The 72089-nt window shown below is 39.4% G+C and overlaps 1 protein-coding gene across 1 annotated transcript; it reads left to right on the forward strand.

Moving 5' to 3' along the window:
* The first annotated feature begins 1080 nt into the window (after positions 1–1080).
* Positions 1081–54273, forward strand: LOC130031013 (selection and upkeep of intraepithelial T-cells protein 1-like). The gene is made up of 8 exons (XM_056122225.1): positions 1081–1135; positions 12311–12613; positions 26586–26666; positions 35753–36100; positions 41184–41459; positions 42962–43072; positions 53433–53555; positions 54257–54273. The coding sequence occupies exons 1-8, from the start codon at positions 1081–1083 to the stop codon at positions 54271–54273; spliced, it is 1314 nt and encodes a 437-aa protein (XP_055978200.1).
* The last annotated feature ends 17816 nt before the right edge of the window (positions 54274–72089 follow it).

Genomic DNA, 72089 nt, shown 5'->3' on the forward strand with positions numbered 1-72089 from the left:
CGTAGGGTGCAGGTCTCTAAGGCATATGTTAATGCAGGAAGAACAGTGAAATCAAAGAGATGTGCGCAGAACCGGAGGTTATTCGTCCTTTTAGCTATTTCTTCAAAGTTCTTGAAGGCATTCCAAGCCGCTCTCTTCCTCCTGCACAACTCAAGTGCCAGGTCATTGTTCATGTTGACTTCTCGACCTAGGTACACATGACTGTTGCATTCGGAGATGTTCGTACTTTTGAGAGTGAATGGAACGTTAGAAACGAGACTGTTTCTCATAAACATTGTCTTCTTGAGATTCAGCTGTAGTCCGACCTTTCCACACAAATGGTCGAAGTTGGCCAGCATTTGTGGCTCTTGGCTGATGTTTGTTGTTATTAGAATGATGTCATCAGCGAAGCGGAGGTGGTGTAGTTGCCAACCATCCTATCTTCACTCCCATACCAGTTGTTGCATGATGTTCGAGGGTGGCATTGAAGAGTTTTGGTGAAATGGTATCACCCTGCCGAACCCCTCTCTTGACATCAATGATCACCTCCCTGTAGAACAGTGAGATCCTGGTAGTGAATCCCCAATACAGCTCACGGTGGATCCTGAAGTATTGAATTTGAACACCCTGTTTGGCTAGGGCAAAATGACCATTTCAGTCTCAACAGAATCAAAGGCCTTCTTTAAATCAATGAACGTTAGACAGAGCGGCATCTTGAACCCCCAAGAAACCTCAATGAGCATGAATATTGTGTGGATATGGTCGATTGTGCTGAATTCTTTTTGGAAACCAGCCTGATTGCATGGTTGTCCTTCATCTAGTATTCTGCCAATCCTATTCAGGATGACTCGAGTGAGTCAACAGCTTGTAGAAGACAGACAACAGGCAGATGGGGTGATAGTTACCAATTTCGTGGATGTCTCCCTTCTTTACAGTAGTACAGTCCTGCTGGTTTTCCATCTGGACCAGAACCTTGCATTCAGATAGATAGTGTGTGTGAAGAGCTGAGACAGTGTATTAATGAATACTGATGGCAGGTTCTTCAGGTGTTCAGGTCTGATCTTGTCAGGGCCGTGTGCTGTTTGCTTCTTTATTGACGAAATGACGTTTCGGAAGGGAGGATGTTGGGAACGAAATATCAATCCTGCGGAAATTGGTATGTGGGCAGGTGGACATGGCTATCGAGGAGATCCGAGTTGAAGTCATGGATAATCTTCTTCATTGCCTTTCTGGAAGATGTGATATATCCATCAGGATGTCGGAGGGTAGTCATCTTGGTCTTGTAGTTAGTGAAAGACAGGCGGGTTTGTGAATTCTTTTCCCAGCTTTTGCCACATCTGCCAGCACTTCTGCTCTTTTCTCTTTGAGGTCTTCCTTTATCGCTTCTCTGCACTGCTTTGGGAGCTCGGATGTTTGCTTGCAGTTTCCTGAGGCTAACGCCAAGCTACATTGGTGATGAGCTCAAGAGTTATCGAAGATAGGAGTCTTTTTGTGGCTATCTCTCAGTGTTCCTTGCACAATCATGGAGGTGCTGAACCAGTCAATCATATTCCTCGTCAATGTTGTCAATGACGGCATCTTCCCATGTTGACGCAATAGTGTCAAAGAGTTCCCAGTTAGTTGTTGTCTCTTCTTAAAATTTGCAGCCCCTTTCCCCTGCTCTGTTAAGTAGAATTTTGCACAAAGAATACGATAGTCTGATTCCATTTGGAATTTTAAAAAATTTTTATTAGTGAAACACCATGAGGTACAGTTGTAGATTTACAAATTTTTGTGCTCTGTTTTCAATTATGCAATCTTCGAGTTCCCATCCCTCCACCAGTGCCCATTTTACACCACCACTGATCCCAGTATCCCTCGCACACCCCTTCCCCTACAACCCACCCTGCCTCTGTGACAGGGCATTCCCTTTTGTTCTCTCTCACCTTTTGGATGCTGTGGTTTGCAAAAGAGGCATTGAGTGGCAATCATGTACGGTCTATAGTCTACTTTCAGAATGCATTTCCCATCCTGGGAGGATCCTCCCAACACCCTTTATTTGGTGCTCCCTTCTCTATCTGAGCTGCCTTTCCCCCTAATATGTGCAGCTGGCCTCCAAGTCATGGAGTGAATCTCCTGGTACTTATCTCAGTTATTCTTGGGTGTTAGTCTCCTATTTTGTTACTTTATGTTCCCCAGATGAATGTAATCTATGTCTTCCCTCTCCTTCTAACTCATTTTGCTTAGCATGATAATTTCCATGTAGTACCACTTGCATGTAAATTTCATGACTTCATCTTTTCTAACAGCTACATAGTACTCCATTGTGTAGATTGACCAGTTTCTTTAACCAGTCATCTGTTCTCGGGCACTCAGTTTTTTTCCAGATTCTGGCTATTGTAAACAGTGCTGCAATGAACAATCAAGTGCAGATGTCACTTCGACTATACTTTTCTGACCCTCTGGGATATATTCCCAAGAGTGGTATTGCTGGGTCAAATGGGAGCTCAATTTCTAATTTTTTGAGAATCGTCCATACGGTTTCCAAAAGGATTGAACCTTTCGGCATACCCACCAGCAGTGAAGGAGGGTTCCTTTCTTGCCACGCCAGCACCAGTTGCTTTTGTTCTTTTGGATGTGGGCCAGTCTCTGTGGTGTGAGATGATATCTCATTGTTGTTTTGATCTGCATCTACCTGATGATTCATGATGTAGAGCATTTTCCCATGTGCCTTCTTGCCATTCAGATTTCTTCTTTGAGAAAGTTTCTGTTCATTTCATTGCCCCATTTTTGGATGGGGTGGATGTTTTCTTCTTGTGGAGTTCAACCAGTACTTTGTATATCCTTGATATCAACCCCCTGTCAGATGTTTATTGAGAGAATATCCTTTCCCATTCCGTAGACTGTCTTTGTATTTTGGTCACTGTTTCTTTTGAGGTGCAGTAGCTTCTTAGTTTAAGATAGTCCCATTTGTCTATCTCTGTTTTCACATGCTTGGCCAGTGGCATGACATCTGTGAAGATACCATTAGCTTCAATATCATGGAGGGTTTTGCCAACTTTGTCTTCAAGGTACTTTATGGATTCTGGTCTGATGTTGAGGTCTTTAATCCATTTTGATCTTACTTTTGTACATGGTATTAGGCAGAGATCTGAGCCCATTTTTTTTGCATGTAGCTCTCCAGTTTTTCCCAACACAATTTGTTAAAGAGGCTTTCTTTGCTCCACTTCACATTTCTTGCTCCCTTGTCAAAAATTAGATGATCAGATGTTTGGCGGGAGATATCTGTATATTCAATCCTGTTCCATTGGTCTGCAGCTCTGCCTTTGTTCCAGTACCATGCTTTTTTAATTTTTTAATCGAGTTTGAAGTTAGTAGAGTTAGTAACTTCAATGCTATTTAATTTTGTAGTAGAGTTTGAAGTTAGGGAGGTTGATTCCTCCCATTTTCTTTTCCCCAAAAATTTCTTTAGCTATTCGTGGGGGCTTATTGTTCCATATGAATTTCAGTAATGTTTGCTCTGTTTCTTTGAAGAATGTCATGGGCATCGTTATAGGGATCACCTTGAATTTGTACAGTGCTTTGTAAAGTATTGCAATTTTGACAATGTTAATTCTCCCGGTTCATGAGCAGGGGATAACTTTCCATTTTCTCGTGTCCTCTTTTATTTTCTGACATAGCGTTTTGTAGTTTTCTTTGTATAGGTCTTTTACTTCCTTAGTTAAGCTGATTCTTAGGTACTTGATTTTCTGGGGCACAATTGTGAACAGGATTTTTTTTCATGTAACTTTCTTCTCTCTCACTATTTGTGTATAGGAAAGCCATGGACTTTTGGGTATTGATTTTATAGCCCGCAACTTTACTATACAAGCCTATTGTTTCTAGGAGTTTCTTGATAGAGGTTTTAGGGTTCTCTAAGTATAGTATTATATCATCTGCAAATAGAGAGAGAGCTTGATTTCTTCGTTTCCTACTTGAATGCCATTAATATCTTTTCCTTGCCTTACCACTAATGCAAGCAAGTACTTCCAGTACTATATTTAACAGCAGTGGAGAGTGTGGGCATCCTTGTCTTGTCTCTGATCTTAGAGGGTGGACTCTCAGTTCCCTTTCCCCATTGAGGATGATGCTTGCTGTAGGCTTGTGGTAGATGGCTTTAAGTATATTGAGGAAAGTCCCCTCTATACCCATTTTGGCAAGGTTTTTTTTTTTTTTTATCATAAATGGGTGCTAGATCTTGTCAAATGCTTTCTCTGCATCTACTGGCATGATCATATGGTTTTTTATCTTTTCTTTTGTTGATATGATATATTGTGTTGATTGATTTCCGAATGTTAAACCATCCTTGCATCCCCGAGATGAATCCCACTTGGTCATGGTGTATCATGTTTTTGATGAGTTTTGGATTCTATTTGCTAATAGTTTGTTGAGGATCTTTGCGTCTGTGTTCATCAGGGATATTGGCCTGTAATTATCTTTCTTTGTGGTATCTCTGTCTGATTTTGGTATCAGGGTGATATTTGCTTCATAAATACTGTTTGGAAGTGTTTTTGATATTTAAATTTCGTGGAAAAGCTTAAAGAGGGTTGGCAATAAGTCCTCTTTAAAAATTTAGAGGAATTCACTAGTGAATCCATCTGGGCCAATCATGAAGGTACTTGGGGAGAATTTTTATTACCGTTTCAATTTCCTTGATGGTGATTCGTCTGTTCAGGTATTTCAGGTCTTCTTGGTTCAGCCTTAGGAGGCTACAGGAATCTAGGAATTTATTCATTTCTTCGAGGTTTTCGTGTTCTGTGGTATAAAGCTTCTCAAAGTACTCCCTGAGGATCCTTTGAATTTCTGTAGTTTCTGTTGTAATGACTTCCTTTTCATGTCTGATTCGGTTTATTTGGGTTTTCTCTCTCTGTTTCTTTTTTGAGCTTTGCTGGAGGCTTATCGATTTTGTTTATTTTCTCGAAGAACCAGCTCTTGGTTTCATTGATCTTTCGGATTGGTTTTTGGGTTTCCATCTCGTTAATCTCTGCTCTGAGTTTTATTATTTCCTTCCTCCTATTCTAAGCTGGAGCAATAGCACAGCGGGCAAGGCATTTGCCTTGCACGTGGCCGACATGGCCGACCTGGGTTCGATTCCTCCGCCCCTCTTGAAGAGCCCAGCAAGCGACTGAGAGTATCTCGCCCCCACGGCGAAGCCTGGCAAGCTCCCTGTGACATATTCAATATGCCAAAAACAGTAACAAGCCTCACAATTTGTTGTAAGATGTTACTGGTGTCCGCTTGAGCAAATTGATGAACAATGGGAGGATAGTGCTTCTTCCTATTCTGATTGGGGTCTTTTTTTGGTCATTCTCAGAGCTCTTAAACTGTGAGTTAAGTTACTTATGTGGGCTCACTCCTCCTTCCTGAGGATTGCTTGTAGAGCCACAAACTTTACTCTTCACAAAGCTTTTGCTGTGTCCCATAAGTTTTGGTAACTCGTGTCCTCATTTTCATTCATTTCCAGGAATCTTTTGATTTTCTTCTAAGCCACTCATTGTCCAAAAGTGATCTGTTTAATTTCCAGGTGTTTGATTTGACTTTCTGTTTGTGTGTGATTTACTTCTAATTTCAGCGCATTATGGTCTGAGAAGATTGTTGATACAGTCTCTATCCTCTTAATTTTATGGAGGTATGTTTTGTGGTTGAGCATGTGGTCTATCTTGGAGAATGTTCTATGCACAATTGAGAAGAAGTTCAGCCTTTTGAGGGTGAAGTGTCCTGTATATATCTACTAAGTCCCTTTCTTCCATTTTTTTTCCTCAGATGAAGTATGTCCTTGCTAAGCTTGAGTCTGGTTGATCTATCAAGAGGTGATAAAGCGGTATTGAAGTCTCCTGTATTTCGTTGCTATCACCCTCTTTCTCCAAGTTGTTGTTTTAAGTACTTTGTTTGTCCCTTATTAGGTTCATATACATTTAGTATTGTAAGTATTTCCTGTTTTATAGATCCCTTGATCAATGAGAATTGGCCTCCACAGTCTCTTGTGACCTTCCTCAGTCTGAAATCAATATTGTCTGACACTAGGATGGCTACCCCAGCTTTATTATGAGAGTTGTTTTCCTGTAGGATTGTTTTCCAGCCTTTGACTCTGAGTCTGTGTTTGCTTTGACTATTGAGATGTGTCTCTTGCAGGCAGCAGAATGTTGGGTTCAATTTTCTAATCCATCCTGCTACTCTGTGTCTTTTAATTGGTGTGTTTAGCCCATTGACGTTGAGAGATTATTGTTATGGGGGTTTGTCCCATTTTTCTGTTGAAATTTGGTGTATTTGAGAGGCCAGTCTTGTCTTAAAGTAGTCCATTTAATTGTTCTTGTAATCCTGGTTTTGAGACTATGAAGTTCCTGAGCTGTTGTTTATCTGTGAAACTATGTGTTGTTCCTTCTGTTATGAATGAGAGTCTCGCTGAGTAAAGTATTTTTGGTGAGACATTTATTTCATTGAATTTTTTCACTATATCCCACCACTGTTTTCAGGCCATGAGGGTTTCATCAGACAAATCAACTGTGAATATTAAGGATGTTCCTTTATAAGAAATTTCTTTCTTTGATCTAGGTGCTTTCAGAATATTGTCTCTATCTAAGGTTTTGGTCATTTTGATCAGGATGTGTCTTGGGGTATTTTTATTTGGATTTATTCTAGCTGGTACCCTTCTGGACTCCTGAATGTGGTCACATGTTTTCTTCAGCTCTGGAAACATCGTAGCAATGATGTCTTTGGCAGTTTCTTCTTCATCAGGATTTTCTTTCTGTCCCTCTGGGACTCCAATAATTCTTATGTTACTCCTCTTGGCTTCATCACGATCTTCTCTTGCCTTCTGTTCTTGAATTGTGAATCTCTTTTCCATTTTCTGCCCTTTCTGGAGAGTCTCTGGACTTCATCTTCGAGCTCACTGATTCTGTCCTCAGCAGCTGTTACTCTGCTGCTGAGTCCTTCCACTGAATTTTTCAATTCGCCTACCAAGTTTTTCAGGTCTGACATTTCCGTTTCTAATTTTGTTTGCATTTTCCTCATTTCTATCTTCAAATTCTCTTGTCTTTTATTGGTATTGCTTTCCATTGTTTCTTTTAGCTCCCTAAGCATCCTCAGTAGCTCTCTTCTAAATTCCTTGTCAGAGGGGTTGTCTAGCACTTCATTGCTATTGGTGTCTTCTGGGCTAGCCTCTTCAATAAGTAAGCTTGGTGAACTTCTGCGTTGCTTTATCATTGTTATCTGTGTGGTTTAGATCTTCACACTCACTGTTACTATTCTGTTTGAGATGCAGAATGAATTGAGATGGGCTTAAAGAATTATTGGCTAATGTGTTTCTGGTGTTTAAGCTAACCTAGTGAAAATTCCGTCTAAGAGGGTAACTTGTGGTTCCTATGGGATATGTAGGGGGAGAATAACTCATGGCCGTGGCACCGGGAATGGGTCTTGCTGCCAGGTGGGTACCTGGATGAATGAGAAGAGGCTTCCCAGAATGGTTCAGCTTTGCTTTCGTGTGCTGTGACTCAATTCCCATCCCCCACAGACAAAGGGTGAAAACCAGCCGTTCTCAGGGGATCTACTTGGACACGCAGCCCCAGGAAGGGGCCCTGTCTCCCGGCAGGTACCTGGATGAATGATCTTATCCCATTGGAATTTTGGTACAACAGTGACATCAGTAAGGCAAGACTGTAAATTGTATATGATGTGTTTAATTTCGTTGTGGAACCATCCACCAGGAGACTCCCATGTCCAACGTTTATATTCGGCCTTCTGGAGTTGTGAGTTATCATGGATGGTCTTGGTCAACATGATGAACTCAGACAGTCTCTCACCCTGTTTGTTCCATTCTAGGCCAGGGGTCCCGATGTGGAGTTCTTCGGCTGATCTTCTAGGTCCAATCTTGGCATAAAAATCTCTGACAATGATCTTGTAGAAGGTGTGGTCTTCTTTATAGAACTTCTCCAGCTCCATGTAGAACTTATCATTTTCTCCTTCATCATAATTGGATGCTGGTGTGTAGACAACAAAGATAGAAAGTGCCGGCAGTGAGCCACATCTATTCAAGTGTAATCGTCCGATTTGGGTTATAGGCATTCGAATGAATCAATATTTATGGCCAAGTTTGTGCTGACAAGGATACTGACACCACCGACGCCTCTTTTGTCGCATGTTCCGAGGAACAGTTTTTCCCCAGTGTCGAAAACGGCGTGAGGTGATTGATGCCTTCTCGTCTCAGTCAGACCAATGATGTTGTACTTGATCTTTTGCGCTTGCACCTCAATGGATGCATCCAATGCCAGTGTATGTGCATTGAAAACACAGACAGTCATTTTTGTCCTTCTTCATTTTGGTAGCCTAGTTCGGCCATGAGATTTTATCAGCCTCTCCTTTCTCATCCTTCTTAACACTGCCATATTGGTGGCTCTTTCAGGGTCAGAGGAATGAGACCTATTGTATTTACTGTTTTTGGCATATCGAATATACCACGTATAGCTTGCCAGGCTCTGCCTTGTGGGTAGGATACTCTCCATAACTTGCCAGGTTCTCCGATAGGGATAGAGGCTTTTTGGCAGCCTCTAATCATCCTTGCAGGTGTTACAATGGTTCAAACCATAATTAAACCTCATCAGATATGGTGCTGTAAACTTGTATTAAGTGTTTTATGATGTGTCGGTGGTGGCAGTTCTTTGGTGGATGCGCACCCATGGAAAAGGGTTGTGGAGTGGGTGGCGGACATCAGTGGGGCCTCTCGTGGCCTCGGCCATCCTCTCATCATCTTGGATCCTGGCATGTGGCCTGTGGAGGCGGCGTCCGCCATGAGCATAAGGAAATGGAAGATAAAGTCACTAGTTCAGAGAAAGGTGAATAAGCAAAATTAAAAGCAAGATATGCTCATCTAGGACAAAAGCCTGGAGGTTCTGTTTTCTTAAGGAAACGACTACAAAAAGGGCAAAAATATTTTGATTCTGGGGATTATAACATGGCTAAGGCAAAAATGAAGAACAAGCAACTTCCTGCTGCTGCAACCCCAGATAAGGTAGAGGTCACTGGTGATCACATCCCCACTCCACAGGATTGGTCTGTAATACTCTCTTTTTTTGGTATCTCTCTCTGCTTTTGGTATGAGGGTAATATTTGCCTCATAGAAACTGTTTGGAAGTGTTTTGTTTCTGTTCTTTCAATTTATTGGGAAAGCTTGAACAGGATTGGGAGTAGGTCCTCTTTGAATGTTTGGAAGAATTTACTAGTGAATCCATCTGGGCCAGAGCTTTTGTTTTTCTGGGAGACTTTTCATTACTATTTCAATTTCCTTGGTAGTGATAGGTCTGTTCAGGTATTTCAAGTCACCTTGGGTCAGCTTTGGGAGATTTTAGGAATCCAGGAATTTATCCATGTCTTCGAGGTTTTCTAGTTTTGTAGCATAATGCTTTTCAAAGTAATCTCTGTTTATCCTTTGAATTTCTGTGCGTTCTGTTGTGATGGGTTTCCATGTCATTAATTTCTGATCTGTTTTATTATTTCTTTCCTCCTGTCTGGTTTGGGCTACTTTTGTTGGTCATTTTCCAAGTTCTTAAGCTGTGAGGTTAGATTGTTTACGGTGGCTCAATCTTCCTTCCTGAGGAATTCTTGCAGAGCTATAAACTTTCCTCTCAACACTGCTTTTGCTGTGTCCCATAAGTTCTGGTAACTTGTGTCTTCATTTTTGTTCCTTTCCAAGAATCTTTTGATTTCCTCTTTGATTTTCTTTCTAAACCACTCATTTTATTCAGTAGTGAACTGATTAATATCCAGGTGTTTGGTTTGAATTTCTGTTTCTGGGTGTGATTTATTTCTATTTTCAGTGCATCAGAATCTGAAAAGATTGTTGATAGAATTTCCAACCTCTTAATTTTATGGAGGTGTGTTTTGTGGCCTAGTGTGTGGTCTATCTTAGAGAATGTCCCATGTGCACTTGAGAATAATATGTATTCAGCTTTTTTGTTGGTGAAATGTCCATATATGTCTACTAGAGCCCTGTCTTCATTTATTCCTTCAGATAAAGTATATCCTTGCTGAGCTTGAGTCTTGTTGATCTATCGAGAGGTGATAAAGCAGTTTTGAAGTCTCCCACTATTATTGTGTTTCTGTCAATGTCTTTCTTCAAGTCTAGAGGAGTCATTTTAAGTGTTTTGCTGGTTCCTCATTAGGTGCGTATAAATTTAGGAGAGTGAGTTCTTCCTGGTGTAGAGATCCTTTGATCACTGAGAAATGACCTTCACTGTCTCTTGTAACCTTCTTCAATCTGAAGTCTATGTGGTTTGATATTAGTATGTCCACTTCCTGCTTTTTTGAGGGAGCTGTTTGCTTGTAGGATTGGGTCTGTTTGTTCTTTCTGTTCAGTGTGTTTCTTTCAGGCAACAGAGTGTTGGGTTCAGTTTTCAGATCCATTCTATCACTCTGTCTTTTAATCGGTGCATTTAGCCCATTGACATCGAGAGAGATTATTGTTATGGGTCTTTTTTCCCATCTTTCTGCCAAAGTTTGGTGTATTTGGGGGGCTTACTTGTCTTAAAGTAGTTTGTTTAGTTGCTCTTTTAGCCATGGTTTTGAATATATGAAGTTTCTGATTTGTTGTTTGTCTGTGAAGCTGTGCATTGTTCCTTTTAATACGAATGAGAGTCTGGCTGGGTAAAGTATTCTAGGTGAGTCGTTTATTTCATTGGGTTTATTCACTATATTCCACAACCTTTGGGCCCTTAGGGTTTCATTAGATAGGTCTGCTGTGAATCTTAAGGATGCTCCCTTATAAGAAATTTCTTTCTTTGGTCTTGCTATTTTCAGAATTTTATCTCTGACTATGGTTTTCATCATTCTAATCAGGATACGTCTTGGAGTATTTTTATTTGGATTTCTTTTAGCTGGAACCCTTCTGCCTCCTGAAGACAAGCAGTCTTCAGCTCTGGGAATGTCTTAGCAATGATGTCTTTGACAGTTTATTTTTCGTCAGGGTTTTCTTCTTGTGCCTCTGGGACTCCAGTAATTCTTGTTATTCCTCTTGGCTTCATCCAGATTTTCTCTTGACATTTGTTGGTTTATTTTGAGTTTCTTTTCCAATTTCTTCTGTTGTCTGGAGAGTCTCTGCACCTCATCTTGGAGCTCACTGATTCTATCCTTAGCATATGTTACTCTGTTGCTGAGACCTTCCACTGAGTTTTTCATTTCACCTGCTAAGTTTTTTAGGTCTGTCATTTCTGCTTGTATTTTTGTTTGCATTTTTCTCATCTCCGCTTTCACTTCCTCTTGTACTTAATCAGCAGTGTGTTCCATTTCTCCTTTGAGCTCCTTATACATACTTAAAAGTTCTATTTTAAATTCCTTATCTGATAAGTTATAGAGTTCATTGCTGCTGTTTGATTCATCTGGTCTAACAACTTCATTAGGCTTGGTGAGTTTTGGTGTTGTTTTACCATAGTGATCTTTGTGTTTTGTAGTTTTATCTCCTGTTGCCATATGTTATGGCCCCTGCAATTAGGCTATCTTTGTGAGTTGCCGTGGCTGATTGATAGGTATGTGTGAAACCTGGGATAACTAGTGCGTCAAATGTGGTGTGCAGAGAAAATAAGTGCATTAGTGTCTATGCAGTTTTGTGGTTCGGGGTTTACAAGGTATTCTGGATAAATAGATGCAAGAGCAATGATAGGGGTCCACACACCTGGTCGGGGAATTATTGTTGTGGTGCTGGAGAGGTGGAGGCTGGGGGCAGGATGCAGGCGCTCAGGATGCTGGGAGGAGTTCAAGTCCAGGTGCCAAGCTGGGGTGCAGGCTCGGGGAGTGGCTCACCAGCCAGGGAAGTTGACATACCTGGTCGAGGAAGTTGGTGGACAGGAGAAGGCACATTTTATTACATCAGATGGCAAATGAACTTGGGTTGACATCCCAACATTAAATTATTTGCTTAATTCAATTAAACAATTATACAGTATCTAAACTTGTATTTAGAAATATAAGAGAACTGATAAGTTAAATTAACAATGCTGAAATTTTAAGAAGACTATTCATTGATTATTTTTGTATTTTTTGTATATTTTGTATTTTTGTATTTATTGTATTTTTTTCTGTAGCCTGCCAGATTATCCAAAGTAAGAAAGTAACCTGCCCACACGGCAGAGTCTGGCAAACTCCCCGTGGCATACCCAATATGTCAAATACCAGTAACAATAATGGGGCTCATTCTCCTAACCCTGAAAGAGTCTTGAATATGGCACTTTTTAAAATCTCAGGGCTAGGATGAAGGAGACATTACTGGTGCCTGCTTGAGGCAATCGACAAATAACAGAATGATCATGATCGTGATTTTTTTCTGTAGTTAAAAAAATACTGCAGCTGAGCCCCTTCCTGTTTGCCCGCCCCCAAAGCTGCTCCGCCGGTCTCCTCCCCATCCAGGTCGGTCGTCCCGCCAGTATCCGAATCCGGGACTTGGTTTTTGCCCTGCAAGGGCCCAGGCGTCCTCTCGGACCCTGGAACAAAAGCGGACCTGAGCCCCTTGCTGCTCACCCGCCCCCAACGCTGCTCCACCGGTCTCCTCCTCAAACCAGCCTTCACCCCTCAAACACATACCTGGTTCCAGTGGGGGCGGGGCATCTTCAGAAGGGGCATGGCTTCTGTCAAAGTGGGTGTGGCTTAATTTTAGGCTGGCGACCGGTAACGTGGCCACAGGTAGTTTAGTCATACCAAGAAATCTACTCCCCACACCTACACACCAACATGAAGAAACAACACAAATCCCCACCACATGGAGAGGACAATGTAAAGAGTCCAGAAGCCTCAGTAGGTGCCTTTCACCTAAGGGACCTCTCTGACAAAGAATTCAGATATGAAGTCATGAGGATGTTCAATGAACTCAATGAAACAGTGAGACAGATATCCAGTAAATTGAAAGAAGACATGAAAGAAACAATGGATCGCACAATCAACAAAATACAGGAAGAAATGAGAGTAGAAATTGGAAAGCTATGCACAGAAATGTCACGAATCATAGATTCCATAGATGAAATAAAAAACTCAGTCTGTGCCCTCAAAAGTAGAATGACCACAGCTAAAGAAAGAATCAGTGAGCTGGAAGATCAGCTGCATCAAGTCAACAGGCAACAACAAACAATGTCGAGAGACCTAAAAATAGCTCAAGAGTGAATAAGAGTCCTAGGAGGTGATTCCAAGAGGAACAACATTAGAATCATAGGAGTCCCAGAAGGTCAGAGAAACAATCTCAATGAAAAAGCTATGGTCAAACAAATCATTGCTGAAAAATCCCCAGAATTCGACAATGCAGCCATTCAGATTCAAGGAGCCCAAAGGGTGCCAGCTAAAAGAGACCCTAACAAAAACACTCCAAGACATATCATAGTTAGAATGATGGATGCCACCGATAGAGACACAATACTGCAAGCAGCAAGATCAAAGAAGGAAATCACATACAAAGGAGCACCCCTTAAATTCACAGCAGACCTATCAGAGGAAACCCTCCAAGCCCGAAAGTAATGGTGGGATATAGTGAAAAAACTCACTGAAATGAATGCTTCACCAAGAATACTCTATTCGGCTAAACTCTCACTCAAACTCGAAGGAACGGTACACTATTTTCTAGATAAACAGCAGCTCAGGAACTTCATAGATTCAAAACCAAACCTAGAACAAGGGATAAAGGGGTTACTATAAGATAAGACAATCCCTACAAGCACAACAGACCCTTACAGAAAGATGACACAAAACCCCATAACAATAATCTCTCTCAACATCAATGGTCTAAATTAACGAATTAAGAGACACAGACTGGCAAAACAGATTCAGAGACAGAATCCAGCAGTCTGCTGCCTACAAAAAACTCATCTCAACAGTCAGAGCAAACATAGACTCAAAGTCAAAGGATGGAAAACAATCCTGCAAGCAAACAGCTTCTTCAACAAAGCTGGGGTGGCCATACTAGTATCCGACAATATCAATTTCAGGTTGAAAAAGATTAGAAGGGACAGTGAAGGCCATTTTCTCTTCATCAAGGGATACGTACAACAGGAAGAAATCACACTCTTAAATGTATACGCACCTAATGAAGGAACAGCTAAATATTTAAAACAACTACTAACAAATTTTAAGGAGGACATTGCTAACAACACAATAGTAGCCAGTAACACAACATCACCTTATCACCTCTGGATAGATCAACAAGACCGAAACTCAACAAGGAAACATTGGCTTTGAAAGAAGAAATAGAAGAGAAAGGACTTATAGACCTATACAGAGCTTTACATCCTCAAAAGAAAGAATACACTTTCTTCTCCAGTGCTTATGGAACATTTTCCAAAATAGACCACGAGCTAGGGCACAAAACATACCTGAATAGAATCAGGAAGATAGAAATAGTATGAACCATCTTTTCAGACCACGATGCACTGAGGATAGAAGTGAATCATACACAGACACGGAGAACCAAATCAAACACCTGGAAATTAAACAACTCAATGCTGAACAACGAGTGGGTCACGAACGAAGTCAAGGACGAAATCAAAAGATATCTGGAAACAAATGAGCATGAAGACACGAGCTACCAGAACTTATGGGATGTAGTGAAAGCCATATTAAGGGGAAAATTTATAACTCTACAAGCATTTCTCAGGACGGAAGAAAGGATGCACTTAAACAACTTGACTTCACAATCACGACGTTAGAAAAGGATCAACAGAAAGAGCCCAAATCAGGCAGAAGGAAAGAGATCATAAAATTTAGAGCAGAAATCAATGACATGGAAACCAAAGAAACAATCCGAAAGATCAATGAAACCAAAAGCTGGTTCTTCGAGAAAATAAACAAGATAGATAAACCACTAGCAACACTCACAAAGAAAGAGAGACAGAGAGAGAGAACCCTAATAAACCGAATCAGAAATGAGAAGGGGGCTATCACAACAGAAACCAAAGAAATCCAAAAGGTCATCAGCGACTACTTTGAAAGTCTGTATGCCACGAAACAAGAGAACCTAGAAGAAATGGATAAAATCCTGGATTCCTATCAGCTCTCAAAGCTGAATCAAGAAGATCTAGAGTACCTGAATAAACTGATTAACATCAAGGAAATTGAAACTGTAATCAAATATCTTCCCAAAAACAAAAGCCCAGGTCCAGATGGATTCACTAGGGAATTTTTCCAAACATTAAAAAAGGACCTACTGCCAGTCCTTCTCAAGCTTTTCCAGGAAATTGAAAAAACAGAAACTCTCCCAAACAGTTTCTATGAAGCCCGTATCTCTCTAATGCCAAAGGGAAACAAAGACACCACAAGAAAAGAAAACTACAGGCTTATATCGCTGATGAATATGGATGCAAATATTCTCAACAAAATACTAGCAAATAGAATTCAACAACTCATCAAAAATATCATACACCATGACCAAGGGGGATTCATCCCGGGGATGCAAGGATGGTTTAACATTTGAAAATCAATCAACATGATCCATCATATCAACAAAAGAAAAGATAAAAACCATATGGTCTTATCAATAGATGCAGAGAAAGCATTTGACAAGATCCAGCACCCGTTAATGATGAAAACCCTCGCCAAAATGGGGATAGAGGGGACTTTCCTCAATATAGTTAAAACCATCTACCACAAGCCTACAGCAATCATCATCCTCAATGGGGAAAAACTTAGAGCCTTCCCCCTAAGATCAGGGATGATACAAGGATGCCTACTCTCTCCACTACTGTTCAATATAGTACTGGAAGTACTTGCAATAGAGATTAGGCAAGAAAAAGATATGAAGTGCATCCAGGTAGGAAAGGAAGAAATCAAACTCTAACTATTCGCAGATGATATGATACTATACTTAGAGAACCCTAAAACCTCTACCAAGAAACTCCTAGAAACAATAGACTTGTATAGTAAAGTGGCAGGCTATACAATCAATTCCCGAAAGTCCATGGCTTTCCTGTACACAAACAGTGAGAGAGAAAAAAGCGACATGAAAAAAACAATCCCGTTCACAATTGTGCCCCAGAAAAATCAAATACCTAGAAATCAGCTTAACTAAGCAAGTAAAGGACCTGTACAAAAGAAAACTACAAAACGCTACTTCAGGAAATAAAAGAGGACACCAGGAAATGGAAAAATATCCCTTGTTCGTGGGTTGGGAGAATTAACATTGTCAAAATGGCAATACTTTCCAAAGCACTGTACAAATTCAATCCAATCCCTATTACGATGCCCATGACATTCTTCAAAGAAACGGAGCAAACACTCCTGAAATTTATATGGAACAATAAACCCCCACGAATAGCTAAAGCAATTCTGGGGAAAAAGAAAATGGCAGGAATCAACCTCCCTAACTTCAAACTCTACTAATAATAATTAAAACAGCATGGTACTGGAACAAAGGCAGAGCTGCAGACCAGTGGAACAGGGTCAAATATACTGACATCTCCCCCCATGCATATGATCATCTAATCTTCGATAAGGGGGCAAGAAATGTGAAGTGGAGCAAGGAAAGCCTCTTTAAGAAATTATGCTGGCAAAACTGGACAGCTACATGCAAAAAAGTGGGCTCAGATCTGTCCCTAACACCAAGTACAAAAGTAAGATCAAAATGGATCAACGACCTCAACATCAGACCAGAATCCATAAGGTATATTAAAGACAAAGTTGGCAAAACCCTCTATGACATTGAAGCTAATGGTATCTTCAAAGATGTCACACCACTGGCCAAGCATGTGAAAACATAGATGGACAAATGGGACTATCTTCAACTAAGAAGCCCTCTGCACCTCCAAAGAAACAGTGAGCAAAATACAAAGACAGTCTACAGAATGGGAAAGGATATTCTCCGGATACACATCTGACAAGGGGTTGATATCAAAGATATACAAAGTACTGGTTCAACTCCACAAGAAGAAAACATCCAACCCCATCAAAAAATGGGGTGACGAAATGAACAGAAACTTTCTCAAAGAAGAAAACTGAATGGCTAAAAGGCACATAAGAAAATGTTCTACATCGTTATAAACACTGGAGAGATAGTACAGGGGTTAAAACATTTGACATTTTCCTTGCACATAGCTGACTACAGTTTGATCCTGGCACCACATATGGTCCCCTGAGCCGCACCAGGATTGATCCATGAGCATGGAGTCAGGAGTAATTCTGGTGTGACCCAATTCTCCCCACCACCAATAAAATTTAACAAACACCAAACAATAAAAGGAAATTACTTCAACATAATAATAAAGTAAGGTAAAGGCCCTCCCGTTGATCGTCGATTTGCTCGAGCGGGCCCAGTAACGTCTCCATTGGAGACTTTGTTGTTACTGTGTCTGGCATATCGAATAATCTCGGTGGCTTGCTGGGCTCTCCGAGAGGGGTGGAGGAATCAAACTCGGGTCGGCCATGTTGGACGCTTGTAAGGCGAACGCCCTACCCGCTGTGCTAACATAATAATATTGTTTGCAAAAATCTCACAGCTAACATCATACTCAAAGGTGAAAAAACTGAAAGCCCTTTCCCTAGGAAATCAACCCTTGATGCTATTGTTTAACATAGTACTACAAGGGTTAGCAAGAAAAAAAAAGATAAATCAAAATTGTGAACTGGAAAGTGTGTAATCACAAAATAAAAAGGGCCCTCTTTTCTCCATGTGCATCAGGTGATTAGGCCATTTTCCCATCCCAGATGGTGAAGGCGATGGATAAAAGAAGGAGAAAATGAGACCCAGGCTGGTTGGTGATGAATTGCCATTTATTCTTCCTCTGCTTCCTTCCAGTCTCATGAACTGCCCATATCTTCCTCCTCAGCCCACTTCCAGGGCTTAGTTATTCCTTCTTTCAAAGATTGGAGGCAGCAATTACACATAGGTGAAGTAGCACAATCAACATATGTAAAGGTCTTTCCTTCTGAGGAAGCTCTTCTGAGATAAGACAAAGATCTCCTACAGCCAGGAGATCTGCTCAAGGGCCAAATACCATCTAGGGGTGTGTTTCTCTTTTCTTTGGTCCAACAACCATTTACATATTCATCTTAATTCTACTTCTTAATATTATTCTTTTTGTATGGACACATTAAGACATATATTAATCTTGTAGGGTGTCTTTCCTGGAGACATCTAGCTAAAGATCCCAGACTACAGTGTTCAGGCTAGATTAGTCTTTCCTAACTCTATCAGTGTACTAATCCAGTTGTTACTCTTTGGATCATGACAGAATTTGTCCATGACCATGCTCTTAATTTATAGTTAAGTATTGCGGTGCTTGGCCTGGACCGTTTTGATGTCAGGGTAGCTCACAGCTTGCCCTGGGTCCATCCAGTCCCTCCTTGGAACCCTGCTTTTGGGATTCTAGGAACTAAGGGCAATTGAGGCTTAAGTCAAGAAGACAGCAGCTCAGGAATGAATATTATTTGGAGTCAATTAACTCCCAAGTTACAAAAGCATAATATCAAATGTCTCTGAGTCTATACAAAAAGGACATTGCTCTGAAGTAAACTATGCAAAGAACATAAGGAAGGAGAAAAGCAATATTTTGACTTTACAAGTCATCGTTACTAGCCACTGCTTAGGGGAAATAAGTGCTTAACACTCAGGAGAAGCGGAACACAAAGATGAATACCCAGGAAATGAAAGTGCATAGGGAGTATTGTGATGATGGGTGTTACTCAGTAAATGTAAGCTCCTTGTTGTGGAGGAGAAAGGTCAGAGGAGAAATAGCAAACAAATGTTAAACCTAAGATGTTTAGAATTATAATCCAACAGGAAAGTAAAATTATTTCTGCATAAAGATTACATGATTTTATATGTATAAAGTATTTTAGAAAAATGAATAAAATTTCAGGATTTAAAATAAACATATAAATATAGGCATGTGATTTATTGTAGTTCAATTCGCAGTACCACATTGTTCCTGAGTACCAACGGGCACAATAAAAATAAGGAGAAATGGAAATATCAACTATTGTAAGGGGCTAGAAGAAAGAATGATGGATGAATCAATGAGCAATTCCAAGTAACGCTGGACTCCATGGCATAGGTCTGCTTTACTATAAGCAAATAGGTTACCCCAGAAATTCTCAGGGAATGACCAATAGTGATGAGGGGAGCATGCAATGCCAGGGATCAAATTCAGGCCCTCAAACACGGAGACACACATATCACCCTTTTGAGTTACCTCCCTGGTCCAAATCTGAGACATTTTTGTTTTGTTTTGTTTTGTTTTGGGCATACCTGGCAGTGCTCAGGCTTTCTCCAGGTTCTGTGCTTAGGGGTTACTCTTAGTGGATACTGGGGGACTATATGTGGTTCTTGGGATTGAACTGGGGTTGGCCACAAGGAAGGCAAGTGGGCAAGTGTCTTATTCCTGTGCTATCTCTACAACCCCTCTCAAACATATTTGAAGATTATATAAATCTCTTGGTTAAAGTACATGGTTAGAATTAAAGTAGTGTTGAAAACCTGGTTCTGTAAATAGAAAGAATGCCAGTGTTCTCTTATACATTTATCTGTATAGGCTTAGGGTCTGTATATTTGTGCAAATACAGGCATATCCTATATATATAGAGAGATACATAGAAGTATATAAATACAAATATGCATGAATAGATTTACACATCCACATATGTTATGCATGTTGTCTTGTGTTTTTCAAGTTATTGCCCTCCAACCTGGAAATGGTGCTGTTCCTTTTCTTAACAAGTCTCATTGTTCATTTTGTTTCATCATTTTTCTCAGGCACCATCTCCTCCTTAAGCCTTCTTTGAAAGTCACAACTGAATTTACTGTTCTTTATTTGTGCTTATATAACTTCTCTTCTTTCCCCTCTAAGTACAGATGGGGCAATCAAAATAAAATCATCTCTCTATCATAGTTCTTTACTAAGCAAATATTTACCTGGAATGTATATATCAGCTCATGTGCTGCTTATTTTCAGGTCAGGGTGAAGCATGTTAGTACTTGTGATGTCTATACAGATGCCAGCTGCATCTCTGAAGTTCAACGTACTCCTGCTCACAGACTAAGACAGTCAGTCTCCTTGGAATTTCTCTCAGAAAGGAACATAAGGATCGGTCTGCAGAACTAGGTCCTAGAATAGATGACAGGTGTGAGAAAGGGCATTAGGAAATAGTTTATCTTGTCGCCTTTGATTCGCCACTGTAAGAACAGTGGGAATAATTCTCTAAAGACAAAGAAAACTGATCCAGGATCACCAAGCTCAAGTAAGTGTAGGATTGCACCTCAGAGGTATATCTCTTCTTCTGTAATATGTTTCACTTTCCTGGCAAGTTGAATGTGATTTTTGTTAACGTTTATAGTCCTTTCTTTGCATCTTTCCTTTTGTGTAAGCATTTAAATTGTTTAAAATTTTGTTATAATGTGTATAGTATAAAGTCTATCAGTCTAACATTTTTACCATCACTATGTGCATAGCCAATAAGATTAGGTTATGTTGACATGTTGGTGCAACCATACATCTCTAGCACATAATTTAGCTTTTCTTTATTGTTGTAGGTATGGTAGCATGGTTATAACAGTGTGGAATTTTATGGTCATTGAGTAGAAATCTCTGCACCTTACTGCCCAAAGTTCCAAAACCTTCTACTACTGTGTCTATATCAACTCTAGTCCTCTTCTTCATTTCATCCACTCCATTTCCCACCGTTTAGTAATCTTTGTTTTTTAATCCAGGGATAAAGATTTTGTCTTTATTCATTACTGTGTATGTTTTGTTTAAGTATATATATCACAGATCAGTGAGATAATCTGGAAGATTGGGCAAAGGCAAAAATATCTACTTTCTCCTCTATTTTCATTTTCTCTTTTGGGGGGGCCACACCTAGCTGTGCTCAGGACTTACTGCTTGCTCTATTCTCAGGAATCACTCCTGGGGGTGCTCAGGAGACCATATGAGATGCTGGGGATTGACCCCAGGATGATCATATGCAAGGCAAGTGCCTTACCCTCTGTACTATTGCTCTGGCCCCTTTCTCTACTATTTTCCAATATTTCTTTGACAAATCAGGCAAGAAAGAAATTAAAGTGATACAAATGGGAAAAAAATAAATTATCATTACTGGAGGACGACACAATTTTATACATACAAGACCCTTAACCTTTTTGCTCAAAACTTGTAGGAATAATAAAACAATATAGCAAAGTATTGTCCTCGCTGGGGCCTCTTGGAGGGGAGCGGGTTGAGTTTCCCTCCCTGCCCCGACCAGGGCTCTGGCAGCCGAAGACCTCCAGAACCAGCCACCACTATGCTGAGACCACTCTCCACACGCATGAAGGTACTGGCAGAGGAACAAAGGCATGCGGGTCCCGGGGCTGAGATCTCCAAGCCTGCTCGGATCGGGGGTGAGCATCTTCCACCCAGATCCTCCATATTCCAGTAGGCAGGGGTCACACCCACCTTCTGACCCCCTGGCGCCGTGAAATCCCATCAACGGCCAAGACCCAGAGACTATGAAACCCAGATCCCATTTTATTATCTCATCCTTACTTCGGACAAACTGGCAGGCTACCGAATGTAACCTGCCCACACAGCAGAATCTGGCAAACTCCCTGTGGCGTACCCAATACGCCAAATACCAGTAACAATGATGGGTCTCATTCTCCTAACCCTGAAAGAGTCTTGAATATGGCACATTTTCAAAAATCTCAGAGCTGGGACGAAGGAGACTTTATTGGGGCCTGCTCGAGGCAATCAACAAACAACAGGATGGTCATGATCGTGATATAGCAAAGTAATGGGATGCAAAATCAATACACACAAAAATCTTAAAGTTTTTAATGTAAATGATGAATAATAAGGTACAGAATTTAAGAGAGCAAGAGCATGTGAGTGAGTGAGAGAGAGTGAGAGTAAGAGAGAGAGAGAGAAAAAGAGCAAGAGAGAGAGAGAGAGAGAGAGAAGTATCTGCCATTAAGGCAGGCTGGGGTAGGAGAGGAACTGGGGACAATGGTAATGGGCAATGTACACTGGTGAGGATATGGGTGTTGGAATATTGTATGACTGAAACCCAATAATGAACAATTTTGCAGCTCTTTATCTCACTATGATTCAATTAAGAAGAAAAGAATTTAAAAGATAACCTCATTTAAAATAGTGTACAAAATTATCAAATACATAAGAATAAACTACAAAAGGATGTGTGTGACTTTTAAAACAAAAACTTAATGGTTAACCTATAGTCTAAAAATTTATAGAACAACAGGAAATAAAAGGTTTTTACTTTCCAGACTAAAACTATACCCACTAAATACAACAGTCATTGCTCAATTATGTTTTAAACTTGAGGTATACTGTGGGATGTACTTGATTGGCGTTCTTTTGAGTGAAAATTAATTTGTAGATTTTTCTTTACAATACTTTTTCTATATAAAACACACCTCTTATCTCCATGCACAGTATCTATATTGGTTTTCATTCCAGCTTGCTTGCAGTCTTCCTTCCTTCCTTCCTTCCTTCCTTCCTTCCTTCCTTCCTTCCTTCCTTCCTTCCATTCTTCCTTATTGTCTCATTCTCTCGTTCTTTCATTTGTTTCTTCTTTCATTCTTTTTTTCTTTTTCCTCCTTCATTTTGGGGCAACATTCAATGATTTTCATGGATTACTCATGGCTACTCATTCATGATGGTACTTATGGAACCATGTACAGTGCTGGGAATCAAACTGGTTTTGGTTGCATTCAAGGCAAGCACCTTAGCTCATTTGCGCCGATTTAGACCCACATTCCATTTTTCTTAGAAATTCTTTGAAACCAATGTAAAGTTTATGTAGGCAACCAGAAGGACTTTCCAGTACTGTCTAAAATCTTTTCCTCTCAATAAAAGTTTTATCCATGATATAATTTGTTCTTTAGCTGGATAAATAATTATATCCTCATGAAAGACACAACTTTTAAGCTATCACCCTCTGATTTATATTGTTGATTTGGCCACATTTTTCCACTTGGAAACTGAAAGAACATCTTCTATGTTTTTATCTAAGATTCCTGGGGAAAATTTGTTGAAAAATCATAAACGTAAAGCAATATTGATGTAGACCTAAGTGTTCACCTGTCTCTAGATAAGATCATCGTAGGTGCCTTATTGCACTACTTATTCTGTGTTCTCTGCTTTTAAGTGAACACCTCAACTGCTCGAGGTTCTTAACTTGATGGGGTTCTTCAAATATTAATTCCTATGAACCTGAAACTTTGGTTGTTTTACCTTTATTTGAATTACTTTACTTTTCTATTGACTGAGGTTATTGATCCAGCTACTTCTCTTGAACTTTGCTGTCTACCTAGTTCTCCACTGACTCACTTTTACAATTCTTGTATCAGTGATGAAAGAAATCCCAAAGGACCAGTAGATGGTCTCATATTCCAAGTAGTTATATGCCAGACTCCATAAGAACCTAGGAACCCGAGCACATTGAGGTAAAGATTATGAGAAGGAAAGCAAAAAATTCTTCAGGCAGATTGCAAAGCTACACAATGAGAGGATCTCACATTTAGCTTTTGCTTTCCAATCTGATTTCTACATGTCATAAGGCACAGAAACCCCAAAGCACAAAGTTTTAACTTCTTTCTGGTGTTCGATTGCCAAGTTAAATGTATCTGGGTCATGAGCACTAGACAAGAGAAGTGAAGTCCATTGCCTAGAGTCTACTTTATAGCACTTCTTTGTTCTAAAATATATTGTCTACTCAGAAGTGATATTGTTTAGGGAGCCATGGGGATGAGAAAGACATATATATATATGTATGTATACATACATATATTTGCTCATGAAGAAGTATCCTTAATATGTCAGATCAAGTCATAAGAGTGACTACAATAATATGTATTATGATGAAAGTTTCAAGTTAACCTCCCAAGGCCTTGAAAATAAGACGGAACACTGAGTTGAGATCAAATTGTCTTGACTACAAGTTAGTCTATATTTTTGATCCCCTGCATACTTTTATTGTCCACATTTATCTAGGTAACTCTGGTCCAAATGCCAGAATCCACTTAACTCAAGAAACTGTGGAGTAGAGCATTTGAGTGTTGCTAAAAGTCTATGACCCTTAAAATTGACCAGGGTCTCAGTCTCAATCCATATCTCTTAAGTCCTGAGAGTTAAAATAGTCACCCAGAGCTTCAACAGAACCTCTTGGTTCTTCATATATTATATAGCTTTTAATTTTATCCTTTGACCATGTTCATCTTCTAGGACAGTCAGAGAAAGAAAAGTATTTCAAAATCATATAGGGTTTACAAGCATCCAAGGATGCTTGCTTTGCTTCTTGATAACCCAGGTTAAAATCCCTGGCACCATGTATAGTTCTCTGAGTAGCAGGGGAGGGACTTGTGAACTCACCTGCCAGATATGCCTCTTCTAAATAAAACAAAATTACAAAATATTTCTTGACCACTTTTAAGTAATAACCAAGAAAGTCATTTTTTGAATCATAACTTGATGATTTCATTCTGGCATCTACTTTTAATGCTGATTCCTATATTAGCCAGATTCAAACAAAGAAACACTCAAATTTGAAGAGCAGCAAATAGATATTGATTAATGTGTCATAATGATATATAGAAGTACAAAGAAGTATAGTTCCTGAACGAAAGTCAAAGAACTGTGACCACCTGTAGGACTGGAGGTGGATAAATGAAATGCTTTAAATATAAAGATAGATAGTTCTGGTCAGGCATACACATCACTCACCCAATGACCCAGAGAGAAAGCATATGAGAGAAGCAATAGTTCAACCTTGCTTCTTTCGTGCCTGCTACCTCCTGCTTATTATTCATCCTGATAAATCTGAAAAGAAGCCAGAAGAAAGGGAATAAACTGCTAGAGTATTTATAGGTCAACTTCCTGAGAACCTCAGTAGGGCAGAGAGGAATGGAGATTGACTCTTGAAAAGCCAAGAGAAAGTATCTGATTCATCTAGTCTGTGCTAGATAAAACTGGACTCCATACCACTTATGGACAAGAAGATATCCTCTCTCTCTCTCTAACTCTCTCTCATGTGGTTTTTGTGTGTGTTGTTTGTGTGTGTGTGTGTGTGGTCAGGGGTTACTTCTGGTTCTGCACTCAAAAATCACTCCTGGGGTTGCTCAGGGGACCACGTGGGATGCCAGGGACTCAACCTGGATTGACTGTGTGCAAGGCAAGTGCCTTACCTGCTGTACTCTCTTCAGCCCTGAGAAGATATTCTTGTACATAGCATTGTAGCATTGTCCTCCTGTTGTTCATTGATTTGTTTGAGCGGGCATCAGTAACATCTCACAAGTCTCACAAATTGTGAGACTTGTTGTTACTGTTTTTGGCATATCGAATACGTCATGGGTAGCTTGTCTGGCAAGACACAGCTTGCTGTGTCGGCAAGATACTCTCAGTAGCTTGCCAAGATCTCGGAGAGGGGTGGGGGAATTGAACCTGGGTTGACCGCGTGCAAGGCAAACACCCTACCTGCTGCTATCGCTCCAGTCCACTCTTGTACATGAAGACAAAAAAAAATCAATCCTGGTGGAGCTGATGGAGAAGTGGTGTACTTTAACAACTGAAACAGTATGGGGTATATATAATAGTCGTGCAAAACCTAAAATTGTATCTATTCAATGCTGAGTTTCTTCTTTCTTCATATTCTTGGCAATTGGTTGGAAAGGTAGCCCTATAGGGGAGCCCTTGCATTGTGTCGATAAGGCCCTGGATTTGATCCCTAGCACAATGAAACAAACAAGCAAAAAAATCCAATTACCATTGTGATAAATTATGCTATTTAGCCACATAATACACATTCTGGAAATCTAGGGAAACAATGAATCTCTCATTTTCTGCATTAATAGACTCATTGAATCCTTTCAATAGTATAATTGCTGTATCTTTTTTTTTTTTAAATTCTGATCATTCACTCCTTACACAATAGAACACACCTGGTCTAACGTTTTTGTTACTGATTTTCCTATTTCTAGCTCATCCATGATTTGCAGAATCATATTTCAAATACGTATAACACAATTAAAAGTTCTCTTTAATATTCAGAGATAACATTTCTTGAGCACCTGTTATGGCCTGCCTGCCTGCCTGCCTGCCTGCCTGCCTGCCTGCCTGCCTTCCTTCCTTCCTTCCTTCCTTCCTTCCTTCCTTCCTTCCTTCCTTTCTTCCTTCCTTTCTTCCTTCCATCCTTCCTTCCTTCTTTTCTTTCCTTCTCTACTCCTTGTAACAAACTGGATGAGCATAGACTTTGGTGAATGGAACCTATTTCTTAGGCAGCATGATTGGTACACTTTCTTTAAGAAAAGAGCACACCTGACAGCATTTAAAACCAGAAAATAAGTGACATGTAACTAGGAAGGAAGCGATCCTTCAATAGTGTCTCTTGGACATTTTATGAGATAGTCTGTGGAGTAGGATTGTCGTATTTGCTAGTAAATATTATAGTTTGCCAAGTATTACATGGGAAATGTGCATCCTAAAAATATACATTGTTTTCTTATATTAAAATATAATTGGGAATAGTTTAAAATTATTCCAGAGTACAGTACACAGTAAAAATATATGGAACTATGTGATTTCTTCAACTACAAAAAAAGTATGCTATCATTTTTTCTTAACTTATCTTACTTCTTATCACAGGCATAATGAAAGTGACAGAACTATCTTTCATCATCTTCTTTTATATCATGATTCTTCTTCAGATGATCACTCCAAGTTCAGGTATGAACCTATCTTATTCCATGGTAATATCAATTATGCAAAAATAGGGAAGAATAAACAAAAGGAATAAGCTTCATGATCATTTTCTCCTAGGTTTAATAAGCAGTCATTTATTGAGGATATGATGTACATCTTATGATTGGGAAATCACATGTAGGATACATATTGAGAATGGGAATATTTATTATCTTTAATAAGCAAATTTTAATCTTTTATTATGTACAAACATTTCTCTTAGACTGAAGGGGAAAGTAACTAATATAGAAAAGATGTACTATTTTCGCTTGAGATCCCAATATTTAGATGAGTGAGTCATAATTTAATTTATAAGTCAGTAAATGAGAAAGTAATCCAGGACTTATTTTGAAATTTATATAATGAAGGCATCAGATTAAAAAGATGGAGTAGACAGGTGGAGTTTAGAGAAGTGATAAGAATTTGTACTAAGAAGAGTATCTATGGAAAACAGAAATACATATTTATAAACAGAAATATTTATAAACACAAATGAAAAATTAGAGACGACAAATGGCACATGAGATTACAAAATTTCTAGCAAAAATTACTTGTTAAATAGGAGAAATCTCAAGTGGTATACAATCTTCAGCTAATGCTCCACCAACATCCTTGTCGATATGATGTGAACATGCCCATGAGAACATGAATAGAAAGTGTTACTACCAGTGGAACCCAAAAGTTACGTGCTATTTTATGGTAATGTTGAAAAACAATATCTTCTAAAGACAGGTTCCAATCTACATCTCCAACAAAAGTATATATAATTGTCAGGTGATTCATTTTTGTTGATTATTACAGGTCTTAGTTACAAATTATAAAATTTAATCTGCTGTTAGGGTTAGAGCTATAGCACAACGGTAGAGCGTTTGCTTTGTGTGCAGCCAGCCGAGCCGAGCCAGGTTTGATTACTCCGCCTCTCTCAGAGAGCCCGGCGAGCTACTGAGAGTATCTTGCCCTCACAGCAAAGCTTGGCAAGCTACCTGTGACGTATTCAATATGCCAAACACAGTAACAACAAGTCTCAAAATGGAGATGTTACTGGGAAAATCGATGAACAAAGGGAGGACAGTGACAGTGACAGTGACAAAGCTCCATGAATTCATAATTGCATTTACACAGACAATGTTCCAGCACCAATCTCACCACCAGTGTCAATTTCTCTTTAATATTTTGAATTTTAAGTGCCTGGGTTGTTTAGATAACACGGTTTAGGACAGCTTCCATATTGTTTAATACTTGCGATGCTACTTCACAACTCCTATTATCAATGTCAGTGCTCCTCCACTTTGGGTTTGATTATATTTAGTCCAGCACAGCGGTAGGTCGTTTGACTTACAAGCGGCCAACATAGCCGACCCGAGTTCGATTCCTCCACCCCTCTCAGAGAGCCCGGCAAGCTACCCAGAGAGAGTATCTCACCCGCACGGCAGAGCCTGGCAAGCTATCCGTGACATGTTTGATATGTCAAACACAGTAACGACAAGTCTCATGATGGAGATGTTACTGGGCCTGCTCGAGCAAGTCGATGAACAACGGGAGGACCGTGACCGTGACTCTTTGCACTATTTGTCTTTCCCTCATTTTTTAAAAAATCTATTTGTTTTGGTTTTCTTTAGGAGAGTGTACACCAGTGACACTCAGGAGTTCCTGGCTGTGCACTCAGGAATTACTCCTGTTGGTTCTCGGGGAACCATATGGGATGCTGGGATTTAATCTGGGTTGGTCTAATGCAAGGCAAACATTCTCTTCTCTATACTCTCACTCTAGCACCATCTCTCATTGTTTTTTAAGAACACTAAAATATTAGGAATTAAATTTTTATCTGTTGTACTTATTCCACATAATTCTTCCCAATTTATAATAAATTAAATCCATTGACTTGCTTATTATATTTTATTTGTTTTGTTTTAAAATTTAATTTTATATAATTTAATAGACAATAAAATATTACTCTAATTATATATTTTGTCCTCATAATTGACTTTTTAAGTTTTACTTCACTCTATTTTGTAGAACAGTTGTAGGTTTACAGAAAAATTATTCACAAAGTATACAAAATTTCCATATAACCTCATTACCACTTGTTCCGCTGTTTACTCATCATTTATCATTAATATATTGCATTTTTATGGAGAATTATTACAATAAAAAACATTTGAGGGAGGGTTTTTTATAATCCATCTCTATGATTTGATAGATTATTATTAAATATATTTCAAGTTTACATTATATAATGTAATTATATACAATATAATATGTATTCATTATAATATAACTCTTTCTATTGTATAGTTCTTTGGTTTTGAACAAATATTATATAAATAAATTCAATGGATTTCATTGCTTTTTTTTTTTATTAGTGAAACACCATGAGGTACAGTTGTAGATTTACAATTTTTTGTGCTTGGGTTTGATTATACAATGATCAGATACCCATCCCTCCACCAGTGCCCATTTTCCACCACCATGGATAATATCCCCCCCACCCCCATCCCCCCACCCACCTCCTGCCTCTGTGGCAGGGCAATCCCCTGTGTTCTCTCTCTCCTTTTGGGTGTTGTGGTCTGCAAAAGAGGCATTGAGTGGCAAACATGTTCAGTCCATAGTCCACTTTCGACATGCATCTCCCCTCCTGGGAGGATCCTCCAAACACCCTTTATTTGGTGTTCCCTTCTCTATCTGAGCTGCCCTTTCCTCTAGAATGCCCGAATGGCCACTAAGCTATGGAGTAATCCTCCTGGTGCTGATCTCAGCTATTCTTGGGTATTAATCTCATATTTTGTTACTTTATATCCCCCAGATGAATGCAATCTTTCTATGTCTATCCCTCTCTTTCTGACTCATTTCTCTTAGCATGATACTTTCCATGTTGTACCACTTGTATGTAAATTTCATGACTTCATCTTTTCTAACAGCTACATAGTACGCCATTGTGTAGATGTACCAAAGTTTCTTTAACCAGTCATCTGTTCTTGGGCATTCAGGTTTTTTTCAGTTTCTGGCTATTGTAAAGAGTGCTGCAATGAACAAACAAGTGCAGATGTCACTTCGACTATACATTTTTGCCTCTCTGGGATATATTCCCAGGAGTGGTATTGCTGGGTCAAATGGGAGCTCAATTTCTAATTTTTTGAGAATCGTCCATACTGTTTTCCAGAAGGGCTGAACCAGTCGACATTTCCACCAACAGTGAAGGAGTGTCCCTTTCTCGCCACATCCGCGCCAGCATCGGTTGCTTTTGTTCCTTTGAATGTGGGCCAGTCTCTGAGGTGTGAGATGGTATCTCATTGTGGTTTTGATCTGCATCTCCCTGATGATTAATGATGTAGAGCATTTTCTCATGTGCTTTTTTGCCATTCGGATTTCTTCTTTGAGAAAGTTTCTGTTCATTTCATTGCCCCATTTTTGGATGGGGTTGGATGTTTTCTTCCTGTGGAGTTTAACCAGTATTTTGTATATCCTGGATATCAACCCCTTGTCAGATGTGTATTCGGCGAATATCCTTTCCCATTCTGTAGACTGTCTTTGTATTTTGGTCACTGTTTCTTTGGAGGTGCAGAAGCTTCTTAGTTTAAGATAGTCCCATTTATCTATTTCTGTTTTCACTTGCTCAGACAGTGGCGTGGCATCTTTGAAGATACCATTAGCTTCAATGTCATGGAGGGTTTTGCCAACTTTGTCTTCAATGTACCTTATGGTTTCTGGTCTGATGTTGAGGTCTTTAATCCATTTTGATCTTACTTTTGTACACGGTGTTAGGCAGAGTTCTGAGCCCATTTTTTTGCATGTACCCGTCCAGTGATGCCAGCACAATTTGTTAAAGAGGCTTTCCTTACTCCACTTCACATTACTTGCACCTTTATCAAAGATTAGATGATCATATGATTGAGGGGAGATGTCAGTATATTCAACCCTGTTCCATTGGTCTGCAGTTCTGCCTTTGTTCCAGTACCATGCTGTTTTAATTATTACTGCTTTGTCGTACAGTTTGAAGTTTGGAAGGTTGATTCCTCCCATTTTCTTTTTCCCAAGAATTGCTTTAGCTATTCGTGGGGGCTTATTGTTCCATATAAATTTCAGGAGTGTTTGCTCCATTTCTTTGAAGAATGTCGTGGGTATCCTTATAGGGATTGCATTGAATTTATACAATGCTTTCGGTAGTATTGCCATTTTGACAATGTTAAGTCTCCCGACCCATGAGCAGGGGATATCTTTCCATTTCCTCATGTCCTCTTTTATTTCCTGAAGTAGCGTTTTGTAGTTTTCTTTGTACAGGTCCTTTACTTCCTTAGTTAAGCTGATTCCTAAGTACTTGATTTTCTGGGGCACAATTGTGAACGGGATTGTTTTTTTCATGTTGCTTTCTTCTCTCTCATTGTTTGCATATAGGAAAGCCATGGACTTTTGGGTATTGATTTTATAGCCTGCCACTTTACTATACGACTCTATTGTTTCTAGGAGTTTTTTGGTGGAGGTTATTGGGTTCTCTAAGTAGAGTATCATATCATCTGCGAATAGTGAGAGCTTGATTTCTTCCTTTCCTACCTGAATGCCCTTAATATCTTTTTCTTGCCTAATCGCTATTGCAAGTACTTCCAGTACTATATTGAACAGCAGTGGAGAGAGTGGGCATCCTTGTCTCGTCCCTGATCTTAGAGGGAAGGCTCTCAGTTTTTCCCCATTGAGGATGATGCTTGCTGTAGGCTTGTGGTAGATGGCTTTAATTATGTTGAGGAAGGTCCCCTCTATACCCATTTTGGCTAGGGTTTTCATCAGAAAGGGGTGCTGGATCTTGTCAAATGCTTTCTCTGCATCTATTGATATAATCATATGCTTTTTATCTTTTCTTTTGTTGATATGATGGATTATGTTGATTGATTTCCGAATGTTGAACCATCCTTGCATCCCTGGCATGAATCCTACTTGATCATGGTGTATGATCTTTTTGATGAGTAGTTGGATTCTATTTGCTAGTAGTTTGTTGAGGATCTTTGCATCTGTGTTCATCAGGGATATCGGTCTGTAATTCTCTTTCTTTGTGGTATCTCTGTGTGCTTTTGGAATCAGTGTGATATTTGCTTCGTAGAAACTGTTTGGAAGTGTTTTTGATATTTCAATTTCGTGGAAAGCTTAAAGAGGATTGGGAGTAAGTCCTCTTTAAAGATTTGGAAGAATTCACTAGTGAATCCATCCGGACCAGGACTTTTGTGCTTGGGGAGACTTTTTATTACCATTTCAATTTCCTTGATGGTGATAGGTCTGTTCAGGTATTCCAGGTCTTCTTGGTTCAGCCTTGGGAGTCTGTAGGAGTCTAGGAATTTATCCATTTCCTCGAGGTTTTGATGTTCCGTGGCATACAGTTTCTCAAAGTATTCCCTGAGTGCCCTTAATATCTTTTTCTTGCCTAATCGCTATTGCAAGTACTTCCAGTAGTATATTGAACAGCAGTGGAGAGAGTGGGCATCCTTGTCTCGTCCCTGATCTTAGAGGGAAGGCTCTAAGATCCTTTGAATTTCTGTAGTTTCTGTTGTAATGACCCCCTTTTCATTTCTGATTCGGTTTATTAGGGTTTTCTCTCTCCCTTTCTTTTTGAGTTTTGCTAGAGGCTTATCAATCTTGTTAATTTTCTCGAAGAACCAGCTCTTGGTTTCATTGATCTTTCGGATTGTTTTCTGGGTTTCCATCTCGTTAATCTCTGCTCTGAGTTTTATTATTTCCTTTCTCCTGTTCAGGTTGTGCTCCTTTTTTGGTCCTTCTCCAAGCTCTTAAGCTGTGAGGTTAGGTTACTTATGTGTGCTCGCTCCTCTTTCCTGAGGAAGGCTTGTAGAGCTATAAACTTTCCTCTTAACACAGCTTTTGCTGTGTCCCATAAGTTTTGGTAACTCGTGTTCTCATTTTCATTCGTTTCTAGGAATCTTTTGATTTCCTCTTTGATTTCCTGTCTAAGCCACTCGTTGTTCAGTAGAGCACTGTTTAATTTCCAGGTGTTTGATTTAGTTTTCTGTTTTTGTACGTGATTTACTTCTAATTTCAGCACATTATGGTCTGAGAAGATTGTCGATACAATCTCTATCTTCTTAATTTTTTGGAGGCATGTTTTGTGGCTCAGCATGTGGTCTATCTTGGAGAATGTTCTATGTACGGTTGAGAAGAATGTGTATTCAGCTTTTTGTGGATGAAGTGTCCTGTATATATCTACTAAGTCCCTTTCTTCCATTGTTTCCCTCGATTGAAGTATGTCCTTGCTAAGCTTGAGTCTGGTTGATCTATCAATAGGTGACAAAGCAGTGTTGAAGTCTCCCACTAGTATTGTGTTGCTGTTGATGTCTTTTTCCAAATCTATGAGTAGTTGTTTTAAGTACTTTTCTGGTCTCTCATTAGGTGCATATACATTTATTATTGTAAGTTCTTCCTGTTGTACAGATCCTTTGATCAATAAGAAATGGCCTTCACTGTCTCTTATGACCTTCCTCACTCTGAAATCGATGTGGTCTGATATAAGGATGGCTACCCCAGCTTTTTTATGGGAGCTGTTTGCCTGTAGGATTGTTTCCAGGCTTTGACTCTGAGTCTGTGTTTGCTTTGACTATTGAGATGTGTTTCTTGCAGGCAGCAGAATGTTGGGTTCAATTTTCTAATCCATCCTGCCACTCTATGTCTTTTAATTGGTGCGTTTAGCCCATTGACATTGAGAGAGATTATTGTTACGGGATTTTGTCCCATTGTTCTGTTGAAATTTGGTGTATTTGAGAGGCCTTTCTTGCCTTAAAGTAGCCCCTTTAGTTGCTCTTGTAACCACGGTTTTGAGTCTATGATGTTCCTGAGCTGTTGTTTGTGTGTGAAACTGTGTGTTGTTCCTTCTATTATGAATGAGAGTCTCGCAGGGTAAAGTATTTTTGGGGAGGCATTTATTTCATTGAGTTTTTTCACTATGGTCCACCACTGTTTTCGGGCCATAAGGGTTTCATCAGAAAAATCAGCTGTGAATTTTAAGGATGCTCCTTTGTAAGAGATTTCTTTCTTCGATCTTGCTGCTTTCAGAATTTTCTCTCTGTCTAAGGTTTTGGTCATTTTGATCAGAATGTGTCTTGGGGTATTTTTATTCGGATTTCTTCTAGCTGGTACCCTTCAGGCCTCCTGAATGTGGTCACAAGTTTTCTTCAGCTCTGGAAACGTTGTAGCAATGATGTCTTTGACAGTTTCTTCTTCATCAAGGTTTTCGTCCTGTACCTCTGGGACTCCAATAATTCTTATGTTACCCCTCTTGGCTTCATCACGATCTTCTCTTGCCATCTGTTCCCGAATTGTGAGTCTCTTTTCCATTTTCTGCTCTTTTCTGGAGAGTCTCTGAACTTAATCTTCGAGCTCACTGATTCTGTTCTCTGAAGCTGTTACTCTGCTGCTGAGGCCTTCCACTGAGGTTTTCAATTCGCCTACGAGATTTTTCAGGTCTGACATTTCTGATTGCATTTTCTTCATTTCTGCCTTCAAATCCTCTTCTATTGGCATTGCTTTCCATTGTTTCTTTTAGTTCCCTAAGCATCCTAAGTAGCTCCCTCCTGAATTCCTTGTCAGAGAGGTTGTCTAACACTGCAGTACTGTTGGTGTCATCTGGGCTAGACTCTTCAATAAGAAAGTTTGGTGGGCTTTTGCGTTGCTTTACCATTGTGAAAACTGTGGTTTAGTCCTTAACGTTCACTGTTACTATTCTACTTGATATGCAGTGTGAGTTAAGATAGGCTTATGAGTTATTGGCTACTGTGTTTCTAGTGACTGAGGTAAACTAGAGAAGTTTCCATCGAAGAAGGTAGCTTATGGTTCCTATGGCATGTGTAGTGTGAAAATATTTCGCGGCTCCGGAAAGAGTCCCTGGCACTGAGCGAGGAGTTGGGAACGTCGATGGAGCTAGCTGTGCATGCGCAGAGAGGGTCCCAGGCCCTTGGGGGCGGGCTGTACCTGGTTGGAATAGGAGCCGTTCAGCTTGGTTGCCCAGAGCTGGGCCTCCGTGCCCGTCCCACGCAGATCAGGGTTGTAACCGGCTTTCTAGGAGGTGGAGCTAGCTGTGCATGCGCACAGGGAGTCCCAGGCCCTTGGGGGCGGGCTGTACCTGGTTGGAATAGGAGCCGTTCAGCTTGGTTGCCCAGAGCTGGGCCTCCGTGCCCGTCCCGCGCAGATCAGGGTTGTAACCGGCTTTCTAGGAGGTGGAGCTAGCTGTGCATGCGCACAGAGGGTCCCAGGCCCTTGGGGGCGGGCTGTACCTGGTTGGAATAGGAGCCGTTCAGCTTGGTTGCCCAGAGCTGGGCCTCCGTGCCTGTCCCGCGCAGATCAGGGGTGAAACCGGCTTTCTAGGAGGTGGAGCTAGCTGTGCATGCGCACAGAGGGTCCCAGGCCCTTGGCGGCGGGAATGGATGTAAAGGAACTAGAGAATACAGTATTAAGTCTCAGAAGTAGTATGGATGAAGCTGAGTATTGAATTGGTGCGTTTGAAGATATACTAAACAACTACAGCAACAAAGCATCAATAGAAAAAGAGAATGGGGAAGAAACAAATGAATCTAAGGGATTTTGATTATAATACCAAGAGAAACAATCTCAGAAACATAGGAATTTCAGAAAGAGAAGAGAGGTGAAGAGAAAAAAAGACTAGTTTAAGAAATAATTGGTGAGAAATTCTCCAACCTGAAGGGGTAAAATTAGTGTGATAAGTGGTTTGTTGTTTTTGTTTTGTTTTAAAATTGAATCACAGTGGGACACACAGTTACAAAATTGTTCATGATTGAGTTTCAGTCATACAGTGTTTCAATACCCATCCTTCACCAAGTGTACATTTCTTTGAGTTTGAGCAAAGTATTAAAAAATCCATATGTCCTCTGAAAATCTAGAAGCTCAAATTACCCCCTCAAGAGTCATGTTATAAAATAACACGGTGTCTATTAGTAACATATATACGAATTACTTAAAGGTAGCAGCATAGTTTTTTTAGAACTTACTAAAATATGGAAGTGTGTACATGTGTGTTTGTGTGTTTTGACTCAGACACACATAATCATTATGAAATCCCTTCCCAGGACAGTTCACAGTGACTGCCTTACAGGAACATGTTTTGGTTTCTCTGGGAGAGGAAGTTGAGCTCAGTTGCCAGCTTTCACCACCACAAAGTGCAGAACACATGGAGATACGCTGGTTCCAGAACCGCTATACACAACCTGTTCACTTATACAAGGATGGCAAAGACATATATGGAGAAATAATTTCCAACTATGTGGAACGAACAGAGCTCTTGAAAGAAGACATTGGAGAGGGTAAAGTGACCCTCAGGATTCTTGGTGTCAGAGTTGATGATGACGGGCCATACCACTGCTTATTCCAAGATGGTAAATTCTATGACGAAGCCATCACAGAATTGAAGGTCACAGGTGAGGATGGGTTCCTTGAGTTTTATATGCATCTATGATTCTCAATTCATTTAGGATAATTCTAGGTGTTTCTTAACATTTCAATCTTACATGGTTTGGTTAACAAGTTCAATTGAATACATTTAATCTTTAAATGACAAAGAGTGCAGAGTTAAGAGTTGAAGGTATGTGCTAATGCCTTCATCAGCATGAAAAATCTGTTTTTCTATGTCTATATATACTACTGATATGTAAATATCAACAGATATTTGTAAAGAAATCCTTTAAAAATGTGTCAGTGATCTTTGACACTGTAAGCTAGATCACTTGACCACTTGACATCCTGTTACTCATTGACCTGCTTGAGCGGGCACCAGTAACATCTGCATTAGTCCCTGTTGCATGCTAGTGTAGCCCAGTGGCGTCTGCTCGTATTAGGAATACGAACAGCCTCAAACCAATCATTCAGGATCTTGACAAAGAAGTCTGACCGTCTCATAGGTAGGTGGCCACGCGATCTTTTGACGTCACATGGAATCCAGTCAGTAATGGCTCTAGTCTAGCGGTCATCACCAAATCTCATTACATGTCCAGCCCATCTGGTTTTTCACACCTTGGCAAATAAGACAGCGACCCTAATTCTTTTTTTTATGTAGGAGTACTGCTATTTATTCAGCCACTGATTAGCTGATTGAACTGTGCATGAACTCCACCTTGCTTTTCTTTTTTCATTTTTTATAATTTTATTTATTGAATCACCATGAGAGCAGTTACAAAGCTTTTGGGTCTAAGTCTCAGTCATACAATGAAACACCCACACCTTCACCAGTGCCCATTCTCCACCCCCAACAACCTCAGTATACCCCCATCTCACACCCTCCCCCTACCTGTGCGGCAGATGATTTCCACATTACTCTCTCTCTACATTGATCACATTCAACACTTTGACACCAGACCCACCATTATTATTTGAGATTTTACCGCAACACTCTGCCAAAAAGGCAACAGTAGACAATCTGTTTTGTATTGCTGGTTATGAATAACATATGATGTCGTGTGGCTGCAGTAGTGGCTGCGCGATTTTGAAATTCCGAAATTTTAGCACTTAAATTTGGAGGGATTTCTGCTAAAACCTGCTGGGTTCTGAGATTTGCTCCTGAGTCTCTGGGATCATGGCTGCTATGCAGCTTGATCAGGAGCCAGAAAGGCCATTTGTGGGCAATGACTTGGGGTCTCATTGGGGTGGGGAGGACAGGACTGGCTCTACCCCCATCCCGTGAGGCCCAACAAGTTTCATCACTGCGGGTCCAAGCCTGACTGTCCAGTGGCCTTTGGAGGATGACAGCCACCGAGTCGCCAAGGGAGAGCAGGCGGAGTGACAACACCCTTTCCCCCCTGGGGTGGCCTGGCAATAATAATCTACTGTGGGGTCCGGACGCATTTCTGCCAAAAGCCACTGGGTTTTGAGATTTGTTTCTGAATCTCTGGGATCATGGCTGTTGGCCCAAAATTCCAAATGGGATTCGACCACCATCTCTTTCGTGCAAAATTCTACTTCACAGAGCAGGGAGAAAGGGCTGCAAAGTTTAACAAGAGAACTCCCAAAACAACCACCAACTGGGAGCTCTTTGGCACTATTGCGGCTACATGGGAAGATTCCGTCATTGACAACATTGACGAGGAATACAATCCACTGGTTCAGCACCTCCATGATTGTGCGAAGAACACTGAGAGAGAGATATACACAAAAAGACACCTGTCTTTGAAAACTCTTGAGCTCATTTGCCAGCGTGGCTTGGTGCAAGCCTCAGGCAACTGCATGCAAAAGTCTGAGCTCGCAAAGCAGTGCAGAGAAGCAATAAAGGAAGACCTCAAAAAGAGAATAGCAGCAGTGCTGGCACATGCGATTAAAGCTGGGAAAAGCATTCACAACACCTGCTTGTCCTTCGCCAACTGCAAGACCACGATGACTGCCCTCTGACATCCTGATGGATCTATCACATCTTCCAGAAGGGCAATGGAGAAGATTATCCATGACTTCAACTCGGATCTCTTCGATAGCCACTTCCACCTGCCCACATACTAAATTCCGCAGGATGGAAATGTTGTTGCCAACGTTCTCCCTTCTGAAACCCGACACGCCATTTTGCTGGTAAAGAAGCGGTGCAGACAAGGTCAGACCCGAATACCTGAAGAACCTGCCGTCAGTACTCATCAATACACTGGATCCGCTCTTCACACACTGCCTATCTGAGAGACAAGAAATTGTGAAAATATAAAGCACTTTAAGTACCTTGAAGGGCTATAGAAATGTGAGAGCACAGTATGGGATTCTAGACACATTTGTATTAACATTTTGTTGAGCATTATGATACTAATTTTATTACCTAGAGGTAAGTCAGTTACAAAATAGTCTCTCAGTCACATAGAGCTACTTGCATTGGTGTTGGGGCTTGAGCCATCAAGGTGAGCCCATGTAGAGACCCATGAAAATGAGTGAGATTTCTAGTGTGTCCTGACTGGTTTGAATGAAGCTGAACGTTTTCCCCCTTTAAACTGCCTTCAGTAAATAATTCCATAAATTTCAGTATACTGAAAGAGTCAGTGTTTCCTTTTCTCACAGAAGCCCAGCCTGATCTTTGATATGTAGATTCTGGCCTTTCCCAGCTTAGTCTTTGCGATGCAAATCTCAAATGCTTGTCCAGTTTGTAGATTTCAGGTGCTGGCCCATTTTGTCTTTGGGATGCAAACCCAAATACTTTGGGATGCAAACCCAAATAGCCTAAGAAAGGTTTCTGTTTTGGTTGTGTATTTCTTTCCTTAGGCCAAAATGCACTGGCCTGCAGATACAAGGAAACAATACATGTTTTGCTCCCTCCATGTTCTTTCTGCAACTTCTTTTGATGCTTTTGATGATGTCATCGTATTGCACCCTTTAGAGGTACCATGATCAATAAAAGGAGATTTCCAGACTCTACCTTTGTCACAGGTCTGAGAGAACCTAGGCCCTCCACGACATAAATTTCTTTTGTGTTCCTTGTCTCAGCGCCTCTGACAAATTCATACTTCAATACAATTAATAATTAAGTTTGAAAACAATTTCTATAGTATCACTGACCACATCTCTGGTACTCAATGGTATCACATGAAATAAAGCTACTGTATCAGACAGTGCATATTCAGAATATTTATATTATTGTAAAAACCTTTATTGGATAAAACCAGAATAACTTAAATCTCTGTCCTTTTGTTCTTTACCAGCATGTTAGGCAAGTCTTGTCTATAATCTAGGCAATGTCTTAGAACTATTCAAAAATTGTTTTCTTCAAACTGACATCTACTGCTAGATCTGTTTTATGTAAATATCTATTACATAAAAAGTGTGCAAACTCAAAAAGACAGCTGCAGCGGTCTAACTCTCCCACTGCCTGTGTTCGGTAGTCTCCAGCTGCTTCCTCCACCCCAGGGAGGTTGATGGTGTGATGGTGATGGGCAGGCAAAGGAAGGAACAAGGGCCAGGCTGGTTGGTCTTGGTTGCAGTTTATTCCAATCCTCTCTCCATTCACTCCTGTCTCTCCTCTGCCTCCCCCATGCTATTTCATTCTCCTCTTCAGTTCCCCTTCATTCTCCTTCTGGCTCTGGAATCTGAATCCCCTTTCTCCTCCTTCTTCTGGAGTCTGGATCCTGATCCCCCAGCCCACGCTTACAGTCTAGTTGAATCCCAAAAACATGAGGGGTTGGGAGTAACAATTACACAGAGGTGTGGTCATAATCAATAGGGGTAAATTTCTTTCCATCGGGAAAAACAGCTTCTAGGACAGATACTCTCTCAGGAGGACAACCCACCCCAGAACGGAATCCCCTGGGTGTGTTTCTCCTCTCCTTGTCCAACAAACATATAAGCATCCATAATATTAATCATTTTGTATGGATACAGTAAGAAATACCTTAAGCTTATAGAATTGCCCTCCTAGGGCCATCTCAATCTCAGACTACAGTGCTCAGGCCAGATAGTCTTTCCTATTGCTAGCAGGGTCCTAGTCTCATCGTTACTTTTGGATCATGACAGCATTTGTCTATGATCAAGCTCTTAACTTACAGTTAAGAATCATGGCAATTTGGCCTAGTCCATTTCGATGCCAGGGTAGCTCACAGCTTGCCCTGGGTCCATTCAGTCCTTCGTCGAGACCCTGCTTTTGGGGTATTAGGAACCAAGGGCAACTGAGGCTTAAATCAAGAAAACAGATGTCCGGGAGTGAATAATATTCAAAGCCAATTAAATTCTAAGTTACAAAGCATAATATTAACGGTCTTTCTGTATCTATAGGAAAAGGACATTGCTTTAAACTATTCAAAAGACATAAGGAGAAAGACAATATTAACTTACAATACAATTTCAGTGTCCTAGAAGGATTTGACCTTACAAACTAACAGATACTGATTAGGTGAAAAAGCTGAGTAACTGTTTGGGGTGAAGAGCATAGAAGTGGTTACAGATAAAGAAAGGAATGGGAGTGGCTCAGGAGCACTGTGATGGGTGGAACCTGATAAACCTAAGCTCCTCGTGGCAAGGGAGAAAGGACAAAGCAATGTCATCCTACAAAAAGAATATGAAGATTAAAGTTTCACTTAAATTTTTCATTTTTATTACCGATTGTTTACTTGTAGCTTATTGTGGCAGCTGATAGGTGGTTAATAATGAAGATACAAGAAGAATTATTAATCTACAAATTCTTTGATGATTGGAATCTTGATTTCATCTTATATCACAGAAACTTATTCAGTTTTCTAAATTTTGCAAATAGCCAATGAGTAATTTAAAGTAAATTAAAGAGTGAACCAAACATTTCCTCCTCTTATATTTGCTACAATTTTATTGATTTGTATGTAAGTAACTCTTTCTATTTATATATATGTAAGTAACTTATCCTATTTACCCTTTATTTAAGTGGTGGAGATAAACAGAGCCCCAGGGTGCTTGGCTATATCCAAGCTTTTGGGAATTAGAGTAGGGATAGCAGAACCTTATATTTAGATATCATTTCCCTTATCTGCAGCTAAGGATACTTTTTTTGCCTTTTTATTTTTTATTATTTTTAACCAGCGACAAATGTAGAAACACAAATTCTTGTGCATCCATCTACTATCAAAGGCATTTTATTAGAGTGTAATTCAGAAGGTTGGTTCCCACGGCCTCAAATGGAATGGAGAGATGACAGAGGACAGATCATTCCACCTACATCAGAATCATATTTACAGGATAAAGACAAATTGTTCAGCGTGAAGATGACTCTTCTTATTAGATCCCATAGAAATGTCACTTGCTCCCTTCGAAACCCAGTGACTGGTCAAGAGGAGATCACACGCATTGTCCTACAAGGTGAGAGTAGTGTGTCTTTTCTTTCTGAGAGTCATTGCTATTATATAGATTCAATACGATCCCGAACCAAATTCAGAGTACATTTCTCTAGGGTCTAGAAAAGTCAATAATAAAAAGTTTCAATGAAATCAGAAGAAACCAGAAAAAAAATCCCACAAATGAGCATAGTAATTCTATGTCTGTCCCTCGTCCTCTAACTCATTTTTCTCAGCATAATACTCTCTATGTTCATTCATGTACAAACAAATTTAATGACTTCATTTTTCCCAGTGGTTTCATAGCGTTCCATTGTGTAGATGTGCCATAATTTCTTTATATAGTTCTCTGTTCTCAGGCACTTGGGTTGTTTCCAAATCCTGGCTGTTTTGAATAGTGCTGCAGTGAACAGTGAAGTGCAAATACAGACTCAAAGTCAATGGCTGGAAAGCAAAGAACTCTTGACTAGCTCTCTAGCAGCCTCTAAAAACATTTCCTTGAATATAAGAACTGTATATTCTAGTGATAGAAAACAGCCTTTTTCTCTACATAGAAAAACATCAGCTGGAGTGATAGTACAGCAGATAGGGTATTTGCCTTGCACACAGCCAACCTGGGTTCAATTACTGAGAGCATCCCACACACATAGCAGCACCTGGCAAGCTCCCCATGGCATATTTGATATGCCAAAACCAATAACAACAAGTCTCATAATGGAGATGTTACTGGTGCCTGCTTGAGTAAATCAATGAACAGTGGAAAGACAGTGCTACAGTACTACAGAAAAATATCAGGTTCCCAAACAAAATGACACTTGTTCATACAAATTAGAAAGCTAAGGCTTATTAACATGAATAGGAAATAAAGGTTATAAACACATGTGTGTTTCTAAGGGTAGTTAATAGTGCTAAACCCAGAGAATCCATTGGAGAATTCAGAATGTCTCTTATGCTAAATGCAAAATCAAAAGGTGTGAGTTAGGAATGACCTTAGCTCCTGGACTATGACTGAACTTTTGAGGGGATAAGCAAGCCCTGCCTCTTTCCAGTTGTCCTTGAACATATAAGGGGGGAAAATCACAGTCACTGTCACTGTCCTCCCGTTGTTTATCGATTTGCTTGAGTGGGCCCAGTAACGTCTCCTTCATGAGACTTGTTACAGTGTTTGGAATATTGAATACATCATGGGTAGCTTGCCAAGCTTTGCTGTGCGGGCAAGATACTCTCGGTAGCTTGCCGGGCTCTCTAAGAGGGGTGGAGGAATTGAGCCCGGCTTGGCCGGGCCAGCTGCATGCAAGACAAATACCCTACCACTGTGCTATCAAGGGGGTAAATATATAGAAATAAAAGGATAGCAGGTTTTAATTCATTTTTGCTCCCCTCTTAAGTTGACATCTGATTCAGCCCAATCAAATAAAAGCTGTCTCATAGATATGCCTTATACCACCTAAGCTCTCCCAGGCAAGATAATGGGGGCTTTAAGTGGAAACATATTTTTGATAAATAATTTCTGGTTCTGTAATTCAGATGCACTGTTTTCATGGAATTATATTTGGATTTTCATGGCGGTTTTAATTGTGCCTCTTCTGCTGGTCTTCATAAAGGCATGCTGTACAGAAAGAGATTGCATACGTAAAGGTATGTTTAATGGGTGAGATGAAAAGTGTGGTGGGGTTGCTAAAGCTACGTGACCCTTATTCCTAAACCCATCCTCCTCAGGAAGGTTTAATCTCATGGGTTATATGCAAGACAGGTGTCCTTTACCCTCTCTTGGGTTCTGGGAGAGCACTGTGGTTTAAACTGTTACTAGTAGGGTTTCATACATGAACTATTCTACACCACATCCCCCACACAGGTGTTCACTTCCTCCATCATTGTTTCATCCCTTCTTCCTTGTGGTAAGTTTACTTCTGCTTCAACCTTAACAAAATTAAAATTCTTTTTGCATGTTTGGTTTTTATAGCAAACAAGGGATTTCTAACATTTCTAACACTTAACAACTGATGCAGTTTACACACATTTGCAATTACTTTCTTAAGAGTTCAATGACTATGTCTGAAATAGGAATTAAAACTCTAGCAGAACAGGGAATAAATGATTGAGAAGAGGTTGCATAATAGTTTGAGGTATTTGAAAGGAAGAGCTGTAACACCAGGTATCTTGACTTTCCTAGAAGAAAATAGGAGCGATAGCACAGCGGTAGGGTGTTCGCCTTACAAGCGGTCAACATGGCCGACGCGAGTTCGATTCCTCCGCCCCTCTCGGAGAGCCCGGCAAGCTACCGAGAGTATTCGATATGCCAGACACAGTAACAACAAAGTCTCCAATGGAGACGTTACTGGGCCCGCTCGAGCAAATCGACGATCAACGGGAGGGCCTTTACCTTTTACCTTATGCTGTGTTAAGGAAAATGGATATGGTGAATAGTTAGAAAAGAGACACACAAAATATCTGTGTATTTTTGGGAGTGCTTAGTTGCAAGAACATCAAATCACAAATCCCTTCACTTACAGTTGATTCAGTCTTTCAAAGTGAATTCCTCTGCAGCCTCTTTGTCCCTTTACACCAGGTCCTTGTTTCAACAAGCATAGATTATCTCATGTGATTTTTGCCATTCGGATTTCTTCTTTGAGAAAGTTTCTGCTCATTTTATCACCCCATTTTTTGATGGGGTTGGATGTTTTCTTCTTGTGGGGTTCAACCAGTACTAATATATCCTTAATATCAACCCCTTTCAGATGGATATTGGGCGAATGTCCTTTCTCATTCTGTAGACTGTCTTTGTATTTTGGTCACTGTTTCTTTTGACGTGCAGAAGCTTCTTAGTTTAAGATAGTCCCATTTGTCTATCTCTGTTTTCACTTGCTTGGCCAGTGGTGCTCTTTGAAGATACCATTAGCTGCAATGTCATGGAGGGTTTTGCCAACCTTGTCTTCAATGTCCTTATGGATTCCAGTCTGATGTTGAGGTCTTTAATCTATTTTGATCTTACTTTTGTACATGGTGTTAGGTAGAGATCTGAATCCACTTTTTTGCATGTAGCTGTCCAGTTATGCCAGCACCATTTGTTGAAGAGGCTTTCCTTGTTTCACTTCACATTTCCTGCCCCCTTATCAAAGATTAGATGATTATATATTTGGGGGGAAATGGCAGTGTTTTCCACCCTGTTCCATTGGTCTGTAGCTCTACCGTTGTTCTGGTACCCGCTGTTTTAATTATTACTGCTTTGTAGTAGAGTATGAGGTTGGGGAGGTTGATTCCTCCCATTTTCTTTTTCCCAAGAAAATTGTTTTAGCTGTTCGTGGGGGCTTATTGTTCCATATGAATTTCAGGAGTGTTTGCTCCATTTCTTTGAAGAATGTCATGGGTATCCATGTAGGGATCACATTGAATTTGTACAACACTTTGGGGAGTATTGCCATTCTGACAATATTAATTCTCCCGATCCATGAGCAGGGGATGTCTTTCCATCCCCTGCTTTTATTTCTGGAAGTAGAATTATGTAGTTTTCTTTGTACAGGGTTTTGCGTCCTTAATTGAGCTGATTCCTAGGTACTTGATATGCAGATCAAAACAACAATGAGATATCATTTTAGACCACAAAGACTGGCCCATATCTAAAAGAACAAAAACAACAGGTGTTGGCGCGGATCTGGCGAGAAAGGGACCCTCCTTCACTGCTGGTAGGAATGCCTACTGGTTCAGCCCTTTTGGAAAACAGTATGGACAATTCTCAAAAAATTAGAAATTGAGCTTCCATTTGACACAGCAACACCACACCTGGGAATATATCCTGGAGAGGCAAAAAAGTACAGTCGAAGTGACATCTGCACTAGTATGTTCATTGCTGTATTGTTCACAATAACCAAAATTTGTAAAAAACCCGAGTGCCTGAGAACAGATGACTGGTTAAAGAAACTTTGGTACATCTACACAATGAAATACTATGCAGCTATTAGAAAAGATAAAGTCTTTAAATTTATATACAAATGGTTCTGCATAGAAAGTACCATGCTAAATGAAATGAGCCAGAAAAGAGAGGAACAGACATAGAAAGACTGCACTCATCTGGGGAATATAAAGTAACAGAATGGGAGTCGAACACCCAAGAATAGTTGAGATAAGTACCAGGAGGTCTGCTCCACGGCTTGGAAGCTGGCAGCACCTGCCAAGGGAAAAGACAGCTCAGATAGAGACGGGAATGCCAAGTAAAGGATGTTTGGAAGACTTGCTTGGGATACGAGATGTGTGCTGAAAGTAGACTATAGACCAAACATGATGGCTATTCAATACCTGCATTGCAAACTACAATACCCTAAAGGAAAGAGAGAGCAAAAGAAAAAGCCCTGCCACTGAGGTGGGGTGGGGGGATAGGGTTGGGGAGTGGGAGGGCTACTGGGATCATTGGTGATGGAGAATGGGCACTGGTGGAGGGATGGGTACTCGATTATTGTATAACTGAAACTCAAGCTCAAAAGTTTGTAAGTCTACTAAGACACACACACTAAACAAAAACAAACAAAAAACAAAACCAAAAACAAGCACAGATTAACTGTCAGCAAAGGACTTGGGTTTAATTCCTACATGTCCCTCATGTCCTAGATCTCCCCTAATATTTCCATCCTTCTTTATGGTCTGAACTCTTATCTGATGTGATTTTTAGATGGCACCATTTTTCACCCTGTAAATGTAGAGTTTGAGGAGGACCCACCAGAAAGACAAATTCACAACTTCTTATACATCTCTAATTACTGTTTTGCAAAATTAAATTCTCTTTCATGTTCTACATGCTTATTGGCAATTCACAATTTTTAGAGTTGTTTTATACAATTTCTATGACTTAAACATTGTATCATTCAATCACTTCATTAAAGCTCTTAATGCACTTCCTTTATTAGCTGAAGACCTGTTCTTGTGCATCTTTTAAATTATTGAAAGTTCTAAGGCCATGTATAATAATTGTCTTTTCCCAGGCAGTTCTTCAGAACTTATTGTAAAGATCATTCTAGGTAAATAACCATCGCTGAGATAGTTGTCCTCAGTTTCAAAGGATATCACTGGATACTCTAATATTCTGTTCATATCCACCTAAACAGTGTTTGAGTATTTGAGAATGTATATTTTACAAGGAGGAAGAAGTAATTTTATAGGAAGAACTATTATGTCATAAGACACTAGCATTTATTAAGTTTATGTTATATGGCAGATTATTTAAAAGTTCTTTACAATTTTTAGTGTAGTTAACTGCATAATAAAGTTTGAGATAAATATTACTGTCCCATTTTTTTTTTTTTTGCTTTTTGGGTCACACCCGGCGATGCTCAGGGGTTACTCCTGGCTCATGCACTCAGGAATTGCTCCTGGCGGTGCTCGGGGGGACCATATGGGATGCTGGGAATCGAACCTGTGTCGGCCATGTTGGCTGCGTGCAAGGCAAATGCCCTACCCACTGTGCTATTGCTCCAGCCCCTACTGTCCCATTTTTATGTGTTAAAAATCATATGAAATTAAGTGTTCCATCATAGTTCACACCACTGAAAAGAGAATAATATAAGCCACATGAAGTTTATAATTTTTTCTTTGTGCTATCTTTATGTTTTTAAACATTTAAACATAATTGTATTTATTATTTATTATTCAGTTGATAGCCTTTCTCTACTTTTATTGGTATATTATTGACAGATGACATTGTATAATTAATGTTAAGATATAAAATATGGTTGATTGGTACTTAGATATTGCAATATAATGACTACACCGGAGTTAGATAATAGCTTCAATACAATAAATAATAAGCATTTAGTTTCTGATGAGAACATTTTGAGATCTATCGTTTTAGCAAATTTTAAGTATGTGGTACAATTTTATTATCTTTAACCATAATGATGTCTTAGTGCCTTAATTTTCCAGATTATTATTCATCTTATAACTGGATATTTGTACCCTTTGACTAACATCTCCCCAGGCAGAGTTGGATTTCAAAACTGGGTCCTTGTGAATGCAACACATGCATTCCTAACCACTGAGCTATCTTCCTGGCTACCATCTTCAATTTTGAGAGGAAGCATTTAAAAAAGATTAGAACTAATTCCATAAGTATTTAGTGGAAGTCACAGTAAAAACAACTGGTCCTGGCTTTTCCTTTGTTGGTAGATTTTTTATAATTGACCAACTTTCTTGCCTATTGATCTTTCTTGCCTAATGATCTGTTTTCTAATTTTTCTGATTCAGTTTTATAAGTAGTGTATTTTCAAGAATAAATATCTACTTTTCTATGTTGTTCAACTTGTTGGCATATACTTGCAATTTTTATGTAATTAAAATAGTAGTCTCAATATCAGATTTACAGTGATTTTTTTATAAGACCACAGTGTCACTGTCATTGTCCTCCTGTTGTTCATCGATTTGCTCGAGCGGGCCCAGTAATGTCTCCATTGGAGACTTTTGTTGTTACTGTGTTTGGCATATCGAATACATCACGGGTAGCTTGCCAGGCTCTGCTGTGTGGGTGAGATACTCTCGGTAAGACCACAGACAAACTAAAATTGGGTTTTTCTCTTTGATCAATCTTAAATATATGTGTGATATTAAATTGTCAAATATCAAACTAAATTTATCAAGAAATAATTAAGCACATCAATATCTAATTAAGATCAGTTAAAATTTTTAATTTAGTTTATCTTAAATTGTTTTCCTCATTAATATAAATAAATAATATAAATATTATTTACCAATTAGCACAGATGAGTCATATTAATAAATGTTAACAGTTAAATATTTCTTATTTCATTCCCATTTTAAATTAACTTTTTAATAAAATATTACTAGTATGTTGACTGTAATACTTGAAATCAAGCTGTGCTGACATAAACATGCTATTTCTCTTTTGAAACAAAACAAATGAATATATGTAAGGAAACTTCTAAGAATACTCATGTGCAAATTATTGCTCTATTAAAACAGTAATTCAATTAGGTTTGTATATGATCTGTACCTCAGGAACATAGAAATAATCATATGTGGATTAAATTTGGGGGGCTGTCACACCTGGTGATGATCAGCGCTTACTCCTGGGTTTGCTCTCAGGGAACATTCCAGGTAGGCACTGGAGATCATAGGGGATATCAAGGATTGAACCCCTGTCGGCCTCGTGTGAGACAAATGCCCTACCACCTGTACTATTGCTCAAGCCCCTTAAAATTTTTAAGTAGTTATTGCACTTTCACTATTGTTAACTTCTGGTCAAACAATTCAAGACCATTTAATTTAATTTACATGCACAACACATACTTGGAGCATCACGTTGTAAGCAAGTCGTTACATGGGCATCTTCTTGCTCATGCATACTGGACTTCCCAGAGTGCACATCAGACTCTCCTGCCAACTCTTGCCAGATAAACCCCACCCAAAACCATGACTCTTCATTGGTCATAAATTAAGTTTTGTGCGTTTATTTGAAAAATAAATTAACCAGTATAACTTAAATTATGTTATAAAAAGATCAAATATGTACGAACGAGCTCTCAAAAGTTTATTCTTTTCTTTATTTCTGCTTTCACCACTCTCCTAGTTTTGTTCAGTGCATTCTAGTTGCACCCCACTCATCATCATTCCCGCACTTCCTGAAGAAGGTGTTGCCTCCTTTGAGAAGCCTTAATCAATCTGTGGCTGAAAGTGGGATAATGGTATTCCTTACTACTGAATGACTATACAATTTTTTTCTTTGAGATCTGTTAGCACTTGGTTACTATGTGCTCTGATTATTATGTGCTCTGATGTTCATTATTATTATCCATAATTTTTATATCTTCATTGGAGTTAAGCTCTTTATCTGTGAATAATAATAATTTTATTTTTCTTTTATTACCATTTTTTTGCTTAAGGTATGTTTTGTCTGGTAAAACTATTTTCCTTTTGATTTTCATATACATGGAATAGTTTTTTTCATATTTACTTTGAGCCTATTTGCACTTAAAGCTAAAGTGGGTCTCTGCTATCACTATCACTATCACCCTGTTGTTCATCGATTTGCTCAAGCGGGTGCCAGTAACGTCTCCATTCGTCCCTACATGTGCTAGTGTAGCCTGATGGCATATTGGGGGCTCTTTTAGGCTCAGGGGAATGAGGACCATCATTGTTATTGTTTTTGATATATCGAGTATGCCACGGGTAGCTTGACAGGCTCCGCTGTGTGGTTGGGATACTCTCGGTAGCTTGCCGGCCTCTCCGTGAGGGATGGAGGCTTTGGGGGCAGCCTCTAATCACCTTTTTAGGTGTTTCTAGTCAGGCATATATGCAGGCAAGATACTCTTGGTAGCCTGCCTGGTTGTCTGAGAGAAAGAACTAGAAAATAAGAGGTCTAGCACTTCCAGGAGCTTGGTTTTATAATTTCTGTATCTTGGCCACTGATGGGGTTACACAGCAGTTGGCGGGTATAACTGTCTAGCTATTGGAAGATGGGGGATCTGGGTGGAGGAGGCCCAGTCCTGATCTGAGCAGGCTTGGAGATCTCAGCCCTGGGTCTTGCACACCTGGGTTCCTCTGCCGGTTCCCTCATGTGTGAGGCTTGCTCTAGCATGTGGAGAGTGGTTTCAGCATGGCGGTGGCTGGGTCCCAGAGGTCTTCAGCTGCCGGGACTCTGCTCAGAGTGGAGAGGGAAACTCAACCTGCCCCCCTCTAAGGCCTTTTTAATCAGAGAATTCAATACATTTACACTTAAAGTAATTTTTGACATGTTAGAACTTACTAGTGCCATCTTAGTGTTTTCTGTTTTGTAGTTCTCTGATTCTGTTTTTTTTTTACCTTATTGCTGCATCTTTTTTGTAAATTGGTGATTTTCTATCATAGTATGCTTTGATTTCTTGTCTTAATTTATCTGTACACTATGCACAATAGTATATTGTAGAGTGACTGTAGTACTGTAGCACTGTCCTTCCATTGTTCATCGATTTGCTTGAGCGGGCACCAGTAACATCTCCATTGTGAGACTTGTTACTGTTTTTGGCATATGGAATGCATCACGAGGACCTTGCCAGGCTTTGCCATGCAGGCAGAATACTCTCAGTAGCTTGCTGGGCTCTCCGAGAGTGGCAGAGGAATCAAACCTGGGTCGGCTGCATGCAAGGCAAATGCCCTACCCGTTATGCTATCGCTCTGGTCCCATAGAGTGACATAGATTGACTACTATGAATTTTTGTTATGGGATTACCACAGGGCTTACATATATAAAACAAGTGATTTAATGTTGAGAACAACTTAATTTTGATTGCAAGCAAAAGTCACCCTTAATTTCACTTTTCATGTTTTAATGATAAAAATTTTATTTTTTATTGTGTACTTAATTATAAATATAGTAGTGTCAATAGTCATTTTGCAGGTCTCACAAGCAGTGCTCAGGAGCCCTGCTGAGCAGGGTGGTTCAATTCAGGGCCCAAAATACTTTGCTACTATGGCCCTGCAGTGCTCCGGGATTATCTGATCCATCCCACTTATACTTGAAGACATCCAGATTCCCAATTCATCGTGATGCTTTGAGTGACCATGTGGTATTGTCTCTAATTTAAGGTAGCTGCTTATTCTTTAATTTTTAATCACTACTTCGATATTTATCAGTATTTTCTCAAACTTTCTGTACATTTACTTGACCCATGCTTTTTTCCCATTATGGCAGAATTCTTTAGCTTCTGTGTATTCTCTTTATCTTACAGCACAGCATGGATGCTGCTGGAAGGGTCTCTTTGACTTTCCTGAAGTAACATGACAGGTCCCCTTTGTGGTTGCTCTTTCCCCTGTGTACATTAGGCTGCTTTTTGTGCATGCTTCCTGTCTACTGAGCTTGCTCTTGTCACTGTTGTCAGAGGTATACACAGGAAGCCAGTACAATAGTTGAAGACAATGTGGGCTGTGCATGATGACTCTGCAGGCTAGGTGGAGGATACTTTGGCTACTTCCCTACTCCATGATTCATGACTAAGTTGCATAAGGGGGTTTAAAATGCAGTCAGCAGAAGGCATGCACCTTTAATGTTCTTGGAATCATAAATGCCACTTTTCCAATGACCTTCCTGTTTGAAGTCCTGAAATTCCAATTTAATACACTAAATTCTGTGAGAGATAAATAAGCTCTCCCAAATAGAATAGGAAGCCATTTAACTATTCAGTAATTCATTTGCTAACCAGCTCTTGAACTCCAATAAATCACAGGTATTCTCATTTATGATTCTGTTTGTTTTGACCACATCTAGCTGTGCTCAGATATCACTCCTAGCAGTGCTTAGAGGACCATATGTAGTGACAGGAATTGCACCAAGGCCAGTTGCATGACCCTTAACCATTGTACTCTCGCTCTAACCAAGAGGCAGTCTTATTTATCTGTGTTTGCTGCCTATGTCTTTGAACTTAACTCTAGCCTTCATTACTATAAAGGGATTATATTAGAAATAGCCCTTGTCTCTTGGTATGTTTTTCTCAACCCAAGTACCTCCACACCAATAATAAATAATTATATCTCTATTATTTTTTAGGTTTTAATTGTGATAAGTCTCCTCCTTGGGTAGGGGGCATTGCGATATTCTTCATTTCATTCTTTATAATCGTTGGATATAGTATACATATGAATAACGGAGGTATGTGATATCAAAAATGTGAGGATCTTCTGCAAATTGTGTCCTTTTTCAATTATAGTCTCTTGATAAAATATTCAGCCAAATAATATATATATGTTTACTTGAATTTTGAATATTAATAATACAAAGTTATTCATCTGCCTGCCAGAGAAAGAAAAAATACTTTCGGTCCAGTACTTTGTGTGTGTGTGTGTGTGTGTGTGTGTGTGCGCGCGCGCGTGCGCATGTGCACTCGTGCCAAAAATCCAGATATCTCCTCCTAATCAAATATACCAATTCTTCACATACATTAAGCACAGAGGAAGCAAAATTTCAGTATATCTTAAACTTGGAGTATCAGACTTAGAAAGCAATGCACAGCAGAGAAACACTTTTCAAAACGACCCAGTCTACACATATAACATTGCCAATTCCACAGTGTTCGTGACCACCTGGAAATAATTCTCTTTTTTAGCTCTTTTTAGGGATGTCACAAAAGTGTTAATTATAAAAGTTCTGGGATATCTGAATCCAACCTATTTGAAATGTGCCCTCAGCACTATTTTTGCGGTTCCCATGAACATTATATAAACAAAGCAATGATTAGTACAGTAAAGAGTATTTTTGTTTTTTGCTGTACTGATGAATGAACTCTGAGCCATCACTGACAATACCCCTATCCATAGTATAATATTTACTTATTAATAATTTCAGTTACTTATTTATTACAAGCTGTAATGCCCTCACTCCTGTACAACTCCCATCTGAATTTTGGGCTGGAGCAATAGCACAGCAGGTAGGGAGTTTGCCTTGCATGCACCTGACCCGGGTTTGATTCCTTCATCCCTCTCGGAGAACCCGGCAATTTGCTGAGAGTATCCAGCCCTCATGGTAGAGCCTGGCAAGGTACCAGTACCGTATTTGATATGCCAAAAACAGTAACAAGAAGTCTCACAACGGAGACGTTACTGGAGCAAATCAATAAACAGGAGGACAGTGCTACAGTGCTCCAGTGCTACTTCCATCACAGAGATCCTGTCGATTCTATATGGCTTTGCTTCTTCAAGAAGCTTCAAGAAACCTGTAGCACCAGATAAAGAAGACAAATGCATAATGTGTTCATCTGTCCTTCAGACTCTCAGCACCAAAAGCAAGTGTCCTATTTCTGGAATGAAAGGTTGGGTATCTTGCGCTTTGCAACCACCTTATAACTTTACCCCAAATACACTCAGTTCCAGGATCATTCACTTTCTACATAGCCCAGCCTACTACTCCTTGACTCTTACAGGAATCCAGAATACGAATCAATAGGACCTTGAAAAGTAAATCAGTTAGTAATCTGTAATCATTCTCCTTTTTCTTGCTATGACACTGCTTTTCCTGTACTTTCTACAGTTCCTACTTCAGTACCATATACACAAATGGAAAATATGTTGCTGGAAGATTTAACTGTGATCCTGTATATTCTGATAGTCTTCATTACCATGATTATTTCCTTCATTTACTTTAAAATCAGAGGTAAGAGGAATGAGAAGTGTGGTGATTCAGAAGTCATTATACCTCTCACTGATATTCAACTTCCAAAGGAGTCACCTTTCCTGTCATTGTGAATTAGTAGAGAGAGAAAGAAACCAACCCATGTCCTGCATGAGACTATCTTCACCTTCATGAAGCTCCAGGGTTTCTGCAGTTATGAGTTAGGGCTATGTCTCAAATTCAAGAAACAGTCTCACTGATGACTTCACAACTGTGACAACTCTCAAGTAAACTTGAATACTTGGCTCTTTAATTAAGAAGCAGTCAGTAATTTATTAAGCTTTTCCAAAGCTAAGGTGCTTCCTTCTATTTTGATCTCAAATTCAATATAAAAATACACTATTAGAGTTTTCTCTTTCAGATATTTGTAAGTGTCCATAGTATATAGGAAAGAAACATTTCTGAAGCTATGCTCACAAGAGGGCATGCATATGACTCATGTCCATAGATGAAACTCCTTGATTTATTGCGCAAATTTACTTTCCTTATTAAAATGAGAAGTGGAGAAATTATGATTCAGAAATAAGCATTTTAATATTTGATTGTCACATTCTACCAGAAATTCACGATCTAAGAAATTTAATTAAAAAAAAACTCCGTTCTAGAAATCTTACTTTTAGTTCTTGGAAACCTTTCAATTTAAATTTTCAATAATGATTAAAATTCTTTTCTTTTAAAACCAGATTTGCCAATGCTTTGAGCTGAGAAAGGTTCTCAGAAACTGATTCTACTTTTAAACATTTTTCTTTAAAATGTGATATTGGGTGTCAACTTTCACATAGCTCTGAGCACTGTTAACAATGTTGGAAAGTATTTTGAGGGATCCATAGAAAGTTTAACTTTATGAACTTGACATGATGTACTTCTTTTTGATTCACTGTCACTGTCACTGTCACCGTCCTCCATTGTTCATTGATTTGTTTGAGTGGGCCAGTAACGTCACCATTGTGAGACTTATTGTTACTGTGTTGGCATATCCAATACAACACGGATAGTTTGCCAGGCTTTACCGTGCGGGCTAGATACTCTTGGTAGCTTGCTGGGCTCTCCAAGAGGGGTGGAGGAATCGAACCCGGGTTGACTGGTTGGCCTCGTGCAAGGCAAATGCCCTACCGCTGTGCTATTGCTCCATTGTTATCCAGCTTTTTGATTCAGAAAATAAAATAGAATTTTTCAGAGTAAAAAACTTCACAAAATACAACAGTATGTTTTGGTAATTGATTACAACAATAGGCACTTGCATACAGCTGAACCTGTTTCAGTCTTCTCACTACATATGGTCCCCCAAGTACTATCAAGCATTATTACTGAGCACAGAGTCAGAAGTAAGCCCTGCACTGCTGTGTATAGTTCAATCTCCACTCAAATAGAAAATCACTGTCACTGTCCTCCCATTTTTCATCGATTTGCTCAAGCGGGCCCATATAACGTCTCCATTCTGACACTTGTTACTGTTTGGCATATTGAATACCTCACGGGTAGTTTACCAGGCTTTGCCATGCCAGCGGGTTACTCTCGGTAGCTGGCTGGGCTCTCCAAGAGTGGCGGAGGACTTGAACCCTGCTTGGCCGGGCTGTGTGCAAGGCAAACGCCCTACCCACTGTACTATTGCTCCAGCCCAAATATAAAATAAAAATAAAAACTGGATAGACATACGTACACTACTGATTACAAGAAAGCTTCCATCCCATGGAGAAAACGCAATTCCGTGGTGAGTTATGGAAAATCATTATCACTGCACTGTCCTCCAGTTGTTCAATGATTTGCTCGAGCAGACACAGTAACGTCTCCATTGTGACACTTGTTAGTGTGTTTGACATATTGAATACGTCACAGGTAGCTTGCTAAGCTTTGCCCTGAGGGCGAGATACTCTTGGTAGCTTGCTGGCTCTCTGAGAGGGGCGGAGGAATCGAACCTGGTTGGCGGGCCGGCTACGCCTAAGGTAAATGCCCTACCACTGTGCTTTTCTACCTACTTTATTGTTTTATTATTTTATTCATTGACACTTGGTTTTCTTTGTGCTTCCTATGAAGAGCTGCCAGGTATTGAGGTGGTCAATTTGGGCAAACAAAACTGAAAAGTAACAGTCAAGCTTATATCCCTTATTGTTAGGGAATAAGAGGCCAAAAGAGAGAGTAATGCAGGCTCCTCAGAGTTCTGCTTTTTTTCACACACTATCTTTGGGCTAGAGTCAAGAGACATGCAGCAGAGGTTGGGTTAATTGTGCCTTACTAAAATGACACTTATCATTTTATGATCAAGGTCAGGAAGGGGACAGAAAAAAAATGGAAAAGTAGAGACAGAAAAAAATATTTTAGTCTATCTTCTCCTTCCCTCCTAAGACGAAAGGGCTAAGCATTAATGACTGAAAAGCATCTCAGCTGAATACCTTATTAGGGCGACCTTTAAAGAGTAGTACCTGGACAAGGAAAGCCAGAAATGCACATGAGAAAGTCGTCCTGGAGTCCTTGAGTACAACTACCTCTAAACTCTGGTAGGCATTGGATGTAGACCAAGTCTTGTGTTGAATAGACAGTTTCCACTTCAGAGGACCTGCTGGGTAAAGACTGTCATTCTCTATGCTTAGACATAGGGATCAATACATAGGACTTAGGCTTTGCATCACTGTCATCATTACCTATTCCAATGTTTAGAAATAACTCACCCCATTGAGATTAAACAAATGTAAAAGACAAGTATGTGCTTTGTAAAAACAAATTTATACTACTCATGCCTAATTTTGGCTACCAAGTAAAGCAACTTTATCACTTTCATCGTATCCATAGCTGTGAAATTAATGGTAGGGAGAAATAACAACAAGCCTATAGCCAGGTACTTCCATTTATGATCTGTAGCACTGTCTGTAGCACTGTCCTCGCGTTGTTCATTGATTTGCTTGAGCGGGCACCAGTAATGTCTACATTGTGAAACTTGTTATGTTTCTGGCTTATCAAATATGTCACAGGTAATTTGCCAGGCTTTGCCATGCAGGTGGGATACTCTTGGTAGCTTGCCAGAGTCTCCAAGAGGGATGGAGTAATCAGACCTGGGTCGGCCGCGTGCAAGGCAAACACCCTATCTGCTGTGCTATTGCTCCAGCCCTTCATTTCCATTTATGATAGTCACATTTATATATTGATCTATAGGAACTAAGAGAGACAGTCAAAGGGAAACTTAGCTCTCTCACAATGAAGCTGACCAGAAAAGCTGAGAAACAGGTCCTATTTTCATTTACATGAGGTTGCAAGATTATTTCTTGATTGTGTTGCTTAGTATCCCATAAAGATCATAAAAGAGTTGTTGTAATCAGCCAAAGATCTTAGCAATTAATTTTTAAATTTTTCTCAATTATATGAACATAAAATCTGATGATGCATTAATTGATTTAGATTAAGGATTATATGAAAGTGTGAACTGAAATGACCCCAATTCATTCTTTGTATATTTGCATACTGCTAATATGGCATTGCTAATGTTATTATTTTATAGTAAAAACCTCAGGACAACATGGCCAAAATTGAAAAAATAGTCAATATATAAATGTAAATCACTCCTATAATGAAGTCTATTTTATGTGAAAAGGACAAAATCATTTTTCAAATACATAAACTACAATTTTTCTTAAAATTGTCTGTAGTTCTCCCAACTTTCTGTTGGGGTTGTTCTTCTTCCAGCTACTTACATTGTACCACTTCACTGAAGGAATTTAACTTTTTTCATATCGAATATTTCAGTTCCACATCTCATATTCCACAGTTTTTCAGGTCTCAGCTCCTTTTCCCATAAGAGGCCACCAGAAGATGTACAAGAATACTAAGAAAAACTTGAAAAGAAATATGTAGATCCACTATAACACTGTATCTTTGATGTTCCTGTGACACAAGCATCAGTTTGGTTACATCACATTTTTTTCAAGTAAAGAAATACAACAGATATTGACTTAGGGTATCAGAGTTATAAGATTGCAAAGAAAGAGAAAGATAAAAAGAGAGACAACATAATTTTGATTACAGTTTCATCTGGCCATCCATTTATTTCTGTTGCAGATATAATATACAAATAAAATTCAGATATTTTCTGAAGTGCTTTTATTCTTTGCAGGCCCACTCTCTGAAGAAGCTTTCCTTTCATTGACTTAGACAAGCTAATTCAAGTTAATGAATTCTAAGTAAAAGTTTTTTTCTCCTGACTTCCAAAGATGTCTTTTATATCTGAGAAAATCAGCTTGTTCTCAAATACGTTACCATTACAACTATTTTGCTTTAGTAATATTTATAATGAATTATAAATGAATTTATAATGCCTGAAAACATTTTCTTTCCTTGACAGAGTTACTAAAAATGTAAGGAATTGAAAAGGCATCCAAATCTCTTCTGGAATTCTTGATAAACAACATTGGAACAACATGCTAAGATCTCAGGATAAAAGAGCTGATATCCCACAATTCTACAGACAATCAATAATTCCCATATGGGATGGGAAATGCGTGCTGAAAGTAGACTGTAGACTGAACCTGATGACCACTTAATACCTGCATTGCAAACTACAACACCCTAAAGGAGAGAAAGAGTAAAAGGGAATGTGCCTGCCACAGAGGGTTGGGGGAGGAGGGAGGGGGGAGAGGGACACTTGGAACACTGGTGTTAGTGAATGGTCACTGGTGGAGGGATAGGCTCACAATCATTTTATGACTGAAATGTAAACACAGAAGTTTGTAAGTCTGTAACTGTACCTCACGGTGTTTCATTAAAAAAATCATAAAAATTTTAAAAAATTAAATTAATTCCCATATGGAGTGCAAATAAAATATATTTGTATATTCAATTTGCATCCATTTTTAGTTCTTAGATTTATATCAGTAATTTAATGTCATAGCTATAGATGATGTCATAATATCATATCTATTAGAAATTAAGAATGTCAATGAGAAGACAGTGATGCTTAAGTCCGATGCTTAAGAAAGTTGATTAAATCATCGTGAAAGAGAAGTTTAAAACACAGGGATGCAAAAGTCAAACTTATGTTACTTATAGCCCAAAATGGAAAATATATTAACATAATAAAAGTATCATTTAAAAGAAATTAGTAGGAATAGTTACTTACAAAATAAAGATAGAACATATATCAATTTTTTCTAAAATTTCTTGCAAAGTACATATATACTAGTTAGAAATTCTTAAATCTATGAAGAAAATGCAAATAAAATGTAAGGAAATGCAAATAAAATGTAAGGAAATGCAAATAAAATTATCTTCATGGTTTATCACAATTTTTCTGTCACAACTCTAATTACAAAAGGAAGAAAAGGTAAACTCACATGTAATCCTAAGGAAAACATGTAATAGCTTAGTTGTTGATGTTGGTGACTGATAACTTCCCATGGTAACCAATCTTGTTGGTCTTGTTGACTCACTTAATTCCTGTCATGCTGAACAAACATTTTCTCTGTTTGCTTATTTATATAATTTTATATGAATCTCTATGTCACAACTCTGATTAAAACTGGCACAATTACATATCAATTGCAGAAAGATTAGTTCTAGAGAAAAACAAGCTTATGAGGAAGAAAAAGAAGGAGGAGGAGGAGGAGGAGAGAACAGGGGAGGGGAGGAAAATGAGTGGAAGGAGAAAAGGGGAGAAGCATGGTTGCTAGAGGAAGGGAGAGGTGGGGAGGGAGAGGGAGGAGGGGGGCATGAGGAGGAGGAGGGAGAGGAGGAGGCAGAAGAAGAAAAGAAAAAATGTGGCATAATGTACTCATGATGCATTAAGAACCTATGCCATATAAGGATCTGTACATTAAGGACACCTCTTCAAAGGTCGTATGTAGACATGCAAAAAAATGTTTCTCAGTTCATTTCTGAGAGAAGACTTCAGGAAATCTGAAAAATAAAAAATTTTCCAAAACACTGAAAAGAGTTTTGTGGTTGACAACCTTGGAAGCAGGAGAAACCACGTCAAAGCACACCATAGTTGAATTGTTGAGAATGACTGATAAAAGCTTGAGACATTAGATATTACACACAGGGGACAAAATAAGAATCACTGTTGATTTATCTATCAGTTGACTCAAAACAAGCAAGAAGAAAATCCTATGCCTTTCACTGACACAAGACGAAAAGAATCCATCTTCAGTTGTATGTCACGTTAAAGTGCAAGTCGAAGGTCAAGGAAAAATACAAAAATAGCCAACAAAATAAAAGGAGAGAGTTTTTTGGGGTAGTATTTGTGACTGCTAGTAATATTAAGGGAGGTTCACAAGAGAAGGATTATTAGACTAGGTGTATATTCCACTCTATCAAAGGAGAAAGTTTTAGAAAGTGTAAAAATGTGGGAAAAGTTAAAGTATTTTAATTTTATTTCAGTTTTCTTTCTTATTAGACAATTGGCAATATAATGAAAAATAAGAATTGATAATACATATTTCAAAAAGAAAGAATAACAGAATGGATATGGATAGAAATGAGCACTTACTCATATGTCTTGTCTGGTGCAGCAGCCAGTATAAAAGTAGACTTCACAAGTTAAAGAGATGTACTTCAAATCATTAAGTCAAAAGCAACCATAAACAATGCCAATAAAAACATAGTAGAACACTAAAGATTAGTTGCCTAGGTTAAAACAAAGTATAAAAATAAGATAAATGATAAACATATCAAACTAGATAAAAATGAGACATATTAAGTATAAGTCAGAGAGGTTAAGTTTAAAAAATATAAAAAGATGCATCATACAAAAAAGCAATCACGTTATTATGTTAATTATGTTATGTTATGTTAATATCAAACAACATAGATTTCAGGAAAAATATTAACAGAAAATATAGGAACATTTCATAGTGATAAAATATAACTCATCAAGAAAATATAACAATCATGAATGTGTATGCTTTGAACTAAAGAAATTTAAGACATGAAGCAAAAATTAAGGGGACTGGAGTGATAGCACAGCGGGTAGTGTGTTTGCCTTGCATGGGTTTGGTTTACAGCATCCCATATGGTCCCCTGAGTACCGCCAGGAGTAATTCCTGAGTGAAAAGCCAGAAGTAACCCCTGTGCATTGCTGGGTGTGACCCAAAAAGCAAAAAAAAAAAAAATTAAGGTATAAAGAAATACACTACTCCACAAAATATAGTTGCTAATACTTTCTGAGTTTTAAAATATTCTATGGAAACAGTACAGAGAATTTTCAAAACGCTGAATATTGGATCTTATATAATTCAGCAATTTCTCACCTTGGTATCTATTCCAAAACACAAAAACAATAGTTCATAAAGATAAGTGAACAGCTCTATTCAAAGCAGCACTATTTAAATTAGCTAGTTTTGAAAAGCCTCATGAAAGATAAATCACGGTCCTCCCGTTGTTCATTGATTTGCTCGAGCGGGCCCAGTAACATCTCTATTAGAGACTTTGTTGTTAGTCCGAAAGTAGTGAGTGGTTGCAAGGTCAACCTAAAGTCAACCTGCATGAAAGATAAATGATAAAGAAAATGTGATATATCTGCATTATATATATATATGTAAATTTGCAACAGTGAAGTCAGTTGGATTGGCATTTTTCATCCCTGTCCAGTGGGAGTCAACTGCAGAGAGTGAGATAAACATACAAGGAAATAAACACATAGGATTATCCAAATTTGGGGTCACCTGGGAAATCCCAAGTGAACTAACATTTATTCAATCCAATATCTCTCCCCTACCCTGATTCCCAACTGTGAGCCATTGTTTAAGCTGACAGAAGCAATAAGGACAGTTAGTAAGCACATCAAAATTCAATGAGTACATTGAGAGAAAAGACTGATATTTCAAATACCCAATCATCAGGCACCCTTAAAGTATAAAGTTATGACAATTTCTTATTCTACTTTTTCCTGTGTTTCCTTCCATACCTGAAAGACCCTAAACTGTCTCATTCTATCCTTCCTTAGGTAGAAGTTCTTCCCTCAGTCCTTTGTCACTCAAGGATATACACTTCTTAACCATTTATATTCTGCTCGAGTGGGCCCAGTAACGTCTCCATTGGAGACTTTGTTGTTATTGTGTTTGGCATATCGAATACTCTCGGTAGCTTGCCGGGCTCTCCGAGAGGGGTGGAGGAATCGAACTCGGGGCGGCCGTTGGCCGCGTGTAAGGCGAACGCCCTACCCGCTGTGCTATCGCTCCAGCCCGAGAGTGGCTAGAAACTGACGAGGATGTGACCTAAACTCATACCCAGGTGACTATCTCAACCTTGGGATTTTTTTTCAGGATAACAATTATTGGTCTTTTCCATAATATTAATGAAACCTGGAGGGGTCATTCTAAGTAAAATAATAATGAAAAAGGCAAATACCATATGATCTCACTTATAGGTGTGATAAAAAGAAGTAAAGTAAGGGGAAAAAAACCCAGTGAAAATGTCATAGATTCAGACCACAGAACTGAGGTTACCAGAGGGAGACGTTGAAGGGGTTTCAGTGGACCATGGTGGAGGGAGACCGGTTCTCTGCTGGGGATTATGGCATGGTAACAAATTTTAATTTGGGGGTGGGACTGTGTTTTGGGCCGTACTTGGCTCTGTGGTTTACCACTGGTTCCTGGTGGGGCTCAGGAAACCATATGCACTTCTGAGGATCACACCTGGATCAACTGCATGAAGGCAACCATCTTACCCACTGTACCATCTCTCAGGTCCCTAGGAAAGTTTCAGCATCGTCACCTGTAAAAATTCAATAAAAATGTTGATTTCATGTTCCCAAATGACCAACAGAGGAGAAAAGTGCAAGCAAACAAGCAACATTATTTAGGTGAGGATTAAACTCAGTGATGTGTCTTTCCAGGTGAGGATTGGAACTCTAAGGTGATGAAAATACTGACAAAAAGGTTTTTTTTGGTTGTTGTTGTTTGTTTGTTTGTTTGTTTGCTGTTTGGGTCATGCCCATCAATGCTCAGGGGTTACTCCTGGCTCATGCACTCACGAGTTATTCCTGGCAGTCCCTGGGGGACCATATTGGATGCTGGGAATCAAACCCAGTTCGGCTGTGTGTAAGGCAAACCCTCTACCCACTGTGCTATCGCTCCAGCCCTGAAAAGATTTTTTTATTGTTCATTTTTAAATTGAAGTAATATCGATTTACAAGAATTAAATATTTATGTGTTTTAGGGTTACAATATTGTCACAACATGTCTACCACCAAGGTGAAAATATAGTCCATTGTAGCCCCAAAGACCCTATTTCATCTACTCACTCACTTGGTAACTTTCTCTGCAGTCAGTTCTAAGGGTTTGTTTTCACTGAATATTATCAAGATATACCTACATTAATGAAGGAGATTTTGGTCAAATCAACCGAACAGGATTCCTTGGTGATTACAGGACAGAGCGATCAGTTATCACATAAGGGAGTTTAAGAAGTTGAGAAACTGCTCAGATACTAAGTTTTATCAGATAACAAGGTGGGACATTTTCATTAAACTGAATTAACAGGTTCTAGATAAATCAGAGGGAGCTTGGATACAGTTCAAAGATTTTCCAAAAGTTTGATTTAGCATTATTACTAATAAGATGCAATATTTCTGTCAAAAACTTTGGAGAAAGAATGCTTACTCATAACTATTTTGACTATACTATTTATTTATTTTACTCCTGGAGCTGGAACGATAGCACAGTGAGTAGGGCATTTGCCTTGCACACAGCCAACATGGCCAGCCAGAGTTCGATTCCTCCGCCCCTCTCAGAGAGCCTGGCAAGCTACCGAGAGTATCTCGCTTTCAAGGCAAAGCGTGGCAAGCTACCTGTAAGATATTTGATACGCCAAACACAGTAACAACAAGTTTTACAATGTTACTGGGCCTGCTGGAGCAAATCCATGAACAATGGGAGGACAGTGCTACAGTGCTACAGTTCTACTCCTGGCTCTGAGTTCAGGAGTCACTTACTCTTGGAAGTACTCAGGGACAATGGGGGGTTGGATGCTTTCAAAGCAAGTGCCTTACCTGCTGTACTACTTCAGGCATTCTTTTGACTCGTTTTGATTCTTTTTCAACCTTTCTATCTGACCCAGTGACTAACGTGTTCAAGTATGTATCTTGCAGGCTGCAAAGAGTTGGAATTTGTTTCCTGATCCACGCAGCCCCTCTGTGGTTGAGGGGTGTGTGCTGTGGCTGAGCCTAGACTGCAGTTTCATTCGACGAGGCTCACCTCGGCAATGACTCCTCCTTGTTACTGCTAGGAGTAGCAGTCCAATGTAGTGACTGGTTTGTACTTAACAAGTTAGAGTATAAAAGAGCAAACTTTTTAATCAAAGTTTGTGTGTCTTAATGTGCTAGGGCAGCCTCTACTAAAGACTGATGCTGGCAATTATATTAAAACAATTAATTGCATTAAATTAATGTATTAAATTGTATTAAATTCATTTGTAAATTAAATTAATTAATTGTATTAAATTGTATTAAATCCCCTTGCTTCAGGTCAGGGCAGCTTAAAAACGGTCTCTAAGGACCAGAGAAATAGCTCAATGGGCTGCATGCATGTGAACCATGCTTCCCCTGCAAAAACTACAACAACGATTACGCCTAAAGGGGAGAGATGGGACGATGCTCAGGAGAGAAATAAACCAACAACTGACCAGACTGGTTCCTGTTTCTCCATTTCCCCCCTCTCCCCGCCTTCCCATTCACCACCCCTTCTTCAGCCTGGGGAGGTGGCTCTTGGCCACCGAACGTTCCAATGTTCGAGTCCTGCGTGTGCCCATCTCACCATCCTTTTCTTATTGAAACTTACATCCATTCACCTTTAAACGCTTTTCTTCAACTAATGGTGGATGTAAGGAAATCGAGAAACATGTTCAGGGCAGGGGTTCACAAAAGTCTGAGTGCTAATACAGGACTTTAAAATGTCACCCCTCCCATCTACCTTACAAATATCAATAAAGTACTTTCACTATATTTTTTTATTCAGTGCATAAATTTAGATTTTCAACAATAACAGAAAAATTGCAAGGTATTCTAACCTAAAAATTAAAAAGACTTATGGGCTATGGCAAACACAGACTAGACTTTGATATGGCAAGATTGTTGGAACTATTAGACTGGATATTAAGTCTCTTTAAAAACTCTTTTGAGCCTTTAATAAAATTAAAATAGAGTATTTATTTTACCTTTTAATTTCATTCCTTGACTTCTTAAGACAAGAACATTAATTTAAAAGGACATACCTATGATCAACACAGAATTATTTGCAGTAGCAATTTTTATGAATAGCCCAAATGCCCAACAACAAAAGGAGAAATTGTGGCGTACAGACATTATCAAATACAAATATTCAGCAATAAGAAAAAGAGGAAAATTTGCAATTTACTGTAACTTGGAAACCATTAGAGGAAGTCAGGATATTGATGTTGGAAAGTCAAACAGGAATGGTCTCACTCATTTGCAGAGTGTAAATAAACAAAGAGAGATTAGATATTCCCCAATGTAAACAACCCCAAAGCATGGTCAACTGTGATCTGACTGTGCTGGACATGGGAACTTGGGATCCTGGCACTCAGTAGTGGACCTGATGTAACAACACCAAAAGTATAAAACAATAAGTATTGTACTATTGTAAAAAATTAAGTTAAATTTAAAGGAAGAAAAATATACTGTAAGAAATATGTCAAATGCTCTAATAGAGAAAGTAAGTACTATGCAAGAATAGATGGGCAGTATAAGTAGAAATAAAAATTCAAGAAAGAATAAAAGAAAAACTATATATTTTTTCCCTTTATTTTATTTTATTTTTTTTTACAGTTGTAGATTTACAATTTTTTGTGCTTTGGTTTCAATTATACAATGATCAGATACCCATCCCTCCACCAGTGCCCATTTTCCACCACCATGGATAATATCCCTCCCACCCCCATCCCCCTATCCCCCCTGTCTCTGTGGCAGGGCAATCCCCTGTGTTCTCTCTCTCCTTTTGGATGTTGTGGTCTGCAAAAGAGGCATTGAGTGGCAAACATGTTCAGTCCATAGTATACTTTCGACATGCATCTCCCCTCCTGGGAGGATCCTCCACACACCCTTTATTTGGTGTTCCCTCTCTATCTGAGCTGCCCTTTCCTCTAGAATGCCCAACTAGCCACTAAGCTATGGAGTAATCCTCCTGGTGCTGATCTCAGCTATTCTTGGGTATTAATCTCATACTTTGTTACTTTATATCCCCCAGATGAATGCAATCTTTCTATGTCTATCCCTCTCTTTCTGACTCATTTCGCTTAGCATGATACTTTCCATATTGTACCACTTGTATGTAAATTTCATGACTTCATCTTTTCTAAGAGCTACATAGTACTCCATTGTGTAGATGTACCAAAGTTTCTTTAACCAGTCATCTGTTCTTGGGCATTCAGGTTTCTTCCAGTTTCTGGCTATTGTAAAGAGTGCTGCAATGAACAAACAAGTGCAGGTGTCACTTCGACTATACATTTTTGCCTCTCTGGGATATATTCCCAGGAGTGGTATTGCTGGGTCAAATGGGAGCTCAATTTCTAATTTTTTGAGAATCGTCCATACTGTTTTCCAGAAGGGCTGAACCAGTGGACATTCCCACCAACAGTGAAGGAGTGTCCCTTTCTCGCCACATCCACGCCAGCATTGGTTGCTTTTGTTCTTTTGAATGTGGGCCAGTCTCTGAGGTGTGAGATGGTATCTCATTGTGGTTTTGATCTGCATCTCCCTGATGATTAATGATGTAGAGATTTTCTCATGTGCTTTTTTGCCATTTGGATTTCTTCTTTGAGAAAGTTTCTGTTCATTTCATTGCCCCATTTTTGGATGGGGTTGGATGTTTTCTTCTTGTGGAGTTTAACCAGTATTTTGTATATCCTGAATATCAACCCCTTGTCAGATGTGTATTCGGTGAATATCCTTTCCCATTCTGTAGACTGTCTTTGTATTTTGGTCACTGTTTCTTTGGAGGTGCAGAAGCTTCTTAGTTTAAGATAGTCCCATTTATCTATCTCTGTTTTCACTTGCTCGGCCAGTGGCGTGGCATCTTTGAAGATACCATTAGCTTCAATGTTATGGAGGGTTTTGCCAACTTTGTCTTCAATGTACCTTATGGTTTCTGGTCTGATGTTGAGGTCTTTAATCCATTTTGATCTTACTTTTGTACATGGTGTTAGGCAGAGTTCTGAGCCTATTTTTTTGCATGTAGCCCTCCAGTGATGCCAACACAATTTATTAAAGAGGCTTTCCTTACTCCACTTCACATTACTTGCACCTTTATCAAAGATTAGATGAGCATATGATTGAGGGGAGATGTCAGTGTATTCAACCCTGTTCCAATGGTCTGCAGTTCTGCCTTTGTTCCAGTACCATGCTGTTTTAATTATTACTGCTTTGTAGTACAGTTTGAAGTTCGGGAGGTTGATTCCTGCCATTTTCTTTTTCCCAAGAATTGCTTTAGCTATTCGTGGGGGCTTATTGTTCCATATAAATTTCAGGAGTGTTTGCTCCATTTCTTTGAAGAATATCATGGGTATCCTTATAGGGATTGCATTGAATTTATACAATGCTTTCGGTAGTATTGCCATTTTGACAATGTTAAGTCTCCCGACCCATGAGCAGGGGATATCTTTCCATTTCCTCATGTCCTCTTTTATTTCCTGAAGTAGCGTTTTGTAGTTTTCTTTGTACAGGTCCTTTACTTCCTTAGTTAAGCTGATTCCTAGGTACTTGATTTTCTGGGGCACAATTGTGAACGGGATTGTTTTTTCCATGTTGCTTTCTTCTCTCTCACTGTTTGCGTATAGGAAAGCCATGGACTTTCGGGAATTGATTTTATAACCTGCAACTTTACTATACGAGTCTATTGTTTCTAGGAGTTTTTTGGTGGAAGTTATTGGGTTCTCTAAGTAGAGTATCATATCATCTGCGAATAGTGAGAGCTTGATTTCTTCCTTTCCTACCTGAATTCCCTTAATATCTTTTTCCTGCCTAATCGCTATTGCAAGTACTTCCAGTACTATATTGAACAGCAGTGGAGAGAGTGGGCATCCCTGTCTCGTACCTGATCTTAGAGGGAAGGCTCTCAGTTTTTCCCCATTGAGGATGATGCTTGCTGTAGGCTTGTGGTAGATGGCTTTAATTATGTTGAGGAAGGTACCCTCTATACCCATTTTGGCTAGGGTTTTCATCATAAAGGGGTGCTGGATCTTATCAAATGCTTTCTCTGCATCTATTGATATGATCATATGCTTTTTATCTTTTCTTTTGTTGATATGGTGAATTATGTTGATTGATTTCCGAATGTTAAACCATCCTTGCATCCCTGGGATGAATCCTACTTGGTCATGGTGTATGATCTTTTTGATGAGCAGTTGGATTCTATTTGCTAGAAGTTTGTTGAGGATCTTTGCATCTGTGTTCATCAGGGATATCGGCCTGTAATTCTCTTTCTTTATGGTATCTCTGTCTGCTTTTGGTATCAGTGTGATATTTGCTTCGTAGAAACTGTTCGGAAGTGTTTTTGATATTTCAATTTCATGGAGAAGCTTAAAGAGCATTGGGAGTAAGTCCTCTTTAAAGATTTGGAAGAATTCACTAGAGAATCCATCCGGGCCAGGATTTTTGTGCTTGGGGAGACTTTTTATTACCATTTCAATTTCCTTGATGGTGATAGGTCTGTTCAGGTATTCCAGGTCTTCTTGGTTCAGCCTTGGGAGTCTGTAGGAGTCTAGGAATTTATCCATTTCCTCGAGGTTTTGATGTTCCGTGGCATAAAGCTTCTCAAAGTACTCCCTGAGGATCCTCTGAATTTCTGTGGTTTCTGTTGTAATGACCCCCTTTTCATTTCTGATTCGGTTTATTAGGGTTTTCTCTCTCCCTTTCTTTGTGAGTTTTGCTAGAGGCTTATCGATCTTGTTAATTTTCTCAAAGAACCAGCTTTTGGTTTCATTGATCTTTCGGATTGCTTTTTGGGTTTCCATCTCGTTAATCTCTGCTCTGAGTTTTATTATTTCCTTTCTCCTGTTCGGGTTGTGCTCCTTTTTTTGGTCCTTCTCCAAGCTCTTAAGCTGTGAGGTTAGTTATATGTGCTCGCTCCTCCTTCCTGAGGAATGCTTGTAGAGCTATAAACTTTCCTCTTAACACAGCCTTTGCTGTGTCCCATAAGTTTTGGTAACTCGTGTTCTCATTTTCATTCGTTTCTAGGAATCTTTTGATTTCGTCTTTGATTTCCTGTCTAATCCACTCGTTGTTCAATAGTGCACTGTTTAATTTCCAGGTGTTTGATTTAGTTTTCTGTTTTTGTGTGTGATTTACTTCTAATTTCAGCCCATTATGGTCTGAGAAGATTGTTGATACAATCTCTACCTTCTTAATTTTATGGAGGCATGTTTTGTGGCTCAGCATGTGGTCTATCTTGGAGAATGTTCCATGTACGCTTGAGAAGAATGTGTATTCAGCTTTTTGTGGATGAAGTGTCCTGTATATATCTACTAAGTCCCTTTCTTCCATTGTTTCCCTCAAATGAAGTATGTCCTTGCTAAGCTTGAGTCTGGTCGATCTATCAATAGGAGACAAAGCAGTGTTGAAGTCTCCCACTAGTATTGTGTTGCTGTTGATGTCTTTTTCCAAATCTATGAGTAGTTGTTTTAAGTACTTTGCTGGTCTCTCATTAGTTGCATATACATTTATTATTGTAAGTTCTTCCTGTTGTACAGATCCTTTGATCAATAAGAAATGGCCTTCACTGTCTCTTATGATCTTCCTCACTCTGAAATCGATGTGGTCTGATATAAGGATGGCTACCCCAGCTTTTTTATGGGAGCTGTTTGCCTGTAGGATTTTTTTCCAGCCTTTGACTCTGAGTCTTTGTTTGCTTTGACTATTGAGATGCGTTTCTTGCAGGCAGCAGAATGTTGGGTTCAATTTTCTAATCCATCCTGCCACTCTATGTCTTTTAATTGGTGCGTTTAGCCCATTGACATTGAGAGAGATTATTGTTATGGGATTTTGTCCCATTGTTCTTTTGAAATTTGGTGTATTTGAGGGGCCTTTCATGCCTTAAAGTAGCCCATTTAGTTGTTCTTGTAACCATGGTTTTGAGTCTATGAAGTTCCTGAACTGTTGTTTGTCTGTGAAACTGTGTGTTGTTCCTTCTATTATGAATGATAGTCTTGCTGGGAAAAATATTTTGGGGGAGGCGTTTATTTCATTGAGTTTTTTTACTATGTCCCACCACTGTTTTCGGGCCATGAGGGTTTCATCAGAAAAATCAGCTGTGAATTTTAAGGATGCTCCTTTGTAAGAGATTTCTTTCTTCGATCTTGCTGCTTTCAGAATTTTCTCTCTGTCTAAGGTTTTGGTCATTTTGATCAGAATGTGTCTTGGGGTATTTTTATTCGGATTTCTTCTAGCTGGTACCCTTCGGGCCTCCTGAATGTGGTCACAAGTTTTCTTCAGCTCTGGAAACGTTGTAGCAATGATTTCTTTGACAGTTTCTTCTTCATCGAGGTTTTCTTCCTGTACCTCTGGGACTCCAATAATTCTTATGTTACCCCTCTTGGCTTCATCACGATCTTCTCTTGCCATCTGTTCCCGAATTGTGAGTCTCTTTTCCATTTTCTGCTCTTTTCTGGAGAGTCTCTGAACTTCATCTTCGAGCTCACTGACTCTGTTCTCAGCCGCTCTTACTCTGCTGCTGAGGCCTTCCACTGAGCTTTTCAATTCGCCTACGAGATTTTTCAGGTCTGACATTTCTGATTGCATTTTCCTCATTTCTGCCTTCAGATCCTCTTGTCTTCTATTGGCATTGGTTTCCATTGTTTCTTTTAATTCCCTAAGCATCCTAAGTAGCTCCCTTCTGAATTCCTTGTCAGAGAGGTTGTCAAACACTACAGTACCGTTGGTGTCATCTGGGCTAGACTCTTCAATATGAAAGTTTGGTGGGCTTTTGCGTTGCTTTACCATTGTGAGAGGTGTGGTTTAGTCCTTCACGTTCACTGTTACTATTCTGCTTGATATGCAGTGTGAGTTAAGATAGGCTTATGAGTTATTGGCTACTGTGTTTCTAGTGGCTGAGCTAAAATAGAGAAGTTTCCATCTAAGAAGGTAGCTTATGGTTCCTATGGCATATGTAGTGGGAAAATATTTCGCAGCCGTGTTAGCGGCCGCGGCTCCGGAAAGAGTCCCTGGCACTGGGAAGGAGTTGGGAATGTCTCCTGTTTGGAATTGGAGCCGTTCAGCTTTGTTGCCCAGAGCTGGGCCTCTGTGCCCGTCCCACGCAGATCAGGGGTTGAAAACCAGCTTTCTAGGGGCTGGTTCTAGCTGCGCATGCCCAGAGAGGGTCCCAGGCCCTTGGGGGCGGGCTGTACCTGTTGGAATTGGAGCCGTTCAGCTTTGCTGCCCAGAGCTGGGCCTCTGTGCCTGTCCCACCGAAAAACTATACTATTAGCATAGAGAAAAATGCCTTTGATGGTTTCATTGGTATACTTGATAACATGGTTGAGGAAAGAATTCCTAAGCTTAAGGACATATAATTAGAAATATGCAGATCTTGGGGAAAAGAAGAGAAAACTATAAGAAGTGAGAGACAGCTACAAAAATGTGTGCTTTACAAGCAATGGGGTATATAAAAGTAGAAAGATTAATAAATCATTTGCAGTAAATTGACAAAATTTCTCACACTGATTTCAGACAACAAACTCACACATCCAAGAATACAGTATAAATACAAAAATTTACACACAGGAATATAACATTCAAATTTTAGCCAATCAAAGAAAAATTAAAAGAAGCTGGGGTATTGCTTATATATAAGTAAAAATAAAAAATATATCAGGCATTTCAGAAATCACCAAGCATGGAGAGAGCTAAATGAAATAGTTAAAACTGTTGAGGAGAAAATCATAAACCTAGGATTCTATATCCCTCAAAAGTTATCCTTCAGAAGTAAAGGATGTTAATAATTTCCCAGATATATGATCTGCAAATAATCTTTCATTCAGCAGTTAGACTTTCTATTTTGTCAATGGTTTTTTTCAGTTGAAAAGCCATTTTGAAATTGTCCTATTGCGTTATTTTTGCTTCTTTTGTTTTTCAGATGGCCGACCCGAGTTTGATTCCTCCGCCCCTCTCGGAGAGCCCGGCAAGCTACCGAGAGTATCTCGCCCACACTGCAGAGCCTAGCAAGCTACCCGTTATGTATTTGATATGCCAAACACAGTAACAACAAAGTCTCCAATGGAGACGTTACTGGGCCCGCTCGAGCATATCGATGAACAATGGGAGGACAGTGACAGTGACAGTTTGACTCATACAATGATTGAATATCCATCCCTCTACCAGTGCCCATTCCTCACCACCAATGTTCCCAGTATCCCTCCTGCCACCCCCATCCCATCAACCATTGTCTTGGTGGCAGGCACATTCCCTTTTATTCTATCTCTCCTTTTGGGTGTTATGGTTTGCAAAATAGGTACTAAGTGGCCATCATGTTTGGTCCATATTCTACTTTCAGAACATATCTCTCAACCTGAATTATTTACTTAGTG

Source organism: Sorex fumeus, unplaced genomic scaffold (genome assembly GCF_029834395.1).
Source record: "Sorex fumeus unplaced genomic scaffold, SorFum_2.1 ptg000045l, whole genome shotgun sequence".
Lineage (NCBI taxonomy): Eukaryota > Metazoa > Chordata > Mammalia > Eulipotyphla > Soricidae > Sorex > Sorex fumeus.

Excerpts from the sequence above, each read along its gene's own strand:
- LOC130031013 (XM_056122225.1), top strand. The coding sequence starts at position 1,081 with ATGACGTTTCGGAAGGGAGGATGTTGGGAACGAAATATCAATCCTGCG. Across the intron at positions 1,136-12,310 it reads TATCAATCCTGCGGAAATTG|TTAAAAAAATACTGCAGCTG; the intron begins GTATGTGGGCAG and ends TTTTTTCTGTAG. Across the intron at positions 26,667-35,752 it reads GATGATCACTCCAAGTTCAG|GACAGTTCACAGTGACTGCC; the intron begins GTATGAACCTAT and ends ATCCCTTCCCAG.